The sequence below is a fragment of the Rhinatrema bivittatum genome, unplaced genomic scaffold (genome assembly GCF_901001135.1).
Source record: "Rhinatrema bivittatum unplaced genomic scaffold, aRhiBiv1.1, whole genome shotgun sequence".
NCBI lineage: Eukaryota > Metazoa > Chordata > Amphibia > Gymnophiona > Rhinatrematidae > Rhinatrema > Rhinatrema bivittatum.
The window spans coordinates 32,599-102,810 of NW_021821139.1; the positions used below are offsets into that span (position 1 = coordinate 32,599).

The 70,212-nt window shown below is 46.8% G+C and overlaps 1 protein-coding gene across 1 annotated transcript; it reads right to left on the bottom strand.

Moving 5' to 3' along the window:
* Positions 1-17,867: 17,867 nt before the first annotated feature.
* LOC115082485 (interleukin-11 receptor subunit alpha-like) lies at positions 17,868-55,145 on the bottom strand (the record flags this gene model as incomplete). The annotated part of the gene is made up of 7 exons (XM_029586707.1): positions 17,868-18,036; positions 21,104-21,183; positions 34,429-34,528; positions 40,230-40,322; positions 41,584-41,725; positions 52,202-52,365; positions 54,982-55,145. Coding segments are annotated over 7 exons (760 nt in total), but the record flags the coding sequence as incomplete, so codon positions are not given.
* Between the last annotated feature and the right edge of the window lie 15,067 nt (positions 55,146-70,212).

Sequence of the window (70,212 nt, forward strand, 5' to 3'; positions counted from 1 at the left end):
TGCAGGAGAGTGAGAGGCCTCCTCTAACTGGCCCGTGGATGCTGTTCGGCCTGGGTGGTATCCGCCGTTCTAGTGGAGCATAAGTCTGGCTTTCCTATTTTTAGAATGGCATTGGCATTGATTATGCATCTCGGGCACAGCTCTGGGAATGGTTTCTGGTCCTAGAAACCTCTCCAGTGTTTAGGTTTGGTCTGGAGGTATGAGCAGAGAACCCTGGTGGGTATTATCCCTTACAGGAAGTTTCCTCGAAATTTTAATGCTGGTATGAGAGCTGCCTCCAGAGAAGTAAGATGCTGCCTGCACATCCTCTAAAAGAGGATGTTTTTCCCATGGTATGCCACCTGACAGGCTTGTTCTGCCTGGAATTTCAAACCCTCCCTGGGGAAACAGAGGCTGAGGCTAGTTACATGAGGGATAGATGCTTTCTTTAGGCTTCTTTGGTTGCTCTTGGATATATCTTCTCCTACCCCGACTTAACCAAACTGCCACTCAGAGGAAAGCTACTGTTTGGGAACCAGTTTGTGAAGATGACAAAGGTATAATGGGATTTGAGAGATCCCAGCTTGCTGGAAGACAGCAATCCTGGTCCAGCCCATACTTGGATGATTGGCTGATCCATGCACAGTCCTTCGAGGGGAGGCCAGGTGGCTTCCTGGAGGGTGATACAGTGGTTGCAGGAGCTGGGTTGGGTTGTCAGCCTGGCCAAGAGCAATCTGCAACTATCTCAATACTTAGTGTACCTGGGTGCTTGATTCAATATGCCATTGGATGAGTATATCTACCAGAACAGTGGATTCGGACATTGCAAGATCAAGTCAGAAGGTTGCGGGACAGTTCAAGTTCTGTCAGTATGGCTTTACCATACTGGTTTCATAGCGGGCTAGCAATAGACTTAGTTCTCTGGGCCAAGAGTGCACCATGTGCCATTTACAGAGAACCTTGCTGGTTTGGTGGAATCCCCAGAGTCAAGATTATTCTGTGAGGTTGCCTCTTCCAGTGGAAGTCAACCAGAATCATCAGTAGTAGCTGTACTGAGAGCATTTGACCGGGGGATGGATCTAATGCCTCCTGTTTGGTATGGTAGTCACAGCACAAGGCCGGTGGTCTAATATGGAGGTGAAGAGATCATCAACCATCTAGAGGCTTGAGTAATTTGTCTAGCACTTCTCAAATTCATGCCCCATTTACCTGGAGAAGCAGTGAGACTGATGTTCTCGGTTCCAGCAGTGGAAGGGCACCGAGCAACGAATCCAGTCTACCCAGTAGCGGTGCGAGCTCCATGGGAATCGGATTGGTGTCTGGCTCAGACACCGTTATCAGCGTCGATGGAGGCTGGAAGCCCTACAGTGCTTTACCAATGGCTCTTGGATCATCCAATCCAATTCCTCGCGGAAGCTTGGGGCGTGGAATCCGGCACTGGAGTAGAGGCAGCACTGGCGTAGCAGGAGGGTCCACCGGTTGTGAAAGTGAATCGCGGCTCCCTGCACCGATGAAGGTGACCGGTCGCAGAGGAGGATGGGGCCTTCTCTGGATGGGATTTTGTTGGTGGCTCTGACGATGCCGATACCAAGGGCTTGCCTGGTTCGGCGGACTGTGCCTTCTGATGCCGGTGTCGATGCTTTTCACGTTGTTCTCCTCGGTCCTTCTCCTGAGGCAAGGAGGAAGAAGTTGACACCTTAGGAGTATTCGAAGCCAGTCGGGCAGCACTGGTGTGTTGTTGCTGGCGAGAGGTCAATGGCACTGGCTCAGACGAAGTCGAAGCAGTCGATAGAGTCGGGAGTTTTGAATGAAAAAGAAACTCCATCTTCTCTAAACGGGCTTTATGACCCTTCGGTGTCATTTGGGCACATTTGGTGCAGGTTAGGGTATCATGGTCGGACCCCAAGCATAATACACAAACTCTATGTGGGTCTGTGATGGACATTGTCCAAGGATAATTGGGGCACCAACAAAAGCCTGACGCCATGCTTTGACAAAAATTTAGCCGCGGTGTGGTTGATGGCCGATAGGCTCCGAAGGAAAACTTGATGGGAATTGACCGCAAACGAGAGTAAAGCCTTACCTTTCGACCGTGGAGTACAGATATCAATAGGGGGACCCCTATGGGGTAGAATGTTTTGAAAATTTTTTAAAGAAGTTCCGTGAGGAAAATTCCTGTCAGGAATCTCAAGAGAGCTCCTTAACCCACGTGGCTACTGCTGAGCGGAAAAAAAGAGACTGAAGGGGGACCTTGCTGGATGCAGGGTCAATGCATTGCTGGGCATGCCCAGTAGGTCCCAGTCAAAGTTCTAGAAACTTTGACAAAAGTGTTCCGTGATTGGGCTCCATCCTGTGATGTCACCCATATGTGAGGACTACCATCCTGCTTGTCCTGTTGAGAAAGGTAATGGTACCGTCTCTACTCAACTACACCTGCTAGTTTTCTTTGAACTTCTTTCAACTTTAGGCTGAGGTGCTCTTTACCTAATATTTTCCCTACCCTCAAATGATGAGTTTCCATGTTTAAAGCCAGAGCATTCTGGAATGTAACAGCTTCAAGCTTGGCCTGCTAAGGCAGTTTGCAGTGAAATTAGGAAATAATGTTAATATGTTACAGTGGTTTGTGGAGGCCTCGGTGGGCACGTGTGATTTTTCTTTTGCTTCACCAATTTAGGCTTGCTTGTTTGAATGAATTATAAATCCTTTTAACTAGTCACGCAAAGGTTGGAGTTAAACATTGACGCCAGGAGGTGCTGGAGCCTTGTTGAGGTGCTCTTAGTCCTGCACACTAGATGGCGCTGCTGACTGTACCAATGAGGACTCCTTACAGACTTCTGGTAGTTAGGGGTGACTTTTTCTTGGCCTGAAGTTCTATCTCATAACAGATGAGCTGCAGAAACACTCACCCGTGTCCTACGGAGTCACTGCTGTTTTGTTCCAGACACACACCCCCTTCCTACACAGTAACTGCTTTTCATGGTAGATACTTTTCTATGAGTTTACTAGGCCATAGTGCACAGTAAAGGAACAGGCTAACTGACCTTTTATAATAATTGTATTTACAGAATACATTTCATTCCAATGTCCTTTACAAATCAGTACTTCAGAAACATATGTGCAGCCATCTATGACCATGCATTTGTGGTCTAAACTTCACTAAAGCTTCTTCTTGACTGGGGCATGAGGAGCAGTGGCAGTCATATTGTCCAGTTAGAGTTAGGTAGAAAGAGGCACAAGGTATTAGTGACTCATTGAAGGTCACCCAGAGTCAGTGGCTGAGCTGGGATTAGAACTGAGACACAGGGAGATAAAGGGACTGATCCCGAGGTCACACAGAGAGGCAGTGACAGAGCTGGGATTAGAACTGAGGCACAGGGAGATAAAGGGGCAGATCCCGAGGTCACACAGAGAGTCAGTGACAGAGCTGGGATTAGAACTGAGGCACAGAGAGATAAAGGGACTGATCCCGAGGTCACACAGAGAGGCAGTGACAGAGCTGGGAGTAGAACTGAGGCACAGGGAGATAAAGGGACTGATCCTGAGGTCAAACAGAGAGTCAGTGACAAAGCTGGGATTAGAACTGAGGCACAGGGAGATAAAAGGACTGATCCTGAGGTCACACAGAGTCAGTGACAGAGCTGGGATTAGAACTGAGGCACAGGGAGATAAAGGGACTGATCCTGAGGTCACACAGAGAGGCAGTGACAGAGCTGGGATTAGAACTGAGACACAGGGAGATAAAGGGACTGATCCCGAGGTCACACAGAGAGGCAGTGACAGAGCTGGGATTAGAACTGAGGCACAGGGAGATGGGCAGATCCCGAGGTCACACAGAGAGTCAGTGACAGAGCTGGGATTAGAACTGAGGCACAGAGAGATAAAGGGACTGATCCCGAGGTCACACAGAGAGGCAGTGACAGAGCTGGGATTAGAACTGAGGCACAGGGAGATAAAGGACTGATCCTGAGGTCAAACAGAGAGTCAGTGACAAAGCTGGGATTAGAACTGAGGCACAGGGAGATAAAGGACTGATCCTGAGGTCACACAGAGTCAGTGACAGAGCTGGGATTAGAACTGAGGCACAGGGAGATAAAGGGACTGATCCTGAGGTCACACAGAGAGGCAGTGACAGAGCTGGGATTAGAACTGAGGCACAGGGAGATAAAGGGACTGATCCCGAGGTCACACAGAGAGTCAGTGACAGAGCTGGGATTAGAACTGAGGCACAGGGAGATAAAGGGACTGATCCTGAGGTCACACAGAGAGGCAGTGACAGAGCTGGGATTAGAAACTGAGGCACAGGGAGATAAAGGGGACTGATCCCGAGGTCACACAGAGAGTCAGTGACAGAGCTGGGATTAGAACTGAGGCACAGGGAGATAAAGGGACTGATCCTGAGGTCACACAGAGAGGCAGTGACAGAGCTGGGATTAGAACTGAGACACAGGGAGATAAAGGGACACACTGAAGTTTGCACAGAATGGCACTTGCAGAGATTGGATCACATCTGCTCAGTGTATTTAATAATTTTTAAACACACAGTGTTACTGCACAGTGGAGATAAATTAAGGTTAGGGTGATGTTCACCAATGACGTTCCTAAATCTGTAATGCCAGTGCCAGCATGAATGAGCCTAATGTTTCCTTCCCTAGCAGTAACTTTTATCTCTGGCGGTAAATTCTCAGGTCGCATCCATAAACATCAGAAAGGTGCTCCAGTCGGCTTCATTTGTCCTCTCCCCCCATTGCACTACTTCCACTTCTTCCCACATAGACTGTAAGCTCTCTGGGGAAGGAAGCTCCTTTACTTATTGCCCCTGTGTGCACAGACAATCCCCCCCTATCCAGCACTATCTTTTCCCTCCCCACCTTTTGATTGCAGTCCCAGGTCTCGTGGCTTGGCTGGGACCCGCTCCCTGGGGCTGTAACTGGGAGAAGAGCTCACCCTGCCTCATTACCTTCACCCAGCAGCAGCCTTGCCAGTGTGGGGATAGGCAGACTCAGGTTGAAACCTGTGGTCCTAGTTCAGCCCCGACTCCTCTCTGCATGCATCCTGTTTAGAGAGGATGTGGGTGCTAGGGAGTGATGGAGATTAATTTAAGGGGAACAGGAGAGGAGATGTACCTGAGAGGAGACAGACAAATGAGAGGGGGACAGATGTAGGGGAAAGGATGTAGATAGTCAGGAACTTGGAAGGAGCTGAACAGGGGACACTGTCAAACAGCAGAGTGTCCCAGGCAACAGGTGTCACTGTGGCCCGTCCTTCCCCTCCACCAGTCCAGACATTTATCCCCTCTTCCGTCCTCCCCCCTCAATCGGGCCAATACAGTAAGACGCGCGGGAGAGCCGGCGAGCGCCCGCTCTCCCGACGTGTGCCCAGGCCACTCTCCTGGGCACGCGATTCAGTAAATGTAGATATGCAAATTAGGGCCAGTGGTAAAAGGAGGCGCTAGGGACACTAGCACGTCCCTAGCACCTCCTTTTTGACAGAAGCGGCAGTTGGCAGCGGGTTTGACAGCCGACGCTCAATTTTACTAGCCAAGGACGTGTCAGCCCAAAATCCAAGAAGGCACAGTGCTGGAGTGAGGTACACTGGACAGCCCAAGACATCTGCAATTTTCACCTCTACCCATTTCCAGAAATCCTGCACCATGCGGCGCATCCACCAAACGTGAAGGTGAGACCCTTCCTCCCCACCCCGGCCCTGAGGAGAATCCCACAAACCATGAAGGACATAGGTTCGTCTCACTGGTTTCCACATTAACTCAGTTCTGCTTCTTCAGATCGAGATTTTGTGCAATCTCCGTCCATCAAGCGCAGCCCCAATTCAACCTTCCCCCGGACAAGTAAAGCCACATTGGTCTCCTGCTCTTCACGAGTTAACGTGATCGCTCCATTATTAGTGGGAGATGATCCCCCCTTGCTGGGGCCTGATAACATTTAAGCGCCTGCTCCAGCCGTGAAGGCATTCTCCTCGCCCACATTGCCCCTTCAGATTTCGTCAGTTGGGCCCATATCCATCTTCTAGGTCAAACTCGTCCTGCAAATCTCCAAAAAGAGAATCCACCCTTCTTCCTCCCACAGCTGCCCCAACAGCTCATCAAATCTGCATGAAAGGTGGCTATAGAAAGAGACGGGCTACCCCTTAACACCACCAGCGGTGCATGAGCAGCTGTATCCGTCCCTAGTTCTTACACGTCCCTCTCCAAACTTTCACCGTGCACGCTCTTATTGGACAAGCTCGTGAAAGCCTCCATACTTGTAGCAAGATGGCAGGCATACGTGGCAAGATTGCCAAGTCCACCGTGCCCCCGCTATTCCCGCCTCTAGTGAGACTAGGCATGATAGAGTTGAAGCCCAGTAGTACCCTAACAAATTGGGCAACGGCATCCCCACCATCGGTTTTTGGTGCACCATAAGGTGCTTAACTTTACTCTGGGAGGTCTGTCTTGCCAGATGAACCTTGATATATATACACATTATTACAAAATTGTTTTTGCCGGATCAATGGGTAATGTTGGAACAGATAAATAAGCCTGGGTCAGATATTCATTTTAAGCATCCCTATGCGCCTAAGTAACCAGGAATCCTGTCCAATTTTGCAAATCTCCTATATTAAGGGTTCAAGATCTAAATGCAGGAGGGAAGCTAAAGAGCAAATATCTCACCAGGCAAATTACTGAACCATCAGGAAAAATTCCTGAAACCTACCAGACCCCTAGGCTGGATTTACTCATTGCCCCTAGTAGACCAATGCAGTACATCCTGCAGAATTTCCATTCAGGTCTGAGGACCTTGCGTACATATCTTTGCCTTACTGGGAGTCAGGAAACCTTAGCTGAGATGTCATGCAGTCAGCTCATGGAGGCATGAATTCAGTCTATAGCGAGTTACCCTGGCAGACTCTGAACTTTAGCTGGCAGCGTTACCCAGAAAGTAAGCCCTGTTGGAGCAATGGGTGTTGTTTCTGCTACAAAACTGTCTCAAAGCACCAGGATATGCATTTACTGAGAAGTTTCCTGCAGTCTGGGATAGTAAATATTCCTATCTGTAAATAAAACAGGCCTGTGTTGGAACCACAATCTGTGGGTCTGGGCTAAACTATTTATCAAGGACTGGACTTACCTGTGCGAGATGAGTGGTTGCCTTAAAGCAGTTCTTACTTTATTTTATTCTGAAGGATTTTCCCCCTCCACAGACAGGTCTGGTCAGCCTTAAGAGGTAGATGTTTCATCCCTGGTCCACCATGGACTACTAAGAACCCTATAACCAGGACGGGATTAACCCCCCCACCATCTGCTTATAAAAGTGATTACTGTTCTACGTTATTTGGCTTCTGGCTCCTCCCAGACGGTGACAGGAAACACAACTGACATCAGTCAGTCTGTTTTCACTTTCTGGAGCCCATGCTCGCCTACATAGCTCACCACTTCCAGTACCCCTTGCGCTGAGCAGAAGAAAAGGCACAAAAGGGTTTCGGTGGAATCGGGGCTATCGATTGCAATCATTGCATGTTTGGCTCCTCCAAGAAAAGCTGAAGATTGAAAAGGCCCCACCGCAGAGAAAAGAGTTTGCGTATCTCGGTGCTTTAAGTAAAAGCTTTCTGGTTGGTGTGACCGGTGTGCATTATGGCCCAGCTGATGAAAGGATTTCTATTAAAAGAAAAACATTTGTGGTGATGGTGCTTTACGTTCTACTTTTCCAGGCTCTTCTTTGTTGAAGGGACCCCATGACGTGCTGAGTGGGAGCAGATAGCGCCATTTCACCATGCTCCCACTCGTCTAATGCTACTTTCCCCTGGTTTTAAGTGTTTCTGAGCTGTCCCGGCCACCTTCTGAATGGAAAACTGGAGTGGTGCTTCTGAAAATTCATAGAAAGGAGTGCTTAGCCCTCCAGAATAGCTCGTCATCAATCACAGTGACGGCAGAGAGTGAATTTACCTGCATGTTTTGCTTGTGAAGACTGCAGCATCTCATGCCTTTTAACCTTCCTAAGTCACTGAGGGTTAGGTCTGTCGTGTAATACTCATGTTTTGAGTCCGATGGGGCCATGGTGAATAAGTGTTGGAGTAGGCACTTAAGGTGACTGAAGTTTGGGCAGTCGGCTTTTTGGCTTCTTGCCCTTAGTTCATGCCACCGTAACAGCCTGAGCATGCTCCGTGTGCTTTCCCCACTTTGTTCTATACAGGACCAACATCATGCAAATGACTTCCCATATTGGGAAAAAAAGAGTAATGAGGGTCATGCATATTAAAATGAGGCTGATAATATGTTATCTGGCTCACAGCTGGGTGGGTCCCAAATGCCTCATTATATGCACATTATAACCACTGTTATTCAGCCTAAATTCCGTTTTATATTTTACTTGAACTGCCCAAATAGCTTTTCACCATAACCTGACCTCATAATGCATGAATCAACCCCTACATAATGGAGTCAACTGCATCCCTGCTTTGCGTCTCCATCGCTTCTCTGTATGACCTTGAGTAAGTCACTTAACCTCCTTGCCTTCACTCATCCTCTATCTAAGCCCTATGTTGCATACGGAAGTGTACAGATAAATGTTTTGTTTTTTTGTACACAGCACTAAGAGCAGAGCACAGTTGTAGGTGCAAGTAGTTGAGCAAGCACACAAAACCAGAAAAAACCTTAAGCTTTATTCGCTTTATTCATAAATGTAACTTCGATAGCTGCTGTTACAAAATACTACATAGCTTATTATAAACAAAATATATTTTATATACATAAGAGTACAGGACTGGGGGGGAGGGGATCCTCAGGACAATGACATATTTACAGAGAGGCAGGAAACGGTGCGAGCCTTCAGGCTTCCCTTGGCACACCCCAGGCCTGGCAATACTGAGGTCAACGGGAAGTTAGAGAGCCGCACTACAGCACACATTTCTCTTTCCCTTCAGATAGGTTTGCGAGGATTCTCAGGAGGAATTTCCTCCGCATGAAGGTGGAACACATTAGCAAACTTACTCGAGGGAAAGCAGAATTTGGAACGGGCTGTGGAATTGCCAATGATAGCTTACATTTCAGGGGACGGCGTCTGCCAGGTGAGGCGGGAAGGGAATATGGCCGACGCTCGGGAAATGAACTATTATCATTTATAGGTTTCAGGGACAAGTAAATGACAAGAAATCCCCCTGAACAAACTTCTGGGGACTTCCAATAAAGAACAGGTGAAGATGCAAGCTCAGGGCAAAAAATGACTGTTCTCTTATTCCTACATCGCTGGACGTCTCATCCCAACGTACCCAATTTAAAAATAGGCCATAACCCTCACAATATCCGTCATCATTCATAGCACCCTGCACCCCCATACAAAACCAACAAATAACAGGAATACAAGCATGAATACTGGAGAATGTCAGGAAATACAGAGAAATGGGGTAGTGTCCACTACACTAGAATCTTCTCAATTTAGTAGATTCGTCACCGTAAATGCTTCAAAAGACAAAGTCCATAGCTGATATAAAAAAGCAGACAAATGTATAACAACCCTCGTTATGTCTGACGTTCCTGTTCCTGGACTTTTATAGAAGAAGAAAGAATTGAGAAGACTTCACCTTTTTTTTTTTTTTAAATCGGGTCCAGTGGGATGACACTTCCAGCGATGTAATGATAGGATATTTATAATAATAATAGTATTATATTTAGCTACTTTTGTCAAATAAAATCATTGCAAATTGTTTGTAAACTATTTTCATGAATTATTTCTTTATATGGTATGGTATTTCTTTCCCTTATTTTGGTGATTCACCTTACTGGAACACGCACATAACACCGTACATGCTGACTGAGCTGCCGTGCCCGCACCGCGCACTCCGTTGACTGCTGACCGTGGGTCATTCCCCACCTGAAGAATGCGGTGGCTTTGGCGGGACGGTGGGATTTGCTCGCAGGACTCTGCGTTTCCCATGCACGCAGTGGAACGTTCCATTCCCCTTCAGTTTCTACAGCGGGCAAGTGCGACCTTCTCCGCCGACGGCAATGCAGATTCACAAGAGGCTCCGCTGTGGGCCAGCGGGACTTCTGGAGGTCAATGTTTTCCCATTCCAAGACAAAAGCAGCCGGCCGGTGGGGGGGGGGGTCACACTGACTTCAGTGAAAATACCTAAGCCCGCCCCCACTGCTGAGCCATCATGAATGCGCACACATTACAGAGCTGCCAAGTTACCCAGGTCCGGGAGGGGAATTGTTTTTGGCAGGTCCTGGTTTTGAACTTACATTCCCAGTGTACGGTGATATTCACAGTCCCCGTTTTTTTAACAGCTGAAATTAGCGCTGCACCGGGATGAGGGGGGCCGAGAGAAATCCAGGATGGGCCTGAAATCTCCTCTTCTGTGTGACATAGTATACATGGAAAGTCATGGGGCAATGTGGCAGAATAAGGTTTAGGGTTAGGAGAGATTTGCCTGCTAGTTCACACCCCCCGTACCTGGTGGAGCGGTTTCTCTCTTTTGTGATTTTTTTTTTTTTTTTTTGAAGATTTCCATCTGTTCTTCCTTTGCAGGAGAGAGGCTGCCCGAGTCTTAGAAAGCCTCTGGGCATCTGGTTCCTTTTGCAGGACGGGGCCTGGGAGGATTTTTGTTAGGAAGGAATTTTTGTTTTGTCTCGCGGCTGGAGGTTGCTCTGTGCTTTTCGGAACCGCTGCAGTCGCCCACTGTAGCCCTCAGTTTAAGAGATGCAGTTGCCCATCTGGCACACAGCAGAATTCATGGATATCTATTCAGTGCCATGCTTAGGCGGAGAGAGAAGGAGAAGAGCTACTAATCTAATGCTTACCCAGTGGAAATAGCAAAAGGAGATGCCAAAAGGCACAAGGAGAGGTCAAGATCAAGCAGTGGATTTCAGTTATAGCAAGGAACCTTTCTAATCTGACTCAGCTGCGCTTTCTAGACTTATTTGGCTATCAGACTTAGCCGAGTAAGTGGCATTTTAAGATTGATCGGGATAAATAGTGGGTTTGCTGCTACTCAGCCAGCTCAACTGGAACTTATCTGAATAAGTGCAATACTGTATGTTTTTTTTAATATGCATGCGCATGTTGCTGGGTACATGTACAGTATTTTATAACCTGCATAAATTGTACACGTGCATTTTCATGCACCCATATACATGCATGTACAGTATGGGCCTACGCCCAGGCGTTTGAAAGTTATTCTCCTCACATGAATGGTAATTACCAGAACAGACTGTAGACTGTAGGCAAATACATTGGCATGGGATTTAAAAAAAAATGTTTTTTACACATTCACATAATGTCATCTATTCTGCACAAGTGTGCTCCTTTTTGAAGGGAGCGTAGTTCTATTTTTATTTTAAAAATGAAAAATGTTATAGTGACTCCATAGTAGAAGGGAGGGTTAAATGGGCAGAAATATATTTAGAGAAGAAAGCACGGACAATCATCTATCCTTTGGCAAAGCTACATGACCATATCTCCCACAATGCCTCGAGGTGGAAGTTATAACGCCTGCCGAGCGTAGACAACGGAGGTGCTCCACGTCGTGGTTTTGACCAGCTCCATTGCATGCATGCGCAGAGAGGAAGTTCTTTATGGCTTAGGGGAATCAGGAGATCTCCAGCATGCAACGGAAGGAAAACTAGGGCTGGCTCAGCCTGGAATCATCCGGCGACCCTGATGCAGTCAGCTGACAAATACATAGTACAGTGCTGCACAACCCAGTCCTAGGGGCACCTCCAAGCAGTCGGGTTTTCAGGATATCCAGAATGAATGTGCGTGGGATAGATTTGCAAACACGCAAAGCAGTGCATGGGGTCCCCAGGGCAGGTTTGGGAAGCCCTGAACTAACTAATAATATGGTCACGTTGGTGCTTGCATGAGCACCTTCAGCAAGGTCACACAGAACAGGCGAAGCAGGTTCTCAGGCAGAGGAACCCCCCCGAATGCTCTGAAAGAGGAGCTGAAAAAAACCCCCAAGAGTAGCAGGGCCTGTTTCCAATGAACTGGAGCTGCCAAAACTCTGGCCCTGGCCCACTTCTTAATGAACGCCTACTGTTATTTCCTGGAATTTTTTTTCTTCCCTCGCTTTCGGGCCAGAAAACATACTAAAAAGTCATTGTTTCAAGTTTCCCTGGATCGCATGGCATCTGGATCTGATTTGAAACTTGGGAGCAGATGATGGTGGTGGTGGTCACGCGCCGCATCACTGAGGTGGCCAAGCCTGGTGTGGCAAAGGGGCTAAGACGGTGCAACATGACAAGGAAGGTCCGAGACCACACAAAACACGCATGCCTAGGGAAGGACAGAGAGAAAAGACAAGATGAAACGATCAAAGGAGACGGTGGCAGGAAACATACAAGAAAAAGGAAAGGAAGGTGGGAAATGGAAGACTGAGAGATCAAGAGAAGATAGGGGCAATGGGAAGAAAAATAAAGATTTTTTTTTTTTAAACTTTGGGATGGTTTTGGTAATGTTTCAGTTCTTTCAACACTTCCCTAGTGACAGGGTAAGTTTGAACTCCAGCTCTGAAGAGACTTCAGATGCACGGGCTGGCCAAAAGTGGGGGCGCAAAGTGCAACGGGACTTCTGCTCCCAAGGGCTAAGTTTAAACAGTGGGCAAGGTCCTGCAGTACTTTCAGCACCAGCCTGACCTCCAACCCCCCCCCCCTGCAGAATTTGTGATAAATTATATCCACTATTTCAAGACTGTGCAAAAGTAGTCCACTCTGATACATAAAGTTAAAGGACAAAAAACAAGATGTGGGTGATACCTGCAGCTTTCGACTAAATACTTTCTCATTACCCTCCGGCAGACTTTGCTCCTTTTCGCCAGGTCAGTTTACATTGACTTGAAGGAGCATCATTCTCAAAAGCAGCACAGCAAACTCCTCGGCCCCCTTCCGCACGGGTGCAAGGAGCGACACTTTCTTGGAGATGCTAGACCGCTGAACCCGGTGGTAGATCCTGCTCCCAAGGTCTAAGGGAAATCTCCTCCCCTGGCAGAAGCACTGCTCCCTCAGTAGCGACTGTAACGGGGATCTCCTCGGAACAACCGGGCATGCCAGATATAAAGAAGGTGACAGATTGCTGACCAGGAAGGTGAGTAGACTTGGCAGGGAAAGTCCTCACCTTTCCTTTTTGCTTAGCAGCCATGTTCAGGAAACAAGACAGAGACACGGAGAGAGGTCAGCATCCTCTGCCTGAGCTCGGGCAGCCATCTTGCTCCGCCCCCGACCAAGACTAGTGAAGTTTTAGACTGAAAGATCAAAATGTTGAAACTTAAAATTAGCAGCTGCAGGAGAGCCAAACCAATCACCAGCCCTTATTAACAGATAGATTACGTCAGGATAGTTGGAGAAATGCAAACTTCAGCTGCAGTGTTAGTGGACTTAGTTCGGATGGTAATAAAATGCTGACAATATTGAAGTCTAAGACAGGAAATGATGTAAGGAAGAGAGGGGACGAAAAAAAAAATGTGCAGGTGCCGAGGACTGACCTCGTCAGCTCCCTGGAGAAGCCCCAAAACTGCCCCCATACCACCCTTCCTTCTCAGATCTTAGCTCCATGTTGAACATGTGTACTTGTACTGAAACCACAACATTGTTCCTTAACCCACTCTAAGAGGATCACATCTGAAGAAGAGATCTAGGGAGTTTGGAAAACTCATGTGCAACATTTATGGAAATAGGGTAGACATTTTGGCAGAAGAAGATGGTTTGGCCTACATTTTCTTTGGGCAATTCTTATGTTGATCTCACTAACAGGAATGAGAGCCTGTAAAGGGCCCAATTTCTTTCTTCTCTCTAGAAGCTTTTCTACAGGTAGGGCACCTGTAATCTGTACAGATCCCCGAGATCCTGTTTGCCTGGGAGATGCTAGACTACCCATCTGTCCACACTGGTCATGATTTCTTCTCCTGCAACTGAAGGAGAGTGCAATAACATTATAGCACCAAAAGTAAATGTACTGCAAACAAAAGTGATTATTCTTGAAAGCTCTCACCTTTTAAACATTCATTAGTCCTAGGTGTCATCTCTATCCAACTACTCTGTTGCTTTTCTTTTCACTAATTTGATTTTTGGTGGGCTAATGTGATATGGGAGTTGATGGGGGGCAGATAGTGTGGGGATCCTTGGCCATGGGAGAAGCAAGAGCATAGCTAGAGATCAAGTAGGGCCTCCGGGATTACAGCAGGAAAGGAAAAGGGGCAGATGGGGCAGAATAACAGCAGATAAAGATAAATTCCCTTTCTGGATTCAAAACTGTTCTTATCTGAGAAAAAAAAAAAGCATAAGCGTTGGAGGGCCAGAATACTTGGGTTTTCTTGGAAGAGAGAGATACTGAGGTTTCCAGGGCTGGTTCTCTACAGTGCCAAGAGCTTTTTCACATCTCAGTGCCCAAGCTTGGAAGCCAGGTCCTGCTCCTCCATACTCGAGACTTGCATGGAGTAGTGTCTGGTGTCACTCAGCAAGGAAGATAAAATGTTTTCCACCCTATGCATGCCACTTCAGCCTTTATTTATTGCCCGTCACAGAACAGAGCCTAATAATTGTGATGCCCAAATGAAAAAAAACCCCAAAAAAAACAGATGAATTATTTTCCAGTCACTATGGGCTGCTGTCCAACTCCAGTCCTAGCAGGCAGCTCTGATATTCATGAGGTTATATTTGCATATTTTGGTTATCTGGAAAACGAGACTGGTTTGCGTCTCTTGCAGATAACTCGGTGAGACACGTCTACAGCCCAAATAGGTGGGAACAAAGTCCGAAAAATTCTCTGATTTATTATAGAAGGAGCCCTTGCAGCCATGACACAAACTTTAGGGGGCAGATCTGCTTGAGCGTAAACCCACCTACCCCCAAGTGAATGGGGTACTCTTGGTTTCAACACTGTCAGTGAAGGGCTTGTTGTGCTGACGATACACACAGCTGCGATGATGAGTTGCACAAGTGTATTGTAAGACATCCTCCTGTCATGTATTGTTTAAAATGTAAACCGACTTGATTAGTAATTCTGTTACTGGAAAATCGGTATATAAAATGCTAAATAAATAAATAAGTGCTAAATGTCATCTGGACATCTCAAAGGGTATAAGGGGAGGTGTGGGTAGAGTCAGTGTCATTGTGTTACCAGAGGGGGGGCATAAAGTTCTGATTGTGTTAAATGATAAAGAGTTTTTTTGCCTCTAAATCAAGTGAATAGTATAGGGAAGAAAGGGGTCTGGGATATTGCAGAGGGTTGAGAAAGGGAGCGGTCTAACTTGTAAAAAGGCATTTTCATGTTGGCACAGGGACGTCTACAGCTTTTGAGCTGTCTAGCTGAGGCTGTGACCCCCATTTTGAGGAGGCTGTAATATAATTTCACTTACCTGATTCACAGTGCAGTGGCCCCTAAGGAGGTTTCGTGTCTGACACACGAGTTTTCTACTAATCGACTCCTTCACCGTTTGAAAGAAGCTGGGGGATTGTGAAAGACTGCCAGCACATGGAAAAGGCTGCACACAGAAGCCATGGACTGGGACAGAACAGCAAGTACAAAAGAGTTCGACTATCCAAATTAAGAATATTAGGGGAGCAATTTTCAAAAATTATCTGCATTGAGACAAAGTCCCCCGCGGGTTTCTGTTTTACCCCCAGAATTTGCATCAATTTTGAAAGGGAAGGGATGCACACACTTTCCTATGAAAACTGCCACGGGGTCACAGTATGCAATGGTCACTTGCACCTGCTTTTTCTGTGGGGTAGATTTTGTGCTGGAAAATCTATGCAAAAATATTTGGAAACGCCTTTAGCACGCATGTACCTTTCCTCTCCTGGCTGAAATAGTCCCCCTGGCACGCCTCTTCTCGGTGACGACATGCACACAAATGTTCTGGCTGCATGGAAGGAAGCCAATCGTCAGGCGGCCGATTAACATAGGTAAAACACTTCATACCTGTGTGAAGCTCTCGGGAAAACTGCCTCTAACCAGTTCCAGGATAATAGCTGCTTTGGTACGGCCCTCTACAGGACATATCTAGTTCTGGCAATGCTGTGGTACTGTGCCACGTTCTGGCAATACGCTACCACCTATCTAGTCATGAAACAGTGGCACCGGTCGGTGGGATTTGGTGCACTGAAGTCCGTGGCTCCGGGGGAACAACGTCTTGGTTTTCCAGTGGGATTACTGCAGTTGCACTCTGCCGATGTATCGTTTTCCTTTGAGATTACTGCGGCCACACTGAGCTGAATCGGATTCTTTTCTGGGACTAATACTACAGCCACTCTCTGAATCTGCTGTGCTGAGGGGTCACACTCTGGGTTTGGATGCAGTACATCTGCTTCACCCCTGGGGGGGGGTTACGTTGGGTTTGGTGCACTGAATCTCGTTCTCTTCTGGGATTACCGCAGCCACCCTCTGGGTTTGGGTCTTGCTTTCCCGTGACCATGCTTTGGATCTGTGACACGGAAGTCTGGCTTTTCTGTGCAATTACTGTGTCGCGCTCTACATTTGGTGCACTGAAGCCCGGTTGCCACGTTGGATTACTGCGGTCATGCCACGGATTTGGTGCCATGAAGTCCAGTTTTCCTTTGGGCTTTGGCACACTTTAGCCTCTGCTACAGCCTTATGTAATGGCATGGTGATAGCATGGCAGCGTAACAGATATGGGACACGGCTGCCCTGCAGAAAGAAAAGCTCTAGCAATGCTGGAATGATAGCAGCTTACAAACATTGTTCATTGTGGTCATGCCCATGACTTGGCAGACATGGCGCTCTTTCCAGCAAAGTGTGATTCTTACACAGTCAAGCCCAAAACATAGGTTTGGATAATTTCCTGTAGAAGACGACCTTAAACTGCTATTATTAGCTTGGGATCTATTTAATGTTTGGGTACTTGCCAGGTACTTGTGACTTGGATTGGTTGCTGTTGGAAACAGGATACTGGGCTTGATGGACCTTCAGTCTCACCCAGTATGGCTTATCTTATGCTCTTATATGAGTTCCCCCCCGGCCAATCCCACCTCATTATGAACAGTGCACCTCATTCAAACCAGAGTTATGTCCGGTGAGCCCCTCCCTTCCCTCCATCAACCCAAAGAATAGAACCTTCTAGTCTCAATGCTTGACACAGGCATGTGACCCTATTTTCCCAAAACAGGGTCTAAGCTTGGCCAATTCTTCATTGCATTGCATTAGTCATCTAGGTTTGACTTAGCCCCTGAAGTAGTACACCCTGAGCCTTTTCTGTGTTGCTGACGCAGCAGCATAGTATAGCTTAATGCCCAAAGAGATGTAGGGTCTTTACTGAGGAGATCTTCCTAGGTTTCACAAGGCACTGGATGTCTCACCATAGCGCACAAAGTACTGCCTTGCTACTGTACCTGCATTTCACTATCTCAAAGGTATTCTATTATATAATCTGCCTGTATCGCACATTTTGCTGTAGCTGCCTTACTGATGCTCATGAGGAATTGGCTATATTGCTTTAACTCATGGGATACTGTATATCTGAGCATTTAGCACGCATTACAGACTGCCAAAGAGGGCATCTGATACTGCCAGATAGCAACCAGATCAAACATCCTCTTTATCTTCTCGTGGGCTTCTTACCCAGTCCCCGGGTGACCACAGACGTAAGGCATTAATCAAGCAAACCACTAAAATTGCAGCAAGTGGAATGGCTCGTCAGCTGCCATCGCTGTAGTCTCCTCCTTCCTCCATCCCGTTCCAAGTTAGGAAGACCGTGAGTTTTTCTGAGTGTCAGATAGGACTCCTCTCAGCGCAGCTCCTCACAGCCCTGCCACACGCGGCCTTCATTCTCCCCGTGATTAGCAATTCTCCATCGATGGGGGTGTTACAAGAGGGGCAGGAGCAGGGAGCAGAGTTCCAACGACAGTTCCTAGATTCTGGCCCAGGACAAAGGAAGGGGGGGAAAAAAAAAAAGGAGAAAAATTTCATTTGAGAAGACAGGACTCAGGGTTGGAGCCAAGCTCTATGATTCTCTGGCCAGAAGTCGTGGTGTTGTCCATTTTTCTGTGTAATGTTTTTTTTTAACAGTTGACCCCCATGAGGGCCAACGGTATTCATTATAAAATCTGTGCCTCTGCAGAAAAAAAAACCCAACAACCAGAAAACATGAATTAAGATGCACTGGAGGACTGCAACCAACAAAAGTTCCCCACTATGAGTCCATCCTCTGCCTCCAGCAGCTCACAGCTAGGCTGCTCCCTTAACTATCTCAGACTCAGGTAAAACCCCAGCGCTTCAGTTCATTTCAAATGTGCGTCAAACCAAAAGAAGAAACAGAATGATAGTTCTGAGGTCTAAGACATCGAGGTCTATATTCAGACAACAGTTTGGATAGCAAAATTAGCCGGATAAACTCCGGCTAATGTTGGAATGTTGGACTTAGCCGGCTAAATTCTAGCTATCTAACTTGTTAGCTGACTAGAATTTAGCTGGATAAAGGCTGAATATAGCCAAAAAAAAGCCAATTAGATGGATAACATAAATGGCTTTTTAATATGGACCTCCTATGTCCACAAAAGGAGAAGTGTCTGCTAACTGCACCAACACTAATAAAGTTATAGTTAGTAGGGCATGAAGTGTTTTAACAGATAACCCCAGAGCGTGCTTCAAACATCCCCAGCCTGAAGCTGTGAGGTTTCAGCATCTGAAGGTTCAATGTCTTACGCAAGGGCCCCAGATGAAGTGAGCGGACAACAGAACCAATCTCTTCGGGAGCAGGGCTGTAACCCACACTACACTGTGCTGCCTGCATGCATGACCTGATCGTTCTCTCTGAAGAGGAGTGCTTTAGTATACAAAGACATAAGTATCATTCTTAGGGTTCAGGAGGACAGCTGGTTCCTCTGGGGATGTGCTCCATCCATAGCTAATCACAGGCTTACCAATTTACAGGGTGCTAGATAATCATGGGAATAATGCACAGTGTTTCCATACAATATTACTTAAGCTTTAGCTGAGAGAGAGAGCATGGCATTGCATTGTCAGCCATATTAAGTCTAAACCAGGAATAGTGGTGGCCGCACTAACATTACCATAAAACACCAGTTTCCTGTATGTAGCCAGATCAGTTCAGACTCCTGGGTTTTGCCTCCCCTCCAGCAGATGGAGACAGAAAGTTTTGCTGACACTGCCACATAACATGAGGTGCCACCTGCAGACCATCAGTATTTCTCTGTCTCCAGCAGATGGTGGAGATGAAGAACCTGCAGTCTGTGATGAGTGTAATTTAAAAAAAAAAAAAAAGAAAGGAAAGAAAAAGATATTTAAGATTCTTGGTCCTGGGAAAGCATTTTCAATTTTGTGCCCTTCCATTCGGGCTAGCGACGGCTCCCAGGTGACGGTCATGGTGGCAGTGGCCCCTTGGAGAGATGGCGTCTTGGTTCGCCCATGTATGGACGATTGGCTGATTTAGGCGAAGTCAGAAGCCCTTTGTCAGGACTTGGTGCGTCACCCCCTGAGTTCGCTGGGGTGGATAGTCAGTCTGTCCAAGAGTCATCATTCCCCTACTCAGATCTTGGAATTTCTGGGGCCTGGTTCAACACCAAAGTCGGGAAGGTCTTTCTCACCAAGGAGCGCATTTCCAAGTTGCAAGCACAAGTCCGCGGCTTGTTTGGACAAGCAAGTGCTAAGGTCTGGGATTACTTGCAGGTGCTCGGGTCCATGGCTTCCACCTTGGAGTTGGTTCCCTGGGTTTGCACATATGCGACCTCTTCAGTTGGCGCTGCTGACCCATTGGGACCCATTGTCGGAGCAGTTCCCAGCTTCCACTTACACAGTTAGCCAGGTCCAGCGTCTCGTGGTGGCTTGGTCGGTGCCAGTTGAGGTGGGGAGTGGACCTGGTGGTACCGGACTGGATGATTGTTTACCACCAATGCCAGCCTCTCAGTATGGGGTAGAGTGCGTCAGGATCAGTCTGTCCAGGGGCAGCGGTCGGCGGCGGAAGCAGCGAGGTCCATCAATTGCTTAGAGACGAGAGCGGTGCGATTGGCCCTGCGTGCCTTTTCTTCCTCAGTTGCAGGGGAAACCTGCTACCTTGGCTGAAAGGCATTCTTCTGTATGTGTTTCCCACCATGGCCGCTGGTAGGCAAAGTGTTGCGGCGGATAGAGCTCCATACAGATAACGTGATTCTGGTGGCACCTGAGTGGCCGAGGCGACCTGAAGTGTCTGAAGATTGTCCTAGGTTCTGTTAGTCCTGCACATTTTTTTTTTTGGGGTGGGCATGGTGGTTAAATTTTTTCTCTCTCCTTCTGCTCGTTCGGGGGTGGGGGGGGGGGTGTTATTTCTTGTTGGTATTGCTATGCTTCTTATCTTGGCTTGGGTACTGATCAATACTGATGGACTGCAGGTGGCATCTCAGGTTATGTGGCAGTGTCAGCAAAACTTTCTCTGTCTCCATCTGCTGGAGGGGCAGGCAAAACCCAGGAGTCTGGACTGATCTGGCTACATACAGGAAACTGGTGTTTTATGGTAATGTTAGTGCGGCCACCACTATTCCTGGTTTACACTTAATATGGCTGACAATGCAATGCCATGCTCGCTCTCTCTCAGCTAAAGTTTAAGTAATATTGTATGGAAACACTGTGCATTATTCCCCTGATTATCTAGCACCCTGTAAATTGGTAAGCCTGTGATTAGCTATGGATGTAGCTACATCTGAAGCCTATGGTAAGGCTTCAGATGGAGCACCCTATAATGTGGCATTCCTGTGGTAATACTTGGTATAGTGCAGTGCCCCATACAGTTACGCTCGGGATCTTTCCCATTAAAGCACTGTATTGTTTGTGGTAATAGCACGTGTTTAAACACACGGCACTACACACTACACACAGTTCCTCTAGTTGGTTACTGATTTGGTTCACTCCAGAACCACGGAAATGCACACAGCATGCCATACGGTGGGTCTCCCAGACGTGCAGAACAGGTCCTGCCGGCAGGTAACACATGCAAACCTGAAAGCATTACTAATGTAAGTTTCAGGGCTTGCCCCACGCAAGGACCGTACGGGACAGCAACAGGTAAAGCAATGCCTGTGGCTGTGAGACCCTCTGGTGCTAAACGGCATCCGGTGGCACTAGGGCCACCCCTCTGGCACCACGCTTTGCATAGTTCATGCTTGCAATTCTAACAGCCTGGTACTTACTCGGCAACGCCTTCATGTGCACCCCTGAAATAAAGTTATGATTCTTCATCTGTTCTTTTCCCTTTCTTCTCACGCGTACCCTGCAATCACAAAGTGAAGAGCGTTAGAGCCTGGCGGCTGAGTGCTGGTGCTGTGCACTGCCACGCAGAGGGGACTTCATCTTACATTCCTGGCTTAGGCCTTCTGCTCCCAGAGCTGGCCGTGACCAGAGATGCTGCAGAAGCAGCGCTTGCGGGGGGAAGGGAGTCATAGCCACCATGCAACGGCCACACCTTGTAGCTGGATTTAAGGCCCCCTGCTTGTAGGGTTCTGTGAGGAGATATATAAAAATAAAAAAAAAAATCCCCGGGTGGTTGTCCGTTTTATTTATTTATTTACAATTTAGAGGCCGCTTATAGAAAGCGTAAAACACTCGTATCGAGAATGAAGGCTCTTGGCACCAATGACTGAGCTGGAAGTACAAAAGGAGGAAAAAAAACCCGAAAACAAATGAACATTACCCAGGGACCAGAGGGACCCTCGCCATTCTGCCCTGGTGGTGGTGGTGCCTAGAACTACTCCCAGATTAAAACCGGAACGCATGCCCAGGGGATGCGTTCTGAAGATGGTGGGAGACCAGGAGAAGTCCGATGGGCAGCAAAGTGCATTTAAGTTTTGTTTGAACCCTCACGAAGCAGTGTCTTTAATGAAAACCATCAAGTCTAGAGGGCGTGAATAAAGTGGAGACATTCAAACACTGCACGGAGCGGCAGTAGCCACAGCGGCATTCACGGAGCGGGATGCCAGTGGCCAGTAGTTGGTGTTCCACCTTCACGGAGCGGAAGGATGGAGGGCTGCTATTTCCAAAAATAAACAAAACAAAAAATAAAAAACAGGGGTGGGTAAGAGTATGGGGCAAGGGGGTGGCCTGCTTGTTGCAGCGGTTGCTACCCCCAATTGAGCTGGATGTTCACTTGGATGAAGATTCAAAGCTGCTCTCTAAATTGGGTGGAGGGGAATTAGGGCTGGAGGGTACTGGAAGCCAATAGTAACAGGTGGGAGAGAGAAAAAGGGAAAAAAATGGATAAAGTGCGTAGCTTGCTGGGCAGACTTGATGGGCCATTTGGTCTTCTTCTGCCGTCATTTCTATGTTTCTATGTTTCTATGAAACATTGAACAATGTCGGGGCTGGGTTTTTTGGGTTTTGAGACACATTTGGAAGATTTAAGGGGGTTTCTGCTTTTTGTCTCAAGAATATTCACAAACGATTTTGGATTGATAATATATAACGAAGTTGCTATTATACTTTTATTACTGCAAAGCGTTATAAGGTATATGAGCGATAAGACCGGATGACCTGGGTTGAGGTTTACTCTGACTGGCTTGCTGACACCTTTATAACTAAACATTGAGGTATTGCTGTTCACTTATTGGAATATCTTGTTCCCTTTTTGTCTCTTTTGATGGTCATTTTGGAACAATAATTTACTCTTCTTCGGCTTGCATGTTAACCTGTGGGTGGGCCAGGTATAACCCTTTAATCTGCCAGTCTGGAGTATTTCTCTCTCCCCTAGTCTTTTGAATATGGAGTTGTTGGTTTTTTTTTCTTCCTTTTTGTTATTCAGAACAGATCAGCTTCCAAGCAAGTACACATTTTGATAAAAGCATTAAAGAAAAAAAAAAAAAAGAAATGCACAGAAATCAAGGACCAGATTTTGGAAAGAAAGCACAAAATAGTAAAGTTTTTAACAAGACAACATTGAGACACAGCCATTCCGCCACATTCTTCTCCCATTCTCTGCCTAGGAGTCCCCCAACTCTTGTTATAATGGTGCATTTAATCTTTCCATTGCCTGTGTGAATTCACTCAAGATTGGAAGAGAAAGGTGTCCTATTTAAAAAAAAAAAAAAAAAAAAAAAGGGAGGGCCTTGCTGTGTAAAGGCGTGACATCGTTATCCGTAAAGGCATCAACTATAAGGTAATGATGTGCTCCTTCAATTATTTACAGACCACATGCTTAATTAACACACAGCCAGCATGAGCCCTCCTGAAATGTCTTGTTGCTGGACAGCAGTGATTTTACAGACAAGGTGACACTGCCCTTCATACACCATGTACACTTCAGGAACACTTGCACCTTATAGAAGCAGGCCGGTATTAAATAAAAGGGACTTTATAAAAGGACCACGTTGATACTATTGCTTCCAAGCTTATTCTGCAAGCTTCACCCAGCGAGTCCGATTGTCAGGCTCTCCCCCGCAAGAAGCAAGCATGAGACTTATGTTTACACACCCGTCAGCATATGCAGACGCGCTCATGCACAGCCACCGCACGTGTCCCCAACGCCAGAGCAGCTGGATGAGGTCTGACCAGCAGGTTGGGACCCACTGCCGGGTGTCATGTGTGATATGAAACGGGAGAAAGGCTGTGCAGAGGGTCTCGAGATCTCCCTTTGCCATTGTTAGAAGATGAGTCCTACAACCACAAAATGTATTTTCCAAGGGGGGGGGGGGGGGGGTGTGCAGCGCCTGCATTTTCTCTCATTTCCTGCATGGACGTACACAGAAAGCTTTGGATGCTGAGCTTGCGCAACACACAAAAAACATAACCCGCTTGGAAAATGCCAGTGATCTGCCCATATTTTTCTTGGATGCATTTTGCTGGCAGAAGGCTTATGGAAAGACGTCTGGTTTTTATATGAAACTGACATACACTCTCTAAAATCCAGCAACAAATTGGGATATTTCATTTTGGAGCTGCGTGCTCAGGCCATTGCGGCAGCAATGCGACATCCTTCCCGTGGTGGTGCACATACCACAGACTGAAGAAAGCGTTTGCACTTGAAGCTGGGTCCCACATGGTAGAAAACAACAGGGTGACGAGCTGGCTCCAGTTTTCCAGGATAGGCTCATCCACTCCTGGTTTTACCCCCACAGCATGTGTGCACTTGGAACCCTGCTTTTCTTAAAACAATCTGAAGAGTGCACGCCAGAGGTTAAAACCAGGACTGGAGCAGAGGGAAAGAAATGGAGCCAGCTGATCACGCTAAAATTATATCAAGCTGGTTTTTGAACCTAGTTTATGCAAACTAGATTCTCACAGATCAGTGAGAATAGACAGAAATTCGCCACTGCAGACTGCCCTTGGTGGGTGTGTGGTGGGGATGGGAGCCAGAGCATCACTGCCCTATATCAAGGCTTCCCAAACCTGTCCTGGTGGCCTCGCAGTCAGACAGGTTTCCACGGTGAATATGCAGAAGATAAATCTACATGCTTTGGAGACCCAGCAAAGGAAAATTTATCACAGGCTTGTTCATTGTGGATTCCCTGGAAACTCGAAATCCAAATCCACTAACAATCATTCTGCTGGTTTCAGATTCTGGACAGGTTCTATCAGTGGCTCTGATCCTCAGAGGATATGGATCTCTTTAGGGCTACAGAGCACGTCAGGTCTTTAGCATTTCCCATGTTGCAGTGCTGATGCGGTATTATTTCAGTCCCAGTGCAGTCTGGTAAGGAATATCCTTACTAGGTTCTCCATGTTACATGTTAAGGATTCTGGATCGATCCCCAACTCAACCTCAAAAAACTCATCACCATTAAAACAAAACAGGCTTCCTCAAACTTTCTATCCTCAAACACCTCAAACCCTTACTTAACCAATCCAACTTCAGAACCATTCTCCAATCTTTGATATTCTCAGGTATCAACTACTGCAACTCCCTCTTGATAGGTCTGCCAAAATCAACTTTACACCCTCTTCAAATTCTACAAAACGCCACTGCTCGAATCGTCACCGGCCTGAAAAGAACTGACTATATCTCACCCGTACTAAAAGACCTACATTGGCTCCCCATTGAAAAAAGAATAGAATACAAAACACTAACAATTATACACAACGCAATACACCACAATGACTACGATTGCTTCAACTCCCTAATCCAAATTCACCAACCCCATCGATGCACAAGATCAACCAACAAAACACGACTCGAAATCCCACCAGTCAACTCTGCCAAACTAACCACCACCAGAAAAAGAGAGTTCTCAATAGCCGGACCCCAACTCTGGAACTCCCTTCCACCCAACCTCCGGACTCAAAACAACACCATTCTGTTCAAAAAATCACTCAAAACATGGCTCTTCAAACAAGCTTATAAAGATGGGATTGGATAAACCAACATTTACGACAACTACAGCAGTTCCCCTACCATTTTCCTCCCCTTCCACTCTAATCCCTTCCCTTCTCCTCTAATACCTCCCACCACCCCTGTCACAATCTATCTTAACTCCCCCCAAACACCCTCTCACTCTTTACCCCCTCTGAACCATGTGTTAACTGATGTTTCTAACACCCTCTCCTGACTCACTACTGTTTATTTTTCTCTCTCCTTATTAAGATCTTTTCCACAGTTTATATCCAACCGTTGCACTTAAGTTGATCAACCGATTTCAATACACATCTCCGTCATAAACTCTCACGTTAAAGTTGCTATTTTTGACTGTTAATGTATCTCGTTCATATTATATGTTAAATGTTACATGTTAAATGTTAAAGTTGTTATTTGATTGCTACTGTATCTCGTTGTTAAAAATGTAAACTGGAGTGAAGGCCCTCACCAATACTTCGGTATATAAAAACCTATAAATAAATAAATAAATAAAAATGTTCCACCAAAGGACTTTATTGAAGATGACAATGTTTAGTGAGTGGGTTGTACCATTTGCTTCGGCTTCCTCCACAGGAGGGGCTTCAATGGATCAGTTCTGAGGCTTCATATTAGTGTTCCGAAATAAATTTCTGGGGAGTTTAGCTTGGAGCTTCGAGAGGGAGGTAGTCAGCCTTTTGGAAGGGGAGGTAGGGATAGCAGGTGGTACCACCCTGTCTGTGGTTCACATGGCTGCTCATTGTTGGTTCCTGTGGTTATATCTGGAATGAAGTTTCACAAGTCGAGGGAGAAAATCCACTCACTCCTGTGCTTCCCTGAACTGAGACCTCGTGCAGGAAGAGAGTTGGTGGCGAAATTCTTGTTTCATTGTGTTAAAGACAGTCCGCTAGCCAAATTGATACCCCCAAGGCAGTAACCTGGTGCTGAGCTGCTGGAGAGGAGACAGGAGAGAGCCAACCCATCCAGTGCTCAAACAGAGATGAGAGCAGGAGAGATGAAGCTTTGGAATGAAGGATGGTCCAGAGAAAGGGAACCCACCCCCGTTCCAAAGGGAACCTAAATTGCAGGAGGGAAGTGAGGGGATCCCAGGAAGATGAGCAGATGAGGAGCAGAGACTGATAATCTCATTTTCTTTAGTACAGACAGATGGATTCAGGACCAGTGTGTTATGCACCTCTACCAGTATATAGAGACGGAGCAAAACTGACATCACGGTGTATATATACCCCTGCAGTGACATCAGCCCACCAGTATTCTCTGCAAAAGCCAACTGTGGACAGACTAACAAAACTTGATTATTAACAGATAACCATTCCAGTACTCAGCCAACCGGAAAACACTGAGCTCAGTCAAAGAAAATATTAACATTAGTCTAGGGACTGGATTAACACATGAAACACGCAGCCACACAGGAGGACAATAGCACAGCCCACCAACAGCCAAGGGCGGGAAGGTGGATCCACCTGTCCTTATTAAAGAAAAGGAAATTATCAGGTAAGTAGTAATTTCTCAGTGTTTAGACAGGTAGATCCAGAACAAGTGGGGAATGTACCAAAGCTACTTCTGAACAGGGCGGGAGGCTGCCCGCGGTCCAGTCAAAACTGCACTTGCAAAGACTGCATCCTCCCGGGCCTGCACATCCAGACGATAACACCTGGAAAAGGTTGTGTAAGGAGGACCACGTCACAGCTCGGCAAATGACGACAGGAGGCAGCAATCTAACCTCCGCCCACGACACTGCCTGAGCCCTAGCGGAATGAAACCCTAACCTGACTAGGTAACGGCTGCTCAGAATCCACATACGCGGCCGTGGACCACCTCCTTAATCCAGTGAGCTATTGTAGCCCATGATGCCAACTCGCCCTGCTTACTTCCACCATGGAGAACAAACAGGCGATCTCTGCCTTCCTGAGAGATATGTCTCTTGACATACAAGGGCTGTAACAGGCGATATTCCTCCGCATCTCTTTCCCTATCCAGAGACGGCAGGAAAATGGACCGATTCAAGTGAAAATTCGAAACCACTTTTGGCAAAAAGGAAGGAACAGTACGCAGCTGTATTGCCCCCGGAGTCACTCGAAGGAACAGCTCCCAGAAAGACAAGGCCTGCAGTTCGGATGCTCTAGGTGCCAAACAAATTGCCACAAGATACACTGTTTTCCAAGGTCAGTAGCCGCAAGGAGAGGGCATGCACCGGTCGAAAAGTAGGGCCTGCCATAAAATCCAAAACCAGATTAAGTCACCACAGGCCCCTGCTGCAGCAGATCCCAGTGTGCTGGAAACCAGAGGGGGGAGTCCACCAGGAGCCTCCGCAGATCCGCATTCCATGGTCTCCTGGGCCAATCTGCACCACCAAAAGCACCATTGCCCCGTGACTCTCAATCTTCCGAATCATCCTGCCCAAAATGAGCCACGGTGGGAGGCGTACAGCAGTTTATTTTGGAACACAAAATCTGTGAACACTCTTCATTGGAATATTCCTTTCTTTCTTTTTTTTTAATATTCTCCTTTCAGGCACTTCAGAGCAGGTACTGTAAGTATTTGCCTACATCCAGAGGGCTTGCAATCTAAATTTGCACCTGAGGCAATGAAGGGGGAAGGTCCATAGGGAGCAGCAGTGGGATTTTATCCCTGGTTTTCCTAGTTCATAATCTGCCGCTCTAATCACTAGGCTGCTCCTGCTCTCCAAATAAAATTAAAAAAAAAAAGATTCTAGGCTTTGCAGGTAAATCCTTCCTTCTACTGATTTATATATTTTTATATATTATATTTATATATTATATACTGATTTATATATTTTTCTCTCTCTAATTGTTTCTTAGTTTAAACTCTGTACTGTCTTCCATTGCCCAGGTTTTATGCTCCCTGTTTAATGTAACTTTACTTTCTACCTTGATGTTAATTGGTTTCCCCTCAGTTACATTGTAAACCGGTACGATAAGACCTAGTCTTGAGCATCGGTATAGGAAAAGAAATTAAATAAAATAAATAAAATAATAATACTGCCGAACCCCACTGTGACTGAAAGGGTGGGGCCAGGACTCAGCTGACTATGACGGGGTCACTACTGCCCAGGTCACAGTTGTATTTCAGTATCTGGACAGCCATTTTGTTTTTCAGCGAGGTTGAATTATACAAGTACACGGGTGCAAATCAGTGTGACCTGAATAATTCCCACCGCAGTGTACACCGAATTCACGATGAACAATTCCCACTGCAATGTTCACAACACTAACACCCAATGATGTTTAACTCTCACTACAGTATTTACTCCAGTTCATGCAGGCACTGGCATGCTTTCTACTTCACCTTGCCTGGGGGTAAGCTAGTTTTTTCCTAGCACTCAGGATCACCCTGGCACAATATTGTCATCCAGCAGATCCCACTCTCAATTCAAGAAAACATATTGGGTCTGTCTCTCAGATAATCACCCTCAGTCTGAAAAAGCCCTCCCAAGGAGACCGATCCTCCTTGTTTTCTGTCCCAATCCCTGGCATCAAGTCAGTACTAATTAGGAGCAGCTTTTAAGCTTTCACATCTGGGCTGCTTTAGCTAGGAGACAGCAGGACAAACCCTTGTGGGCGGGGTGAGGGTGGGGGTAGGGTTCAACACTACTGACAGCAGGCTGGGGGGACTGGGAGGGGGGAAGGTTCAGCATTACTGACAGCAGGCTGGGATTGGGAGGGGGAGAGGTTCGGCATTACTGACAGCAGGCTGGGACTGGGAGGGGGAGAGGTTCGGCATTACTGACAGCAGGCTGGGACTGGGAGGGGGAAGGTTCAGCATTCCTGACAGCAGGCTGGGACTGGGAGGGGGAAGGTTCAGCATTACTGACAGCAGGCTGGGACTGGGAGGGGGAAGGTTCAGCATTACTGACAGCAGGCTGGGGACTGCGAGGGGGGAAGTTCAGCATTACTGACAGCAGGCTGGGACTGGGAGGGGGAAGGTTCAGCATTACTGACAGCAGGCTGGGACTGGGAGGGGGAAGGTTCGGCATTACTGACAGCAGGCTGGGACTGGGAGGGGGAAGGTTCAGCATTACTGACAGCAGGCTGGGACTGGGAGGGGGAAGGTTCAGCATTACTGACAGCAGGCTGGGACTGGGAGGGGAAGGTTCAGCATTACTGACAGCAGGCTGGGACGGGGGGGGGGAAGGTTCAGCATTACTGACAGCAGGCTGGGACTGGTAGGGGGAGAGGTTCAGCATTACTGACAGCAGGCTGGACTGGGAGGGGGAAGGTTCAGCATTCCTGACAGCAGGCTGGGACTGGGAGGGGGAAGGTTCGGCATTACTGACAGCAGGCTGGGACTGGGAGGGGGAGAGGTTCGGCATTCCTGACAGCAGGCTGGGACTGGGAGGGGGAAGGTTCAGCAATACTGACAGCAGGCTGGGACTGGGAGGGGGAAGGTTCAGCATTACTGACAGCAGGCTGGGACTGGGAGGGGGAGAGGTTCAGCATTACTGACAGCAGGCTGGGACTGGGAGGGGGAAGGTTCAGCATTACTGACAGCAGGCTGGGACTGGGAGGGGGGGAGGTTCAGCATTACTGACAGCAGGCTGGGACTGGGAGGGGGAAGGTTCAGCATTACTGACAGCAGGCTGGGACTGGGAGGGGGAAGGTTCAGCATTACTGACAGCAGGCTGGGACTGGGAGGGGGAAGGTTCAGCATTACTGACAGCAGGCTGGGACTGGGAGGGGGAAGGTTCGGCATTACTGACAGCAGGCTGGGACTGGGAGGGGGGAAGTTCAGCATTACTGACAGCAGGCTGGGATTGGGAGGGGGAGAGGTTCAACACTACTGACAGCAGGCTGGGACTGGGAGGGGGGGAAGGTTCGGCATTACTGACAGCAGGCTGGGATTGGGAGGGGGAGAGGTTCAACACTACTGACAGCAGGCTGGGACTGGGAGGGGGGAAGTTCAGCATTACTGACAGCAGGTTGGGACTGGGAGGGGGAGAGGTTCAACACTACTGACAGCAGGCTGGGACTGGGAGGGGGGGGAAGGTTCGGCATTACTGACAGCAGGCTGGGATTGGGAGGGGGAGAGGTTCAACACTACTGACAGCAGGCTGGGACTGGGAGGGGGGAAGTTCAGCATTACTGACAGCAGGTTGGGACTGGGAGGAGGAAGGTTCAGCAATACTGACAGCAGGCTGGGACGGGAGGGGGAAGGTTCAGCATTACTGACCGCAGGCTGGGACTGGGAGGGGGAGAGGTTCGGCATTACTGACAGCAGGCTGGGACTGGGAGGGGGAAGGTTCAACAATACTGACAGCAGGCTGGGACTGGAAGGGGGAGAGGTTCGGCATTACTGACAGCAGGCTGGGACTGGGAGGGGGAAGGTTCAGCAATACTAACAGCAGGCTGGGACTGGGAGGGGGAAGGTTCAGCATTACTGACAGCAGGCTGGGACTGGGAGGGGGAAGGTTCAGCATTACTGACAGCAGGCTGAGACTGGGAGGGGGAGAGGTTCGGCATTACTGACAGCAGGCTGGGACTGGGAGGGGGAAGGTTCAGCAATACTGACAGCAGGCTGGGACTGGGAGGGGGAAGGTTCAGCATTACTGACAGCAGGCTGGGGGGACTGGGAGGGGGAAGGTTCAGCATTACTGACAGCAGGCTGGGACTGGGAGGGGGAGAGGTTCGGCATTACTGACAGCAGGCTGGGACTGGGAGGGGGGAAGGTTCAGCATTACTGACAGCAGGCTGCGACTGGGAGGGGGAGAGGTTCAGCATTACTGACAGCAGGCTGGGACTGGGAGGGGGAGAGGTTCAACACTACTGACAGCAGGCTGGGACTGGGAAGGGGAGAGATTTGGCATTACTGACAGCAGGCTGGGACTGGGAGGGGGAAGTTCAGCAATACTGACAGCAGGCTGGGACTGGGAGGGGGAAGGTTCAGCATTACTGACAGCAGGCTGGGACTGGGAGGGGGAAGGTTCAGCATTACTGACAGCAGGCTGGGACTGGGAGGGGGAGAGGTTCGGCATTACTGACAGCAGGCTGGGACTGGGAGGGGGAAGGTTCAGCAATACTGACAGCAGGCTGGGACTGGGAGGGGGAAGGTTCAGCATTACTGACAGCAGGCTGGGACTGGGAGGGGGAAGGTTCGGCATTACTGACAGCAGGCTGGGACTGGGAGGGGGAAGGTTCGGCATTACTGACAGCAGGCTGGGACTGGGAGGGGGAGAGGTTCGGCATTACCTACAGCAGGCTGGGACTGGGAGGGGGAGAGGTTCGGCATTACTGACAGCAGGCTGGGACTGGGAGGGGGAGAGGTTCGGCATTACTGACAGCAGGCTGGGACTGGGAGGGGGAGAGGTTCGGCATTACTGACAGCAGGCTGGGACTGGGAGGGGGGAAAGTTCAGCATTACTGACAGCAGGCTGGGACTGGGAGGGGGAGAGGCTCGGCATTACTGACAGCAGGCTGGGACTGGGAGGGGGAGAGGTTCAGCATTACTGACAGCAGGCTGGGACTGGGAGGGGGGAAGGTTCAGCATTACTGACAGCAGGCTGGGACTGGGAGGGGGGAAGGTTCGGCATTACTGACAGCAGGCTGGGACTGGGAGGGGGGAAAGTTCAGCATTACTGACAGCAGGCTGGGATCTTGGGTTGGAGGGAGGGGAGTCATTATTATTGAGAGTGGGCCAGGCCCTATGGGGTACAGCGATACTGACAGAAGAGCATATTTAGCACAGTGCCAGTGTCCAAGTGTATTTTCAGCAATGCAGAGCCTGTTAGCACTGAAGAGCATTGATAAGAGTTGTGCGGGGAAGAGGAGGAGAGAGAGTATCAGTCCTGGAATAGCAGCGGGTGCTGCAGGGCAGAAGTGCAGTGGCAGAATTGAGTGTGTGTGTGCAGGGGGGGGGGGGGTATCTCAGTACTGGAATAGCAAGGGGTGCTACAGAGCAGGAGTGAGGTGCATTGGCAGAGCTGTGTGTATGGGGTCTCAGTACTGGAATAGCAAGGGGATTTGCAGAGCAGGAGTGAGGTGCATTGGCAGAGCTGTGTGTATGGGGTCTCAGTATTGGAATAGCAAGGGGATTTGCAGAGCAGGAGCGAGGTGCATTGGCAGAGCTATGTTCATGGGGTCTCAGTACTGGAATAGCAAGGGGATTTGCAGAGCAGGAGTGAGGTGCATTGGCAGAGCTATGTTCATGGGGTCTCAGTACTGGAATAGCAAGGGGATTTGCAGAGCAGGAGTGAGGTGCATTGGCAGAGCTATGTACATGGGGTCTCAGTACTGGAATAGCAAGGGGATTTGCAGAGCAGGAGTGAGGTGCATTGGCAGAGCTGTGTGTATGGGGTCTCAGTACTGGAATAGCAAGGGGATTTGCAGAGCAGGAGTGAGGTGCATTGGCAGAGCTGTGTGTATGGGGTCTCAGTACTGGAATAGCAAGGGGATTTGCAGAGCAGGAGTGAGGTGCATTGGCAGAGCTGTGTGTATGGGGTCTCAGTACTGGAATAGCAAGGGGATTTGCAGAGCAGGAGTGAGGTGCATTGGCAGAGCTGTGTGTATGGGGTCTCAGTACTGGAATAGCAAGGGGATTTGCAGAGCAGGAGTGAGGTGCATTGGCAGAGCTGTGTGTATGGGGTCTCAGTACTGGAATAGCAAGGGGATTTGCAGGGCAGGAGTGAGGTGCATTGGCAGAGCTGTGTGTATGGGGTCTCAGTACTGGAATAGCAAGGGGATTTGCAGAGCAGGAGTGAGGTGCATTGGCAGAGCTGTGTGTATGGGGTCTCAGTACTGGAATAGCAAGGGGATTTGCAGGGCAGGAGTGAGGTGCATTGGCAGAGCTGTGTGTATGGGGTCTCAGTACTGGAATAGCAGAAGGTGCTGCAGGGCAGGAGTGAGGTGCATTGGCAGAGCTGTGTGTATGGGGTCTCAGTACTGGAATAGCAAGGGGATTTGCAGAGCAGGAGTGAGGTGCATTGGCAGAGCTGTGTGTATGGGGTCTCAGTACTGAAATAGCAGGGGGATTTGCAGAGCAGGAGTGAGGTGCATTGGCAGAGCTATGTTCATGGGGTCTCAGTACTGAAATAGCAAGGGGATTTGCAGAGCAGGAGTGAGGTGCATTGGCAGAGCTATGTACATGGGGTCTCAGTACTGAAATAGCAAGGGGATTTGCAGAGCAGGAGTGAGGTGCATTGGCAGAGCTGTGTGTATGGGGTCTCAGTACTGAAATAGCAAGGGGATTTGCAGAGCAGGAGTGAGGTGCATTGGCAGAGCTATGTTCATGGGGTCTCAGTACTGAAATAGCAAGGGGATTTGCAGAGCAGGAGTGAGGTGCATTGGCAGAGCTATGTACATGGGGTCTCAGTACTGAAATAGCAAGGGGATTTGCAGAGCAGGAGTGAGGTGCATTGGCAGAGCTATGTTCATGGGGTCTCAGTACTGAAATAGCAAGGGGATTTGCAGAGCAGGAGTGAGGTGCATTGGCAGAGCTGTGTGTATGGGGTCTCAGTACTGGAATAGCAAGGGGATTTGCAGAGGAGGAGTGAGGTGCATTGGCAGAGCTATGTTCATGGGGTCTCAGTACTGGAATAGCAAGGGGATTTGCAGAGCAGGAGTGAGGTGCATTGGCAGAGCTGTGTGTATGGGGTCTCAGTACTGAAATAGCAAGGGGATTTGCAGAGCAGGAGTGAGGTGCATTGGCAGAGCTATGTTCATGGGGTCTCAGTACTGAAATAGCAAGGGGATTTGCAGAGCAGGAGTGAGGTGCATTGGCAGAGCTATGTTCATGGGGTCTCAGTACTGGAATAGCAGAAGGTGCTGCAGGGCAGGAGTGAGGTACAAAGGCAGAGCTCTTTGTGTGTGTAGGAGTTTGTACAAGGCACGTTCTCTGTATTGTAAGTTTGTTTTATTGCCGCCCACTCTGAGCACTTGTTTGCTGGGTAAAAAATGTAAATGAATAAAAGTCTTTCCCATGCAATATTCCCACTCTCATACTTTAACCGACACAAGTTAAAGCATGAGACCGAGCAGAGAATGAGAACAACCCCTTTCTTCTCCCTCTCTCCTCCTTGCTGACTTCTCTATCCATTTGTCTAGTTGTCTGAGAAGAGGTTTTGGATGGAAGCCCCCCACTCATCAGCAATCTGTCCACGGACATGGAGGCTGTGAGGCAAACACTCCCTATAAACAGAAAGCCATGAAGGAGAGAGATACCCACCAAATTAAAATGGTGATGATCAAGGCCACTGTTAGGACGATGAATGCAAAGGTTCCCATCGAGGCCAGGATGGCCACCTTCTCAAGTGGATCACTACGGTCTGCAAGGGGACAGGTAGACAAGGAAAAAAATAGCTCAGGATCATTCTGGCATGTCAAACAATGTATGACAACATGGCTGAAATGTCTCTGGCAACTGCAAAAACTTGAAAAAGTTACACTATGAAATCCATTCTTTTTGTGAAATGCACATCAGTACCTAGGGGAGGCGCTGCACTGCTGGAGTGCTCTCCTTCTGGTGCCTGCACTGCAGAGCAGTACTAGGGGAAATAAAGTACTGCTAAAATTATTCTTGGTACTATACATTAAGATAAAGTCCTGCGGGCAAGTTTGCTTACTGTAAACAGTGTTTTCCGTACATAGCAGGATAAATTAGCTATGCTCAGTGGATGACGTCATCAGGTGGCACGAGGCCGAGGTGTCTCTCCAAGCTAGAAGAGCTTTCAGCTCTACTGGGCATGTGCAGGAGTTCCCATGCGACTGCATGATCTAGAATCTCCTCAGTCTATATCAAAGCACAATTGAGTTTCGTTGGATTGCTGTCCAGGGAAGAGGGTGGGTTTTGCATGGATAATTCATCCTTATATCTACGGAAAACATTGTTTACGGTAAGCAAACTTACATTTTTTCATCGATAAGCAGGCTGAATTAGCCATGCTCAGTAGAGTCTCAAGCTGAGGGTTGCAGCAAAGTGGTTCTCTGGATGAGTTATCAGCAACCTGAACCCCTCGTGGATGCTACTTGGTGCACTATAGCTCGGCCTACTGAGCTGTCCGAGGCCGCCAATTCATGAAGGCAGTAATGCGAAGTGAAAATGTGAATTGATGACCAAGTGGTGGCTCTGCAGATACAGTATCTTTGATGGGTACATTCTTGAGATGTGCTATCGATGAGGCCATGGCTCGCATTTGATTAGCTTTTACTGTGTGTGCAAAGCTAAGGGAACTGGAAGTATAACAATACTGTACGCAGGAGGTAATCCAGCTCGACAGATTCGTTTCGTAACTGGTACTCCTAGTCTATTAGGATTGTATGACTCTGTGTTCTATGTTTATAGCATGCTAAAGCTCTCTTGCAATCTAGTGTGTGCAACAGTTTTTCACAGTCTTGTGGCGTGAGGCTTTGGGGAAAAAAAAGTAGGAAGGGTAATGGACTGGTTTAAGTGGAATACAGTTACCACCTTCAGGAAGAATTTTGGGTGAGTTTGAAGAACTACCTTGTCATGGAAAAGCTGTAGATAAGGCGGAAAGTAAACCAAAGCTTGTAGTTCACTTACTCTTCTTGAGGCGGTCACTGCACCAAGAAGAGAACTTTCCATGTCAGAAACTTTAGCGAAGCAGAAACCATCGGTTTGAAAGGGGTTTTCATTAATGCTGTGAAAACCATATTTATGTCCCAGAGCACTAGTGGTGTTTTCACAAGTGGATGAACATGGACGGGGCTCTTCATAAAATGGGATATTAATGGATGTGTGGACATTGGGGATCCATTCTCCTGCCGATGATATGCTGCAATGGCACTTAAGTAGACTCGTACTGATGTGGTTGCCAGGGCTATTTTGTAGAGATGGCAGAGGTAGGATAACAACTGGCAAAGTTTGCATGTGAAGGGGTCAATAGCTTGTGTTGCATTCCAGTAGGAATAGTGTTTCCATTTGAATGCGTAATTGCATCTAGTTGACAGTTTCCTCGCTGATAATACAATGTCCTGAATAAGCTCTGGTAAGTTCCAATGAGCTAAGACTGCGCCTTCAGGTTCAGGGATGGTTGTAGTGGATGAAAGAGGGAACCTTTCAGGGTGAGAGGAGGACTCACTGAAAACTGTAAGAGATAGGCATACCATGATTGTCTCGGCTACGCGGGAGCTATCAAGATCATCTTGGTGTGGTCCTGTATGCATTTCTAAACGGTTTTGGATATTAACGGTATCACTGGAAAGGTGTAGAGAGAAGAAAAGCATCTGGAGCCTCCTGGTGAGGGTCGTTTCAGATGGAATAGAAGAGGTTCACTCTCCTCTTCTGTTCTGTGACGAACAGGTCAATCCATGAGCGGCCTCAGTAGTGGAATAGGTCGTCAGCTACCTGTTGCAACAGAGACCATTTGTGCTGGCGATAAATCCTGCTGAGTCTGTTCACTTCCATATTTGTAATCCCTGGCAGGTAGGTAGCCTGTGGAGTGGTGGCAGTTTGATCCACCCATTCCCAAAGTTGAAGAGCATCCCTGCTGAGGGTCCATGATCTGGTACCTCCCTGTTTATTGATATAAAACATGCAACCTGATTGTTCATATAGATCATGATGTTCCTCCCTTGAAGCATTTGTTGGAATGCCATAAGAGCATTTTACTTTGCTCTGAGCTCCAGCAGATTTATTTAAAATGTCTTTTTTTTGAAGGACCGGAATCCCTGTGTCTTATATTATTGTAGGTGTGTGCCACAACCCTTAATGGAGAGTTTGGTCAAAACAATCACTTGATGTGGGGCTGGACATAGTGGGGTCCGGCCTATAGTACTTTTGGATATAGCCACCAATGAATGTCCTCGGTAATCGATTCTGTTAGTCAGAGTGTGGAGGAGAAGGGCTGAAGAAACTGACGCCATTGGCTCCAAAGTCTCCATGCAAGTGCCACATATATAGACGAGTGAGGGGAACAACATGGATTGCTGCCATGTGGCCCAAGAGTACTAGCATGCGGCAAGACATCGCTGATGGCTGTTGCAGAAGCTGAGATGCCAAGGTGTGAAGAGTACTGCTCTGTTGCGGGAAAGAAAGGCTTTTGATTGAACTAAGTGTATTTGAGCTCCTATGAACTGAAGGCATTGCGCAGAATGAAGTACAGACTTTTCGTAGTTTGTAAGGAATCTCAGTGATGCTAGGCAATGAATGGTGGTTGTGGTGTTGGAGAGGAGTGTGGCCTTGCTGGATTCCACAATCAACCAGTCATCCAGGTTCAGGAAAAGTTGAATCCCTGACCATCACAGGTGCACCACAGCCACCACCAGGCACTTCATGAAAACCCTGGGGGCAGATGACAGTCCAAATGGGAGAATCTTGTATTGATAGTGCTTCTCCCCCACTTTGAAGCAGAGGTAATGTTTTGGGATATGCGCATATGCATTCTTGAGGTCGAGGGAGAACATCCAATCGTTTGGTTGGATGAATGACAATACTGTGCTGAATGAAGTCATTTTTATTTATTTTATTTAACTCTTTTCTATACAGACATTCATGATACAAATCATATCATATCGGTTCACAAGGAACAGAGGGGTTGTAACAATAATATTGAAGAGGAAGAAAAGTTACAATAAAACAAGGTTATGTGAACTTGGAAACAGAAATGTGCCGGAGACAGAGGAATAACGTTGTAAACTTAATAAGGCTATACTGGAAGTGCATTGGGTCGGAAATAAGGCACTCTAAATATATATATAGAACTTATATACAATCATGAAACTGGCTAACAATGTGGGGCTGTGACAGTACTGGGGGGAGGATTAGCAGGAGGTGAAGGGGGACTTTCTAGGATCAAGGAGTTAAGAGGGGGGAAGGGAAAGGGGTAGGGAGAGGAGGGGAAAGGACTATGGGAAGGCTTGTTGGAACAGCCAGGTCAAGTTTTTCCTAAAGGTCACCAGGCAGGGTTCCTGTCTGAGGTCTATAGGCATGGTATTCCAGATGGCTGGCCCCCGCTGTTGAGAAGGCTCGTTCTCTGGTGGATGTACGAGTGGTGGATTTGGTGGTGGGGCGTGCAGGGTTCCTTTATAAGCCTCTCTTATAGGTCTTGTAGAAGTGTGCAGTCTTAGCGGGATATGAAGGTCGAATGAGTGCTGATTGTGTATGGTCTTGTGAATAATGGTGAGGGACTTACCATTATTCACAAGACCATACACAATTTTGAACTTCTCTCGGTGAAGATGTCTGTTCAGAGATCTGAAGTCCAAGATGTTGGAGATCCTTTGACTTCTTGGGGGATGAGAAAAATATTGGGAATAATACCCTGTGTTGTGTTGTGGCAGGGCTATCTCTTGGATTGCATTTTGCTGCAGTAGCTTGTGAACCTCTTGAGACAAGACGGATCGGGGGGGGGGGGGGGGGAGACCAGATGGAAGATCCATGGTCAGTGGGAGAAGTTCAGATGGTAACCCCTTTCGAACTATTTTCAATACCGACTGGTCCATGGAAATTTTGGTTCAGGCACTGAGGAACTGTTAGATTCTGCCCCAACCTGTATCTGTGGCTGTGGTGGTAGGTGTATCAAAAAACTTTGCAATGCTTTTGAAACCAGTTGCTGCTGTGTCTTCTGTGGTCGCCTGTCTCTCTGAGTTGATTTTCGTGTGCTGTGCATCATGCCAGTCCAGTCATGTGTCGGATATGGTGTTTCTTGCATTGGATAAGGAGATGTGCCGGTTTGTAGGTGCACTGTTCACTAGAGGACGTGTACCGTGCGTCAACACCTCGTGCACCAATCATTTCTTTTTCTTTGGTGTGGCACCACTCTGATGTTTCAGGTTCACCGTGGGAGGATGGTGCTCCTGGCACATCTGTCGCATTGGCAGAGGCCGAATGGCGCTGGTGGCCGTGGAGATGACTGGTTGTCCCTAGGGAGGAAAGGGATGACCTCTTTTGACCTGCATCTGCAGGGGACTCACTGTTAGAGCTTCCCGATGCTGAAGAGGCACCTCATTCTTCAGTGGATAGCGACTTTCCCTCGGTTGTGGACCCACTATCTTTTCTTCCCTCTGCTGTTGGGCCTGGTTGTGTTTGGGCCCCAGACATAGGTAGCACAAATTATGTCCGTCTGCAATGGACATAATGTGTCCGCAGCAGCAGTACTTAAATCCCAAAGTCTTCCTGGAGGACACAGTAGAACTGAGAAGTGCTGTGGTGGGATCTCTGAAATGAGAAATGCAAGTGAGGAGATAAATCCTATGGAGAAACAAGTTTTGCTGTCCATGCAAAGTGCGGAAAAATGAGACTGAGGGGACTGTAGAACGTGCAATTGCTTGGGAACGTCTGTGCATGCCCAGGACACCTGAAAGCTCTACTAGCTTGGAGAGACAACTCCATCTCGTGTCGCCTGATGATGTCACCCACTGGGCATGGCTAATTCACATGCTTATCGATGGAAAAGTTCACGTGATACACGTTTGAAGTTAGGTGCAAGTATCTATGGATGAGTTCCTCCGTGAGCAGATGACAAATGAGGCTTGAATTAACGCACAGACTTCATTTAACTTTCCAGGAAATTCCTTGCTCAATGAGCTTGAACCAAACTCCAGCAGGAGAGGAGTTTTAGGTGTCAGCTGGTGGGCAGCGAGTTCTGCCACGGTTGTGTGACTTTGAGATGGGAATATATGACCCTTAACTTATACAGAAATGTTCTCATGACTTATTATACTCAATGCCTTGTTACTTTAAGTAATCCACCTTGGGCCTACCTTTAGGAAAAGGCCGAATAGCAAATGCTTATGAATAAATACAAATAAAGACACCTAAGAAACTTTTCTCTTGTTGTCTCCTATTAAAATCAGAATTAATACATTACGGCTATGACATTTCTTCTGCCCCAAAAATCTCAACAATGAATTATTACATCTTCCCATTGCACTGATGGGATCTGCAGGTAAGGCACGGACAGTATATTTCAAACATGGAGCCCCTCTGGCTGCATGCCCTGTACATCAGCCATAAAATTTAAAAGAAACTGATTCTTGTGGAGAACAGCAAGACCTAAGGAAACCCACCAAAGGGCTCCGTGTGTGGCACCTGCGAAGGTCCTTCATTGGAGCTCTCCAGCTCTGCTGCAGTGGTTTCGTCACTTGCCTCTGCAGTGGGACCTAAAGGGAAAGCGAATGGGAAAGATTTAAGTGGCAAGGAGAACCCAGGACAGTTGAGCAGCAGTGGAAAGACACATCAGCTTACATCAGCAGAGATATGGAAATATAATGCAAAAGGGCCTCACAGCTGATCTCCACTATCAATGGAATACCCTGAACTACAACAAGCAGAGAAGAAACAACTTGCAATTACATTTATATGAGATGTTTATTTTTTTTTTGTGATTGTTACATGTTTTTATGTTGTTGTTTGTGCTATGCTATGTTACTGGGTCTGCATTATAAAATTGTGTCATAAAATATTAGTATGTGTTTTGTTGTTTTTTAATTTTTTTAGTTATTGCACTTATATTGCATTTATGTTGGGGTTTTTTTCACATTTATACACTGCTTTGGTTAAATCAGATTTTTTTGGAAAGTGATCAAATTTATCTAACTGATCTTTGCCCCCCCTATTGCTCATGTAATATCTCTACAGCCATCAAAACAGAACACATGGGGTCAATTTTCAGACTGTCGCTATTAAATAAACTCCGTGGGCCCTTTTGTGATGCATACACTTTGTGCCAAGTTTCAAAATATAAAATGCGTCTACACTTTCCCTGTGAAGCTGGCCGCAAAGGACAAGTACCAATGGGCTTCTGCACTTGATCTTCGTACGGGTAGGCTTTCTAGGGAAATTAACCTGTGTGGTCTTGAAGATAACCATCTAAAAATTTAGCCCTACCAGCAGAATTTATCCATCCCCGCCTCTTTTATTCAGCTAATTTAGCCGGGGAGGGGCATTTTCAAACCTCGGCTTTTGTCCCGGGTAAACTCCAAAAGTTACCCGGAGAAAGCCTTTGAATTATCAGCCTTCGAACTGACCCATACGATAACCACAGTATCATGAGCAAAAGACCTCTCTGGGGTTTTAATAAGCAGAAGCTGCCTTCTTTCCCCAGAGCCTTCACTATAGTAACTTTATTTCACATCTGGCCGCCCCCTTCCTTACTGTGCACTGCCCAGCAGAGGACAACGTGGGAGAAGACGTGTAGATGTGATTCCACATAGTCAAACTCGGATGTGTTCCCAGAGAACCAGAATTTCATTTATTTATTTATTTAATTTACTTTCGTCGCGATGCTTGAAGAGTGGCTCCTTCTTCTAACACGTCCCGCTTAAAACATAACCAAAACCCATTTGTCTGTTATTCGTGGTTAAGAAATTTACCTATCCGCCTACCTCTCCCTCCTCCATTATTGCACTGCAGGATCCTTACTTTTCCACGGTGTGGCTCTCCCTTCCACACTCCAGTCACTCCAATTCCCAGCATCAAAGTAGTCCTTGGCGCTCACTTGCACCACGTGCTCCGTTCCTGAGAGGGCGTCCGTGATGAGCACTGACAAGTTCTCAGTTTCTACCTAATGAAATTAAAGATCGGAAAAAGAAATCCACACTGTGAATAGCGGCTTAGTCGTTACTTTGGAAGAGCAAAAGGCAAAGACCTGGCCCTATTATGACATGGGTTATCGCACGCCAAAGGGCCCCCAAAGTGCTGGAAACGGAGAAGAAGCCTGTCAGTCAGCACCGACATGCTGGGGGACTGGATGGGCTCAGAGAGAAACAGCCGCTGGTTCACATCCCATCTGAGGTGGCCTGTGCGAAATGAGACGGTGGTCTCAGCCCACAGTCTTAGGGGGCCACAGAAGAATCATCACCATCACAGCTCCTGTCAGATTCCTATGAATCCGAATTCTGCCGCACACCTCTGTCACAGACTTGTTGGCAAGGACACGATGAGCAAAAGGCCAGTGAAATGCATCAAAGTCGGGAAGCTGACAAGAAAAAACAAGTAGGACCATGATCTAATTTTGGACTCCCTGTAGACGTCGCCTCCCTTAACAGGTGAGAGCTGGCAACTCTGCAAACTATCACATCTTGAACCAGTTAGGGGCCCTTTCCACAGGGAGAAGTATAAGAAGCTGTGGCAGTGGGTCTCCCATTCTGACTGAATGAAGGAAACGGAGGACCTTCTACGTAGAGGGGCAGCTAGGTCATGCGACATGCTGCTGACTGAGATGTGCAACTTAAAATTAGTTCTAGCAGCTGCACTGATCTGGAGAAAAGTGGAATCTCTGCAGACTGTGAAGCCTTTCACTGGATCAAGATAAGAATGATCCAAAGCTGGTACTGTACACGAGTCTTCAAGGCCACATAGGTCTGTTCTTCAGATGAAATCTCATTTCATCTATAGAAAGGGTCTCACGTGTTCTTTGAAGCTCATGTACAACACTTTTAGGAAATATCTGCATGTGGATCCATCTGCAAAGGATTAAATGAAGTTAAATGGGGTTCTTGCACAAACGATGGTGCTACTGGGTCTACAGCTGTGCTAAATGCTCTGATCTCTTCCTGGTTTTTCTAGAAATAATTTTTTTAGTTTACTTGCTGGACACAGTTGTCTGAAGCTCCACACATTCCTTTCGCTTCTTCGAAATCAACATAAACTCACTGCACGGTATGGGTGGGTCTGAGAAAGGTTCACTCAAAGGCTGAGACATTATTGATCTCATAATACACTTCCACAATTACTGTATCAGGTATTTATTATTTATTTATTAAAGGCTTTTCTATACCGAATTTCTTGATACAAATCAAATCAGCTCGGTTTACATCAAACAATTAGGAACTATAACCAACCGAGCAGTAAAGACAATTTTGAAGGAGAGTAAAGTTACATTATAACAAGGATTATAACAAGGTACAAAGTAATTACCTAATCACCCATTTTAACAAGACAGCAATCTGAAGCGTCCTGTGGCTATGCCACTGAAGTCGGTAGTGCCACACTGGGCTACTAAGCAACCCAAACCACATCTATGATAGTTCAAACAGCTGGCAGTGTGCATGAACCTTTACCTTGGATCAGTAAAATGCACCATGGGTTGGTTGTTACAGAGGGATGGTAACATGATGCGCTATTTTATTGTTTTAATGGATGTATATTGTTTGATTGTTTGCATGATTTTATGTGATCGCTTTGGAAGTTTTTACCATAAAATTCGAAAGCGATTAATACATTTTTATAAATAAACGATGTACTTGACAGCAGTGCTTCTGAACCGTGACATGCTGGTGTAGCCCTTCCTGTGCATCTCGGTGCTGGCAGCACCAGCACGATCCTCCTTCCTGGGCCCAAGCTCTAACTCTACTGGACTGTGTCCCAAACCTGCTTGCTGGTTCCAGACAACTCCCTCCCATCTCTGTGGCAATCGGGCAGCAGCACCACGGAAGACAGGGGAGAAGGGGCAGAAGCAAGGAGCCCACGCAGCAGCAGTGAAGGTGCTGCACCGGTTCCCCTCCTGTCCATCCTCCAGCCCCCGCCTGGAGTACCGAAACTTTCTCTGCCGGGCTCCTTTGTGGTGTTTCCTTGCTGCTGACACTGCCCCAGAGGCCCTAGATGTCTGTGCTGCAGGGACCTAAGACTCAGCTGACAGCAGAGAAGAGGGAGTCAATCTAAGTACCAGTCAGGTGAGAATGATTTGTGGGGATGGAATGGGGTGAATGCTGAAAGTGTGTGTGTGGGGGGGGGAAGGGTGAAAGCATGGAGGAGGCAGGCAGTACGAATGGTGGGCAAATGTTAGGGGAGAGGATGCACAGAATGCTGCCGGGCACCACTGCTCCTGCCAGCCATGGGTAGCGCATGCATCCGGAGGACAAAAGGAAAATTGGTTCTCACCTGCTAATTTCCGTTCTGAAATATCACAGATCAGTCCAGCCAAGTGGGCTTTGCATCCCTAACAGCAGATGGAGGCAGAGAATAAAAACTTTTCAGCACTGCTATATAAGAGAGTACCACATGCAGTCCCTCAGTACTGACCTGTACCCAAACCAAGCCAACCAATCTGAAAACCCAAATAATTCTGGGCAAGCAGAGGACTCAAAGTTGGAGCCTCCTGAAACTAGAGCCCCCATCTCATAAAAAGTCAATAATAATTTATAACGTATTTACAATATTTGAGTTCTGCATAAGAACACAGGAACATAAGAAATTGCCATGCTGGGTCAGACCAAGGGTCCATCAAGCCCAGCATCCTGTTTCCAACAGTGGCCAATCCAGGCCACAATAACCTAGCAATTACCCAAACACTAAGAAGATCCCATGCTACTGATGCAATTAATAGCAGTGGCTATTCCCTAAGTAAATTTGATTATTGGAGGACTTCTCCAATAACTTATCCAAACATTTTTTGAAACCAACTACACTAACTTCTTCCTCTGACAACAAATTCCAGAGCTTAATTGTGAGTTGACTGAAAATAATTTTCTCCGATTAGTCTTAAATGTGCTACTTGCTAACTTAATGGAATGCCCCTAGTCCTTCTATTACCCGAAAGTAAAAACTGGTTCACATCTACTCGTTCAAGACCTCTCATGATCTTAAAGACCTCTATCATATCTCCCCTCAGCCGTCTCTTCTCCAAGCTGAACAGCCCTAACCTCTTCAGCCTTTCCTCATAGGGAAGCTGTTCCATTCCCCTTTATCATTTTGGTCGCCCTTCTCTGTACTTTCTCCATCACAACTATATCTTTTTTGAGATGTAGCGACCAGAATGTACACAGTATTCAAGGTGCGGTCTCACCATGGAGCGACACAGAGGCATTATGGCATTTTCCATATTAAACCATTCCCTTCCTAATAATTCCTAACATTCTGTTTGCTTTTTTGACTGCTGCAGCACACTAAGCCGACGATTTTAAAGTATTATCCACTATGATGCCTAAATCTTTTTCCTGGGTCGTAGTTCCTAATATGGAACCTAACATCATGTAACTACAGCAAGGGTTATTTTTCCCTATGTGCAACACCTTGCACTTGTCCACATTAAATTTCATCTGCCATTTGGCTGCCCAATCTTCCAGTCTTGCAAGGTCCTCCTGTAATGTATCACAATCCGCTTGTGATTTAACTACTCTGAATAATTTTGTATCGTCCGCAAATCTGACAACCTCACTCGTCGTATTCCTTTCCAGATCATTTATATATATATTGAAAAGCACCGGTCCAAGTACAGATCCCTGAGGCACTCCACTGTTTACCCTTTTCCACTGGGAAAATTGACCATTTAATCCTACTCTCATTTTCCTGTCTTTTAACCAGTTTGTAATTCACAAAAGGACATCGCCTCCTATCCCATGACTTTTTAGTTTTCTTAGAAGCCTTTAATGAGGGACTTTGTCAAAATCCAAATACACTACATCTACCGGTTCACCTTTATCCACATGTTTATTAACCCCTTCAAAAAATGAAGCAGATTTGTTAGGCAAGACTTCCCTTGGGTAAATCCATGTTGACTGTGTTGCATTAAACCATGTCTTTCTATATGCTCTATAATTTGATCTTTAGAATAGTTTCCACTATTTTTCGAAAAAGCATAGGGGGAAGGGCTTGTGGACTGATCTGTGGTATTCCAGGAATGAAAATCAGCATGTAAGAACCAATTTTCCTTTCCTGTTCATACCCAGATTAGTCCAGATAAGTGGGGATGTACCCAAGCCTCTCTATTTTGGGCGTAGAAAGGGATCTCTGCACGATAAAGCTTGAAGCGCCGAAATCCTCCTAGTCGAACAAATGGCTACCAAGAAAATGGTCTTCAGGGTGAGATACTTCATAGAAGCCGTTCTTATTGGTTCAAAGGGATGACCACAAAACTCAAAAACCAATTCAGGTTTCACGCTGGACACATCCTTTGGATTGGTGGACGCAAATGCTTCGCCCCCTTTAAAAAATGCACAACATCCGGATGAGATGCCAAAGGTCTTCCCTGCAGCTTACCTCGCAGACAACCTAAAGCTGCAACTTGTACTCAGAGGAATTATAGGCCAATCTCTTAGCTAAACCGCTTTGCAAAAAGGCTAAGACTTGAGAAATACCTATGTGCAATGGCTCCAGCCCGTTCTGCAAACACCAAGACTCAAAAACTCTCCAAACCTGGATATAAGCCAAAGAAGTGGAAGGTCTCCTCACCTGAAACAAAGTCACAATCACCGGCTCAGAGTATCCTTTCAAGCGAAAACGTCTCCTCTCAAAAGCCAAGCCACTAGACAAAAGCAATCCTCCTGTTTTGAAAAAATGGGTCCCTGATGTAAGAGCCCATGTGGATGAACCAAACAAATGGGACTGCGAATTGAACCAGATCTGCAAACCATGGTCAGTGTGGCCACTCTGGTGCCACAAGGATCACACGGATGATGTTCGATGTGATGCAATACCCGACCTATGAAAGGCTACAGGGGAAAAATGTAGAGCAGGAGCTCTGTATGCCATGTTAAACCAGAGCATCGATGCACTTGGAGCAGACTTCCCATTGGCGGCTGTAAAACTGATCTGTTTTGACGTTTTCCAAACCGCCATGAGCTCCAACTCCGACCTGTCCCATCTGGCCTGAATAAGGGCAAAGTTCTCCGCCGACAACTCCCACTTCCCTGGATCTAACTGCTGTCTGCTGAGATAGTCAGCCTGCACATTGTCCATTCTGGCCATTTGAAATGCCACTACTACTACTAGATGTTTCTTCACCCAAGAAAACAACACCTGAATCCCCTGAGTCATCAGACGACTCTTCGTCTTGATGATTAATACACGCTACCGTTGTTGTGTTGTCCAAGAGCTCCCTTACTGTTCATACCTGAATGAGCAGAAGAAAAGCAAAAAAGGCTTTACAAACCACCCTCGTTTCCAACCGGCTGATCGACCAGGACACCACCTTTGGTGACCACTGACCCTGGGGCTATTTGTCCTTGACAAACTGCCCCCCAACATCTGAGGCTGGCATTCGTGGTCACCACCACGCAGTCCAGAACCTCCAGGTCCACCCCCTTCTCCAAATTGGGACGAGAAACCCACCATGAGAGACTGCATAAGAAGGGCAAAGGAATCTGAAATTTTTCTGAAAGCGGATTCCAGTGGGACAAAAGTGCCCTCTGGAGAGGTCACATGTGAGTAAACGGCCAAGCAACTAACTCCAGCGTCGACACCATAGAACCCAGAACCTGCAAATAGTCCCAGACTCTGGGAACTGAAAGGTGCAGAAGCCGAAACACCTGAGCCTGCAACTTGATCACCCTCTCTGTGGTCAGGAACACTTTACCATCATGGGTATTGAATTGAGCTCTCAGATATTTTGATGGCTCCAAGTGATTCTTTGCCAGGTTCACCACCTAGCCTAATGACCACAGCAGCTGCATAACACAGCGAATTGAATGATGACACTCCACTTCTGACTTCGCACTAATCCAATCGTCCAGGTATGGGTGCACCAGTATTCCTTCCTTCCTGAGTGCCACCGCTACTACCACCATGACTTTCGTGAAAGTCTGTGGCACAGTCACCAACCCAAAGGGAAGAGCCAGAAATTGGAAATGATTCCCTAGTACCATGAATCTCTATCTTGGGAAGCTTCCAACCCTCCAAGTTCTGCTCTGGTAAGGGATGCAACTTAGTCATAGTCCTGGCTACCTTAAGACCAGCGTCAGAAGATTCCTATTCCTGATCAATCAGCTTCTTCACCTTCTTTGGTAAAGGAAAAGCCTTAGGCGGTTCCCGAAGTCCATCCAAGATGGGATTCACTCCCTCATTATCATCAGAATCTTCCCTTGTGACCTTACTCCCCAACTCTTCCAACACCTGGTGAATTAGTGGTCAGAGCTCCTCCTTTCAGAACAATCTCACCACCCTAGGATCCTCCCCTTCCGCGACTGAGATGTCCTCAGTATCATACAAGGGATCCACCTAAGGGTCCACAGGATCCTTATCTGGAGCACCCTCCCGGACCTCCCGCATTCTCTGCATCGCCTGATGTGCCATTGTCGTCACTAGAGGGACAGTCCAGGCTGAGAAGGATCTCCCCCGATTCCAACTGCCTAGCCGCTTTCGGTCTCTTAGTCAAGCGCTGGGGCTTTTGAGGGGCAGAGCACTTAGCCCCCGCTTCCTTCTTAGCTAAATAGGCTTTGTGAAGGAGGAGGACAAAATCAGTGGAAAAGTTCTCAGTATCACTGGACTCTTGATCCAGGAGCCATTCATCATCCTCCCCCTCCCCTTCCCTGAATTCCACAGGGTGCTGATCCACTGGAAACAGGAGAGGGGGAGTCCCATGGCTCTCTTGCAGGAACCTGCTTTCTGTCACTTGTAGGCAAGATGGCTGCCACCCCCTCCGACCCTCCTGATAATCAGGTGGATGACTGCCACCTGCAAACCCCACGGAGGACCTTAACCTCCGGAGGCACAATCAGGGCAAAACGAAGCTGCACGAGACACGATCACCTCATACCACAGCCCCGATGGGATTTATTTATTTATTATTTTTATATACCATCATTCGATCTGAGATATTACATTCAGGTACTGTAGGTATTTCCCTATCCCCAGAGTTTGGGCCTGAGGCAATGGAGGGTAAAGTGACTTGCCCAAGGTCACAAGGAGCAACAGCGGGAATTGAACTCTGGTCTCCTGGTTTGTAGCCCACTGCTCTAACCACTAGGCTATTCCTCCTCCCCACCTGTGCTCAGCAGCCAAAAATAACCCCTGCCACTGCAGAATTCCTGCCAGTGCAAAAAAAGCTTTTCAACATTCCCCTGGCTCCCGGCACGGCTACCAACTTGCTTGCATCCTCACTCACCCGACTTTGGCCTCCCAGCTCAAACAGCTCTGCCGTTGCACTCCCCAGCTAGTTTCTAAACTTTTTTTTTTTTTTTTAAAGAAACAGCACACAAGGGAGTTAGCAAGCCAAAAAAAAAAGAATGCTTCCCTTGTTCCTTGTTCCTGCATGCAGATGGTTGAGGGTGAGGAAGACTCAGAGGGAGCGAGGGAACCAGGACCCCTGGCTTTCTCTCCCTCTGTACAAAGAGGGCCAAGCTAGATCAGGGATCACCAACTCTCCGCTCGCCCTGCCCTATTTGAGGGATGGCCCAGGAAGGAATCTAACACTGCAAGCAGCCATTTCCAGAACTCTTCCTTCTTCTACTCCAATTTCTTCTCACTTTCTTTTCTTTTATTAAGCTCAGAACTCCAGAGGATGCAGGATTGCACCTCTATTGTCTGCCGGAGACAGAGAAATACTGAGGGACTGCAGGTGGCGCTCTCAGTTACGTAGCAGGGCCTGAAAGGTTTTTATTCTCTGGCTCCATCTACTGGTAGGGGTGCAAAACCCCACTTGTCTCGACTGATCGGGGTAAGAACAGGAACTGGGCCATATTGGGTGGGGGAAAGAGGGGGGTTGGGGAAGTGGAGCACGTGGGATACAGCATTCCAGAGATCTTTGGGAAGGGGAGGATGGAGGAATAGAAGACTAAATCTAGGATAGAGAGCAAGGAGGAAGAGGGAGAAAGGGGGGAGTTGATATGAGGGAGCGAGGACAAGAGACTGAAGGGGAAATAACCTGAGACAGAGAGGGGGACAAGAGAGAAAGGCCACTGGATAAGGGACAAGATGATGGAGAGAAAGAAAACTCGGGATGGGGGTGGAGTAAGAACTGGTACTAGAATGAAGAAATTGGAGAAAAGACTCAGGAATAGGGAGAGAGGAAAGACTGGGAACTGAGGGACAGGGAGACAGAACATTGGACAGAGAGAAGAGAGACAGGACAGCTATTAGGAGAGAGGACTTGGCTAGGGGTGGAGCGTGATTCAGAGGAGCCTGGATTTGTGTGTTGAGGGAGAGGAATCCTGGGAGATAATGGAGAAGAAAGGGGTATGAAGAATGGAAAAAAGAGAGAATCGAGGAAAGGGAGGAGGAAGATTGAAGAGAGAGTATTAAAATATCTGCTCTGAAGGAGCACACCAGGGGGAGAGAGAGAGGGAAAAGTAAAAAGAAACAAAAACCAGAGAGAAGAAGAAGAAAAAAGAAATGCTGAGCCAAAAGAGCAAAGCAGAGAAACCAAAGGTTAGAACTTTTTAGCGCCAGATAAAGAATATTAATAACTCATCGTTGTAAAATATCATGGGATGCAATCTAAAGTCCCTGACCTAGATGGTTCTCCCACATAGAGTTTACATGTTGGGAATAGTTGGATAGTCTGACTTTTTCTGATATATAATTACTTCCCTTGTATGCAGGACACACCCATCAGCACTGAGGATTTTGAATTGGGCCCATAAATATTTTGGGGTAACAAAATAAACTGCTCGCTCACTACTAGCAATACAGGGGACAAGTGCCCCCAGAAAGTGGGTCCCTCCTTCCCACTGGCAAGAGCAGCTGAGCACTTCTAACCTGCGTGCACCTTCTCCGCGTGGGACTCTGTGATCTCGCAGGACCCGCGCGTTTAGATATCGGACTGAAGCCGGCAGAATGAGGCACACACAAATCAAAAGCACTACGCTCCCCCTGGCAGGGAAAGGAGGCCGAGAGTCATGTAGAATTGATTTGTGTTGTGAAATAAAAAAAAGGTTGAGAAGCACTGTACCCTGGAGATACAGGCTCAGATCCCCAGGGCACTTTACGTGCATGCGTTATAAATGACCTTTCTTTCTGGGACACTCGACCTTCTTACGTTACCACAATCTGATGTTTGAGCGATGATCTGGGGATACAGTTTCCAGGAAAGGCATTAAAGAAAGCAAATTTTTCCTGCAAATCCAAGCTAAAGATGCACACAAAACAGACATCACTGAACTTTAGAGTCAATACACTGGCCAGTGGGCAGGAAACAAGTTTCCAGAAGACCATCTCTGCATCAAGTTTCATCCAACTGGCAAATCATTGCACAGTATGTTGGGCAATGCTTTGCTAATAAGTTATATGAGACAACACAATGAAACATCAACTTTTGGATTATAAAAAAAAATGCACCACAAAGTCTCTCTATCATTCCCTTGCAATTATGTCATTTGAGTAAAAAAATAAAAATAAAAATTACAAGGTATTGTATATTCATAATTCCACTTTGATTGTCATGTCATTGCCAAAAAAACTGGGAGGTCTCAATATTCAGCGTGCCAGCGAGCAGGAAAGTTTCCCAGGTAACTTTTCCTGGACATTCAGCGGAGCATACCTGGAAAGGTGTTCTGCTGAGTATTAACCAGGTAACTTATTTTCTGACCAGAATTACCGGTTAACTTTAAATCAAGAGAGTGCTGAATATCTAAGCTCACTGGCTAAAGGTAACCCCCCACCCCGGGACACCCTCCACATCACCTCTTTTTACAGGCCTAAATTTTGTGCAGGTAATGAGTTACACCTAGGGCCAAATTTAGCTTAGGAATGGGGGGGGGGGATTTATCTGGGCAACTCCAAAGTTACCCGGACAGACCCTTTCACTATTGACCTCTGCACGTTTGAATGAACAGGAAACTCAGCGATGCCCGCTGGTTATCAGCATGCTGGCTGTAAAGTCATCAAAGCCTCTAACTATTGCTTTCTTGTCACATCAAACCAGCCAGCGAGGGGAGGACATCCTACTACCATTCACTAAATAGTAGCGGGTGCTTTTTAAGTAAGACTGGGTGAGGTCTCTGTGAAAGCAATGGCTGGTGCCCTGCATTCCCCCTAACCACTTTTCAATGGACAGCACTGCAAATGGCCTGCCAGAATCAGAAACTGCAATATCAGGAAGACCGATAGTAAAAAAAAAACAAAAAACAACCCTTGAAAAACCCTACAAAAATGTACAGCTATCACAAGACTTTATTCTTCAAAGTTTCGCTCGGCTGCAAAGGACAGCTGAGCTGACGGAGAAAAGTGATGCTTCGCGGGCCATCCTAATCACAGTAGGTAGCGCGATGAGAAGCACAGGCAGTAGCAGAATTTGTGAAGCATTTTCCCCCAGAGCTGATACAAAACGTCCCTGCTGTAAGCAGCACTTTGGGTTTGCTCTCATGGTCTCCTTCTTAAGACTCACCACGGTCCAGGAGCCATGGAGCACGGTGCGGTACTGCAGGCGGAACTTCAGCTGTAAGGGAGACTCTCTGGGCCACGTGACAGGATAATCCCAGCTGACCTGTAACCTCCTGGGATAGAAAGGAACTGGCTCGACCAGGAGGGACTCTGGAGGATCCGGCTTAACTACAAAAAAAAAAAAAAAATGCAAGACAAGAAATCAGGGCTTGACAGACAAGTTCTCTCAAGGTCACGCACACCCAGGCTCATGGCTTCTATTGCCTACGTTGCTCACCGAGCTTTGAAGTCTGGGTTTAAATTACAAATCTAGAGCCCAACGGATGTTACAAGAGAAGAGGTTTTTGGATTGTGCGGAGCACGGGAATTTGGAATCTGGTTTTGAACAACAGTGACTTAAACTGTGGAATGCCATCGGCTACTGTGCATTTTGGGACAAAATTAGATTAGCAGTGATCTGACCTTATTCATGCTCTTCTCGCTTCCTTAGTTCACTCCTCACTTTTTAACCTCTATTTAGAGTACCTACCGTGTTGCAGATCTTAGTATCATCTGCACAAAGATAAACCTTTTCAGGCAGATAGAAAGAAAAAAAAAAAAAAAGGGAGCACCTACATTTTGGGCACTTGAGTTAGGTGTCAATTTCCATCTGAAGTTGGGGGCCTAAATTCTCAGCTGAAAATTCACCTATATTTAACCCACCGTACTACTTCTCCAAGTCTACCCTGCCGGTGCCTTTCTGGCACTGCTAAAGTTCAAGACACTGCCTTGCCTGTATATGAAACCATGCTACTGACGGCCAGCGGAGTCCAGGTGGGAACTGGTTAAACAATAGAAAACAGAGGTCTAAATAACAGGAGTCCGGTGGTACCTTACAGACTACAAATTTAGTGAAGCATGAGCTTTCAGGGACAGAGAACACAGTTCACTCTGTCCTAGAAAGCTGAAGCTACAATAAACTGATCTATAAGGTGCCACCCTACTCCTGTCATTTTTGATACACCAGACTTACACGGCTATCCTTGTGAAGAGGACTAGTAAATGGTAACTTTTCTCAGTGGAGAAAGGTGAATAATGGATCTATTCTGGGACCACTGCTTGTTAACATATTCATAAACAAATCTGGAAAAGGGAACAATGAGGGAGGTGATCAAATTTGCCGACGACACAAAATTATTCAAAGCTGTTAATCACAAGAGGATTGTGAGAAATTGCAAGAGGACCTTGCAAAACTGGGAGGCTGGGCATGCAAATGGAAAGTGAAATTTAGTTTCAAACAATTTTTATTGTTTTAATCACCATACAAACCTCCCCAAGAACATTGGGTTTTGAAACATGCTTTGCATTAACAATCGCACTGTGAACAGCTGAGTATTTTCTCCCATCCCCCAGCAGAGATATCCCCCTTCATGTCCGTCGTCCCCCAACCCCAGAGGCTCCTATCACGTGATCCATTTTATGTCCATTGCACTATCCCAAATACGTAAAAAGCGCAATCCTGTCAATCCAAACTATTGCCAGTCATTAGAAACATAGAAATGACGGCAGAAGAAGACCAAACGGCCCATCCAGTCTGCCCAGCAAGCTTTCACTTTTTTTTTCTCTCACATACAGATCGATACAGTAAAGTGCAACCGCGGTTACCCCTCTCCTAACTCGCCTTCTACTCACTTTCCGGCCGCGTTAGCCCTTCCCGCGATACACTATCCCCTTTAACTCATCCCAACCGCCTCTTAAAATCCCCGGGTGACCCCTTCCGCCCGCGGCATGTATATTAAATGTAAACGAGCGAATTAGCTATTCCCTCCCATACAGTAACGCGCGCCCTGACTATCGCTATTTTACCCTGCCGTTTTGCCGCGCGTTTACCCTGCTAACTTACCGCCTACCCTTACCCCTGCGTTAGAGGCAGGGGTAAGGGTAGGCGGCAAACTTTCCCCCAGCCCCCGCTCACCTGCCCTGGCCGCGTCCGGTCTCCGGTGCAGCCCCAGTCCTGTCCCCTCCTCCCGAAGCAAAAAAAAAAAACAAAAAACCCGAAAAAAAAGTAGCAAGAGAGTGAGGGGAGAGACGGGCAATCCTACGCTCGGGCCTGCCAGTCCCTTGTCCTCTCCTCCTCGAAGCAGGGCGCGAAAAGCAGCCTTGCTCCGGGAGGAGGGGGAGGGCAGTTTAAAGCGACGAAGCGACTTACTTTTGCAGCCCCCCCCCCCCGGACATCGGCGACGACCTCTATCTGCTGGCACACAAAAAGGAAACCAACTGCCAATGTAAGTACGAGTTAAGTGAAGGCTCGTGGCAGCGTAACCCAAGGGCTCAGTTGTACTGGAAGCCCAGTGGAAGAGCAGGAAATCGCCGAGCCAAAAACAGTTCATTAAAAAAAACAAAAAAAAAGGCAAGCCAATGTTTCGTGTCCTTGGAAGCAGAGGACTGGGGTTTTCAGGAGATATCATATTAGAGGGTAAAACTTGTAGAAGCTTTAGAAACATCTACATTAAACATTATTTAAGTAGATCTGAACCTCTTTCTCAGAAGGTGATGCTCAATTGCTTTAAAGGATTTCCGTGGCTCTGGAAGGCAGATTCATTAAGGCTTTTCTCCCATTTTGTGTCGATGGGAAAAAGCCCTTAGTGAATCAGGTACTTACGTTTGTTAATAAGCGTGATATCAAACTATTAAAAACCACTTTCTTTTTTTTTAGTTTGCCCTGTAAGGCCAGATTTGATGGCACAACACAGGATGGGACAGGAGGAAGGCAGGGCCCCCAGCTGGCATCTGGTTTGCACTCACCCATTGCTTGCATCAACACGTCCAGCAGGCGGAAGTTTGAGCCCAGGGGATTCTCCTCCGTGACGTTCAGCCGGTACGAGCTCCAGAACCCCTCCTTGACGACAGAGCACACGTTGGGCTGGGCAGGGTCCTGCAGGCAGGGCCGGGTGTTAAAGTGCTTGTCCCTGAAAGGAAGCAGACCCCCCCGGTACCCTCTTATCAAAAAAAGTCATGTCCGCTCACTGAATAAAACAAGAGGGTCATAAAGAATTAGGGTTGGCATTTCATCCCTCAGATCAAGCGAACATGTTGACCCCCCCCATCCTGGTTTTTGCCCGATGGCACGTACGGGAGCTGTTATTCTGATTTTGGCCACTGATTTCCCTAAGGAAAAAAACACAAGAGCTTTCAACTCCCATGCATGCCATGGGAGAACACCAGGCCCAGCCTGTTCTGTTAACATGGGGTGAGGTGGCAGTCCTATTAAAAACAGGCGAGGCCGTCCAGGTTTTTTGGGTTTTTTTTTTACTTTCATTCTAAAATGTGTTTTTTAAAGGAGAAATACCCAGAGTGCTTTGCAACAGGGAACCAGAAAGCTAAGAGTGACTTAGCTGTTCCATATGGGCTGGGACCTGTTTGACAGTGGAACAGGTGGGGTTACCTCAAACAGAATAATCAAGGAGGAGATTCTGAAGGATTTCCCCCCCCCCCCCCCCCACTGTTTCCGGTTGACTCCAGGTCATCAGGAGAGGCTGAGCCCGTCCGAGTTACTCTTCCCCCCCCCCCCCCACCCCCAGTACATTCACATAACCCATAATCCCAATTTCTGTAGAAAGAGTGGGTCTAGAAGGCCAAAGCTACAAAGGGGGAGGGGGTTGGGGGCAGGACCAGGACAGGCCTACCCGTCCCCTCGGTGACCTGGAGCCCCTCTGCTAATCGTAGCCTCATCTCTAGGGCGACAGCCATTTTATGGTCACACTCTTTCCCTCAGATCACCTGGCTCCACAGACTTCGGTCCTGTGACAGCGATGCTGCTTGGAAAACCTCAAAAAAAAAAATGTCCTTCATTACTGAATCAGAACGGAGATGACGAATGACCTGGTGTTGAGTCCTGTTGGGAGGGGGGGGGGGGGGGATGGTTCCCCTAAATTCTTCCTTCTCTAAATATTTCTAATCAGTAAAACAGACAAGTTCCTGGAAGGAGATTAAAAAAGCCTGGCACAAGCAACTCATGGCTTGGGAGTCACTCAGTAGCTGGCACCAGGCTGGAAGGCTTGCTTGTGGGCACGCCTGACACACGCCTGCAGATTCCCAAGACATATGGTATGCGAGTGTATTGAGAGTATATGGCTCCACGCAGTGGGCCGCTGCCGTAGAAGTGAGTCAGCCGATTGTTTCATCCTTACTACTGTCGTGCGTGCATTTTTTTTTCGTGCTCTTAATGTAAGGGAAGGGGGGGGGGGGGGGGTCACCAAAGTGGACCCTTACTAGTGACCTCAGTGTCTCCAAGGTGTCGGGAAGGCGAGGTAAGAGGCAGTAGGAGTGTGGAGGTATATTTGACACTCCCCAGTGGGAGGTGTCTTTCTTAATTTTGAGGGGTTTAACAAAGCTTTTGGGTCTTGAGGGCTTTCTTTCTAAGGCAGAGAGGGTCTTGGGTGGCAGGGGTCTCTCCTGCCAGTCCCGTTTCCTGTCCTAGGAAGGCGGCTGGAGCCCAAGGTTATGGCGCTTAGGCCTTTAGATTTTTATCTTGGGATCCAAAACAGGACAAAACTCCATATGGCAGAGAAGAAGGGATACGAGGGGGGGGGGGGGGGGGGGAGGGGGAAGGCATTGTATGAAATGAATAACGTAAGGCAGAAAAAAAACCAAAACGTGAGGGGTGCCAGAATCCGCCCCTTACTAGCAGCATCGTCCTTTACCTTTATGGCAGCATGTAAAGCGGAGGTCTCACTAGTCCTTCCCCCGTGTAGGGAGGTGTTTTAGTGATGCGTACCACTCCCCACCGGGAGGCGTCCGTTGTGCTAACAAAACGCCCTGTGCCCATGTGAGGCAGGAGGAGAATCAGCCTTAGCACAGGGCCGGGAGGACGCCTGGTGGACCCGATGCCTCTCGGGGACAGGATAAAAAGGAGGAAACACCTGGAGAGAAAACGACATTCAGGATTCCAGGATGGAGAGGAAGTCCTGGGAGTCCAGAATGATCCGAGAGAAGTGGTCTCGAGGAGCCCCACAAAGAAAAGGATTCTTCAGGAACTGCTGGCTGAGAGTCCTGGGGATGCTTCAGAGAGAGAGAGAGAGAGAGAGAGAGCGTCCCTGGGAAAATCCACAGAGTTGACGACTGACCAAGCAATTCAGCCAGAGGCTCTAGAAAGAAACAGAAGGAAAGAAAGAAGCAAAAGGTCCAGGGAGGGTACACGTGCCTTCGGGGGGAAAGATTTCTGGATTGTGTGACAAGAGACTGTTGTTGCTACCGCTGTGGTGTTTTGTGGACGCCGTTTTGCCCTACTGGAGCGTTGCTCTGCGCTGCTGGTGCTTCCACATTCTCGGGTCGCGTTGCTCTGCCACGGGTTTTCAGACAAGACTCATTCTGAACAACAGAACTGGGGTCAGAGTGGCGATTTTTGGAGTGACCGGACTGGTGTGCAGAAGAGCCCCCAGAACGAACAAAATCCTAAGGGCCCTGAAAAGCAAGTCACTGGGCCTTGCGTAGTCCGTGACCCTCCCGTGTGTCTGGGACAGGGGCTACACAAAGAACGACATTAACCAGGAAAGTCCAAACAGAATAATATCTTGGACTTGGGAAAACGTAAGATGGGAGCCAACTGTTTTCTTCTAAGCATCCAGTGAACTGTAGTCCTGCTTTTGTCAGAAGTCAATGTAGCTCTCTGCAAGGGGTTACTGAGGACTTTATATGCCAGCACTGAGCAAAAACAAACTGATGAAAAGAGGATCTCTACTGCATGCAACCTGTATGCAGCAAACCTCTTCAGAGGCTAAAATCCTTCTCATACAGACTCTGAAGCTATTTCATTGAAGAGACCTCAAAATCACCTGATATAAATGTATTTTTCATTTATATCGATATCTTATGTATGGAACCTGCAACCTTCCCACCTCAAGATCTGTGAAACTAACACTCTGGCATGCTCACCGACTCCTTGACAGTCATTCCATGATCCCAACTCTCACCAACCCATTGACACTCACTCCATGTCTTCAAGTCTCCCCGACTCCTTGATGCTTCCACTTTCTTCCTGGAATATGTCCCTGACTCCCTCACACTCATCTCTGTCTGACACTCACGCCATGTCTCTCATTATGTTACCATTGACTAGTTAGAGTTGACCTTTTGTTAGCTTGGAGAGAATGAAATTAAAGAATTCTGTGTCAGCCAGAATTGGCATATAATTCTCTTATAACATGAAGCATCTGCAATGCATGGTAATGCCCCAAAGAAATTATGTTAGCATGCTCTAGAGTACTATAGTAGATCTGAACCTTTCATAATTACTGTGCCCCCTTTCAAGAGCTTGACATATTAGGTACACCCAGAATTGCTAAGGGTACCCAGATTAATATGTCTCCACCAGTGGGCATATATACTAAGAGCATAAGAAATGCCATGCTGGGTCAGACTAAAATCCATTGAGCCCAGTATCCTGTCTCTGACAGAAGCCAGTCCAGGTCACACGTACCCGGCCGATCCCTTAAAGCAGATCTAATTCCTGTTACTCAATCCCTGGCTAATAATGTGTTATTTATCCATTCTGTCCCATTCATGATTTTATGAACTTCTGTCAAGTCCCCTCTCTCAGCCATTTCTTTCCAAGCTGAAGAGCCCAACCCTGCGTAGCCTCTCATGGTAGGAGAATCATTTCATCCCCTCTGCTCCTTTTTCTAATTACGCTCAAGGTGTGGTCGTACCACGGTTTGAAACAGAAGCGTATGATATTTTCCGTTTTATCTTCCATGCCTTTTCGGATCATTCCTAACATTCTGTTTGCTTCCTTGACCACCACAGCACACTGAGCCTAGGAATTCAATGTATTGTCCACAAGACCTCCAAGGTCCTTTTCTCGGGCAGTGGCTCCCAGAACATGACTCAGCATCGGGTACCCGTAGTTGGGATTATTTTTCCCCTACGTGCATCACTTGGAGGAGGTGGTTTGAGAAAGTGGTGTGTAGTAGAGATGCCCCCCCCCCCCCGATGGCTGTGACCGGGGTTTCGGAAGAGTAATGAAAAAAAAGCATAGGATCAGGACGTTTCTGGGGCTGAAGGAGGGAAGCCGCTGGGTTCTCAGGAGAGAGAGTGCCTGAGCGGCCAGAGAGGGGCTTCCAGGAAGGAAGCTGAAGTGGATTCTTGGAGAGGGAGAGTACAGAAGCGTGCAGCCACCTCCTTACCCTGCTAGGAATTATCCTTTCCCGTGGTCTGTTAAGTTTGCTGGAGAAAAGGATGTAAGGGAGTGCACACAGTGTGTCTTGAAGCTGGGGAAGTTCTGCTACCAGTGTAAGACTGCCAGGGGAGCCTCTCCAGTGATGTTTATAATCAGAAGAAAGAAAAAAAAAACAACAACCAGAGAGGCTAAAGAGTAAAGGAATAATTCATCTTATCCATCGTGTATAACACGTGTATGTGCTATACAAATCATGATATTTCTCAGAAACAAGTCGAGGAGAAATCAGGTGCAAAAGGGCAGTTCCCTGGCGTACATTAACGGGACGCTCAGAATCAACGGAGGTCCCAAGACCATTAACAACCTTTTCCCCCTGAAGTCCAGTTATACTTGAGAAAGAGCCTGTGATTTAGGAAATGGCACCAGAGCAACCAGTTGGTGGCTCTTATGCAAATCCCTGATTAGATCGGTATGTTCAGACCTTCAAGTGCCTCATACCTGATTACTACAGTAAGATGCTTTCATCTGGATCAGAACTTGCCTGTGTCACCTGGCGCCATTTTTTTGACACAAGTATACTCTTGTTCCTTTGCACTTAGAGCTCAGTCAAAAACAGGGCTGGAATCAAGCACCGTGAGCCTTCATTTCTCCCTATTTTATTATCCCCCCCGCCCCCAACACAAGCCTGGCCATTGCAGCGATGGGCACAGCCCAAGGGGCCATGCACTAGAGCTCCTTTGAATCCTGCAATCATGGGTCCTGAAACTGGCCATTCACGAGGCAATAATCAAACCACTTGCATTTTGGCAAAGCCCAAAGTTATTCTTATCCAGGAGTTCTGACTTTTGTGCCGGTACTTGACTATTCAAAACTACCCACCAGGTGGCCATGATAATTCTATTTCACATGGTTTTTTGGGCCACATTAAAGGATTAGTGTTCTTTATTGCACACGCAGTAAAGGTTAATGCACTGCAGCTAGAGGCCCCGGAGCTAATCATAGGAAATGCCTGGAGATCTTCCAGCAGCTAAGCCTGGTGGTGACTGTTCAGGCTACACGGAGTTGGAAAGGACCTTCCCTGCCATTCACTACTCAATTTCCAAGTCGTTTTAACCTATGTTCATTTTCCTAGCCAAGAAACTTTGCTATGAATCTTTAAAAGCCTTACGGTCGGTCAGCTGTGCTTCCTGGTATTTTAGAAAGTTAATTGCTTTCAGTATTTAGCCAATTCAATAGCTCTGTGTTGCTCTGCTCACATTCACGGTGTTCTCTGGCAGTCCATCAGCTTATTTAAAACAGGCAGGGTAGGCTCCAGCCTGCCCGAAAACTGCAGATGTGCGCGAACCTTTGCTGGTGGCTGAAGAGGACCGGCAGGTACTGACTGCTGGGTAATACTGGGAATTAAGTTCGTAAAGAGGTGAAATTGTGGAGTATATCAATCTTTAGTGTGTGCACGCCTTGATTAAAAGCTAGGATAAGTGACTTTTTTTTTTCGTGTGCGTGTGTTTAGGTTTTGAATTAAAACAAACAGCTGGCGAGGAATAGTAAGGGGTTTCTTTTACTTTGTTTGTGAGCTAGTGAAGTTAGTAGTTTTTATAAATTAGAAACTGTAAATATTAGAGTTTACAAAGATCACTTACTTGTTCTGAAAAAAGAGAGGATTCTGGTTCCTGGGCAATTTATCACAAATTTTGGCTTACCCACCCCAGGCTCTTTTTCTGTTACATTCCCTTACCCCAACAGTTAAAAGGAAAATCTTGTCTGAATATCATAAAATTAACCGTGATTTTAGTGAATGACTAAATTTAGTCTTGTTGCTGGTCATTCACAAACTAACATACATAACCCAGTTATCAATTTAAAAACCTTAAGACTTTAAAATACATCAAATAATTTAACATCCCTTAAACTGAGAGACATACCTACTCCATAATCAGCTTTTAAACTTTAGCAACTTAATAAAACTAAAATGCAGACAGAAGTCTATTAGCGGGAGGAGGAAGTGATGTCACCGACGAAAATGGTAGCTTGACTTGTGAGCTCCTGACGCCATCTCACCAATTTATTCTAATTGGAGCCGTTCCTGACTTAATCTTTCAAAGGCTGAACCTGATTCAGTGGTCTGAATATACTACCTTGACCTCTGAGCGAAAAACAATCGATTTCTGCCGCTTTTCTTATTGTAAAGAGGGAGAAAGCTCGACCGAGGGGCATGAAGATGGTGCGTGTGACATTCAAGATGGCGCCGGTGCGCAAACCCAGAGGAGGACCCGCTGAATATTGATCCCTCAACTCACCCATATTCCGAACTGCCCTCAAGATCCAAATTTTGGGAGTGGTTTGCCATCTTATGCAAACAAAAAATCTATTGCCAAGAAATGACAGAGCATATGGATGAGATACGGGAGGAGCTGGCAACATTGGGCCACTGGGTTGATGAGTTGGATACAAGGCTCAACTGCCAAGTCGAATTATCTAAAAATATGAAGTCAACTTGTGATGAACTACAAGAAACAGATTTTGAAGATGAAATTAGCTGATCTTGAAAATAGGGCACATAGAAGTAATCTGCGATTCCGGGGGCTCAAAGAGTCTCCAGGGAACGAAAACTGCAAGGACATTTTCACATGCTTCTGCCAGTTTTAATTATCTACATCTAATTCTGAGGCTGGCTCACAATTCCCGATATTCAACTCCACAAAGCTCACTGTGCTCTGTGTGCACCGATGGTTAATCGAAGCAGAGATGTTGTGATTTGTTTCCACAGTTTTTCTGTAAAGGAGATGGTTGCTCAGCCCGCTAAAACACAAAATAGCTGGCATTGGGAAGACCAGTATTTGCGGATCTGTCTCAGATACTCTCCAAAACCGTCAGGAGCTAAGGGAAATCACAATGTTCCTAAGAAAGAAAACATTAAATACCACTGGCTCCATCCATTTGGACTCTCATTTTCCCTAGAGGGAATTTCACACAAAATACGATCCCCATCTGAAGCTCTGCCAATCTTATCACCGCGAGGTTTCACCAGTTCAACGCTTCCTAATAAATCAGCTAAGCCAATTACTTTGAGATCAGCATTACCAAAATGGCAGTGAACAGGGAAGCGCAATAGCAGACTTCTTCGGCATTCTGGTGGTGGCTCCCTGCACAGCCAAGGGTCGACCTGACTTTTAGCTTACTGAAGGAGCGATGTCTCTTAATACCGGTAATCCTGCAGAGATTACCTAAAATATGTTCACAGCCTTAATTGTTTTTGCATATGGCTTCTAACTTCTCTCTGTTTTTATGATATTTCACTATTTGTAATATATGATTCTCGTTTATTGTATCGAGACGGCGCAGGACCTCTCTTTGTCCCTGATAGTAACTTCTCCCAGGAAGGGCGAGGTTATGACCTGCAAGGAGATTTATGCAGGCCTGTTTTGATTTTGGGGGGGGGGGGGGGGGGGGGCGGCACACTTGCCCTGTTTTGTTTTTCAATGTGTATTTGCTTCAAAGTCCATTATCATTGGTATTTGCTGTCATTGAATATTTTTCTCTGTATACCTCTACCTTCAAAATGTCTCTTGACCTGTTATTATTAATCTCCATGTTGTTTCAGCTCCTCACAGTATATTCTTCTATTATCTTTTTCATCCCCTTGGGAGCTTGAGAGCCGTGACAACTATAAGGCTTATTTAATTATTACCATTATACTAGCCAAATGCCTTTTTTTTTTCGCATAACTTCAATGATGGTCTCATCTCCCCTCAAAGAAGAGCTTCTTATTTAGAGAGCTCGATTTAAACAAATCTGAGATAACACTTATCCAAGAGACTCATCTCTCATGAAGGTATGAACATCTCCTGCATTCTCCTAGATTCTCTCAGCAATACTTTGCCCCTAGCAGTAAATCTGCAAAATATTCTAAGGTTTGTAAGTTGTTTTCTAAAGATTTTTATGTGAGAGTACCTTTTGTATCTCAGATCCACAGGGCAGATATCTTCTTTTGCAAATTGTGGTGAATGGATCCACATATACCCTGGTTAATATTTATGCCCCCAACAAGGAGCAAGCCACATTCTTTTGAAAGTTGCATCAAATTATTCTCTAGCATAGTGCAGGGTTCCTGACTGTAAGAACTGGGGGAGCCACTCTTACTTAGCAAAAACACATTCAGGTGCTCTAACAACCCTTATGGAAGATTTTCAATTAGCTGCTGCTTGGTGACTTTGCTTCCCTCACTCTCGATCCTATACCTTTTATTCAACGACACATGATTCCTACTCTAGAATAGATTACCTACTAGTTGATAAGTCTTTATCCCATAATGTTACGAAAGTGGAAGTGGGAATTATTTCTTGGTCTGATCATGCCCTATATTTCTCGATATTAACCTCAAGGGGAAAACGCTTTTGGCATCTTAATGACTCCTTACACCAAGATATGATCTATATCAATGTTATCACCTCTGCTATTTAAGAATTTTTTCACAATAATGATAACTCTGTTACTTCCCCTGACAAGATCTGGGATTGCTTTAAAGCATTTATATGCTGTTTGTTTATATCTCATTCTTCGTTCCTGAAAAAGCAAGAAGAAGCGACATGCACTCAACTTAGACATAAAATACTGGTCTTATCGAAAAAGCACTCTCTTAATAAGTCTCCGACAACATACTTCCAACTTATCAAAGTTAGGGAGGAACTCCATCAATTAGAATCAACACGCATAGCCCACTCTATGGAACTAGCTCGGCAGGAATATTGTGAAGGAGGAGAAAAAGCAGGGAAATTGCTTGCCAACAAATTGAAAAAAATCACTTCTCAAAATCATATATTAAAAATTATGAATAAGGCCGGTCAGATCCTTTCCACTAATATTGCCATTAGACAACAGTTTCTTAAATTTTACCAGGATCACTATTCCTCAGACCCCTTAATCTCACCGGAAGCCATTGAGACCTATTTGAATTCTATCTATCTCTTTACCCCACTTAACCTTAGAAATGAGAGAAATATTAGATGCTGAAATCACTACTCTTGAGCTTTTAGCAGCTATTAAAAACTTGAAAATGGGAAAAGCACCAGGCCCTGATGGGCTCACTGCAAAATTTTATAAGCAATTTGCCCTCTTTTCAGTATCACACTTACAAAATCTATTTAATTTTCTTCGCATGGGAGGCTCGTTCTCCCTGACTCTAACCTGGTGGACATCACTATTATCGCCAAACCAGGGCGAGACCCTACAATCTGTGGCTCTTATAGGCCTATCTCCCTGATTAACCTTGACCTGAAACTATTAGCCAAAGTTTGGCGGACCGTCTTAATCGTTTTATTTCCCAAATTATACACCCTGTCCAGGCACGTTTTGTTCCAGGTAGCATGGCCAGTGATAACGTTCGTAAAATTCTGAATATAATGGGGTAGATTTTTAAAAAATGTGTGTGCATGTCAATGTTCCCGCACTACCCAGCACATGCATATGGACACGTGATTTTTATAACATGCATGAGATAGCGCACATGTTATAAAATCCAGGACGACGTGCGCAAGGGGATAGAATTTAGCAAATTCGCGTGGCCACAAGTTCGAGGCTCCCCCAGTTCCCTTCCAATCCGCTCCAATTTAGGAGTGGACTGGAAGGGAACTTTCCTACCCCCTGCCCTAACCTCCCTTCCCCTTCCACTCTCCTCTCCCCTTCCACTCTCCTCCCCCCAAATCACTTTTTTTTTTTTTTTTTCTTTTATTGCACAAGTTACTTCAGGGCCCAACCTGACCCAAAGTAACTTGCGTGTGCCGGCTGTTGTTCAAGGCTCCGGGTCAGAGGAATGGCGCTGTCCCAGCGCACCCCCTGGATGGCCCATCCCCGCCGCCCCCATTTGTCAGGGCCCTGCACTAATGTGCTTATCGCCACTTACGCACATCGCTGGGCTCTTTTTAAAATGTGTTCAGCGCCCGGCCACGCACACAAGTGGTGATTTCTATGCTCGTCGCATATTTAAAATCCAGCCGATTTTGAGGGGCGCTATTCAAAAATCATCTTGGAAACCCAAAAAAGATATATTCCACACATTAAAAAAGGTGGAATAAAGGCAAATGACTGCCAGCATGGTTTAAAGGTGAGAAGAGAGAGGCTATTATTGCAAAAACATCTTTCAAAAAATGGAAAAGGAACGCAAATGAAGAAAATACGAACAAATATAAGCATTGGCAAGTGAGATGTAAAGCACTGATAAGGAAGGCTAAGACAGAATTTGAAAAGAAGCTTGCTGAAGAAGCAAAAATTAATTTAAAAAAGTTTTTCAGATACATTCAAAGCAAAAAGCCTGTGAGGGTGTCAGTTGGACCATTAGATGATCAAGTGGTAAAAGATGGACTAATGGATGACAAGGCCATAGCTGAGTGATTAAATTATTTCTTTGTTTCAGTTTTTACTGAGGAGACTGTAAGGCAGATATCCTTGCCAGAAGTGATATTTAAAGAAGATAATTCAGAGGAAATAAAACAAATCTCAGTGAACCTGAAAGATGTCCTAGGGCAAATTGAAAACTAAAGAGTAGCAAATCACCTGGACTGGATGGTATACATCCCAGAATACTGAAAAAAATGAAAGATGAAATTGCAAACCTATTATTATAATTAACCTGTAATCTATCATTAAAATCAGCTATGGTACCTCAAGATTGGAGGGTGTCCAATATAATGCCAGTTTTTAGACAGGGTTCAAGAGGTAATGCAGGAAACTACAAACTGACAAGCCTGACGCCAGTGCCATGAAAAATGGTTGAAACTATTATAAAGAACAAAATTGCTGAACATACAAGATAGTCAAAGTTTAATGGAACAAGCCCAACATGGGTTAAGCCAAGGTAAGTCTTTCCTCACTAATCTGATACATTTTTTTGAAGGCATAATAAACATGTGGATAAAGGTGAGCCAGTTGATATAGTGTATCTTGACTTTCAGAAAGCATTTGACAAAGTAACTCACAAGAGAGTAATCAGGAAATTAAAAAGTCATGGGATAGGGGGCAGTGTCCTATTGTGGACTGAGAACTGATTAAAAGATTAAAAAAACAGAGCAGGGCTAAATGGTCAATTTTCCCATTGCAGAAAAGAGACAAGTGTAGTGCCTCAGGGATCTGTACTAGGATCGTTGCTGTTTTACATATTTAAATACCTAGAGATGGGAATAACAAATGGGATGGTCAAACTTGCAGACAATACAAAATTATTCAAAGCTGTTAAATCACCAAGAGGACTATGAGAAATTGCGAGAGGACCTTGCAAGGCTAGGCATTCAAATGGCAGAGGCATTTAATGTGGGCAAGTGCAAAGTGATGCACGTAAGGAAGAGGAACCAAACTATAGCTACATGAGGCAAGGTTCCACATTAGCAGTCACCAACCTGAAAAAGATCTAAGCGTCATGATGGATAATACGTTGAAATCCTCTGCCTAACGTACGCGATGGCCAAGAAAGGAAAGAATGCTAGGAATTATTAGGAAAGGACTCCATGGTGCACCTCATCTTGAGTATCGTGTGCAGTTCTGGTCACCACATCTCAAAAAAGATATAGCGGAATTAGAAAAAAGTATAAAGAAGGGTGACCAAAATGATAAAAGAGGATGGAACAATTCCCCTATGAGGAAAGGCTAAAGAGGTTAGGGCTCTTCAGCTTGGAGAAGAGACGGCTGAGGGGGGGATATGATAGAGGTCTATAAAATAATGAGTGGATTGGAACAGGCAAATGTGAATTGGTTCTTTGTACTTTCTTATGTTCTTATGACACACAATGAAATTACTAGCTGATACATTTAAGATAAATAGGAGAAAATACTTTTTTTACTCAACGCATAATTAAACTCTGGAATTAATTACCAAAGGATATGGTAAACGCTGTTGGTGTAGCTGGGTTTAAAAAAGATCTGGACAAGTTCCTGGAAGAAAAATCCATAAACCATTATTAAGGTGGACTTGGGGAAATTCCTGGGATAAGCAGCATGGAATCTTTGGAACTTATAACTCTGCCAGAGAACTCCCCGCAGATGAACACCAGGTACTCGTGACATGGATTGGCCACTGGTAGAAACAGGGATGCTGAACTTTGATGGACCTTTGGTCTGACCCAGCATAGCAAACCATGCATTGTATTCTTATGTTCTTCCTGCTCTTCTGGTGCATATCCAGTAGAGGTCAGACTAATGCCGAGGCTGCCTGCACAAGGAATGGCATGAGACGACTCAAACCCTGGTAATGTGCCCAGATTCCCTAGAGGTCGATTCAGCAGTGAGTGAAGGTGAGGGCAGAATCCACCACCCCCTCTGCAGGGAAAAGAGGGTTACAGAGATGACACCATGCCTCCCCTCCCCACCTCCAGCAAAAAATTGTACTCTGCCTACCGGATGTAATATCTCATCTGCTGCCGTAGCACTGTCTGTTCGGGCATTATTCTGCAGGACACACATTTCAAGTGCATGGCTTGCCTCATTCCTCAAGTAGCAGCGGAGTAGCATAGCTGGGACCTGATTAATCCAGTGCATACCGACTGGTTCAGATTAGTGTGCTGAAACCTGGAGGCTTGTTTTTGTGAAGCCTGCCATGAAGAGAACTGAATGCCTTCCAGCTAACAGTTTTTGGCACAGTTCTACGACTTCTGCCGGCATCAAAAAAAGCCATTCTAGGAGGCTATAGGGTTACTACAGTGCCTGTGTTTGTTCCCTCGAGCCTGGTACACACCCACATGAACTGACACATAGAAGTGCTATTTAGCAGGGCCAGCTCCAAGCAGCAGGCTTTGAGCGGCTTGCTATGAACACACAATATCTTTCTTTGGACAGTTGCAGAACATGGAATGAGGCGGGGCTGGGTTATTCTCGCCTGCCAACATGTAAAAAAAATTACATGACAGACACATCTCTCGTAAGGGAGACTTGCTTGAGTCCTCAGTCGGGGATCTCGTAGGAGGAAATACAGTCATCATTTTGGCCACAAAAGGGGTCTTCCTCAGGGACAGCGAGTTGGCAACTCTGCTCTTTTGGCATTCCCTAAAGTGCCGTGATACATGGAGACACCGTCAAGCCTAAGCAGGATATTAAAAAAATGCAAGAAATTATACGCTGCCGACAGGCCAGATCCCCCCCCAGCCCTACCTTTTTAAAACAGGGGGTCTGGGCTCGGCCTTCCTAGCTGGAAAGCTGAGACTTCCTCCTCCGCAGGCTTGGGGAGGGGAATCGTGGTCATCACTCATCAGTGAACACCTACTGGTCAAGCTCACAGCGCCTGCGTACCTGGCTGGGAAGGGAGCGGTGCTCTGCGGCCCTGGCCGATTGAAACTGCAATAGACTAGACAGAGAGCAGGCTTAAAAACAGGGAGTGGGGCAAAGCCCCTGGATTGGCTGAAAATACAGGCTTGCGTATGCCTCAGGCTCCAATGCTTGTGCAGGAGGTTTCGTTGTAGCGCTGCAATTATCTTTTCGCTTGCCGTAAGTACTTAAACACGATGGTATTTGAAATGTGATACTGTTTTCTGGCGCACTCTCATTCCATATCTCATCCCATATCCAAGATATAAGCGCATCGATGAATACGCTGCAAATTTCCGCAAATCTGAGCAGGAAAAACACAAAATGCCACAGACTTTAAAGCTTTCCACATAGGAGGTAGGAAAATTTGTAAAAAAAAAAAAAAAAAGGATAGAAAAATAAAGGCAGTTAAAAAGAAAAAAGGAGAAGGGGCGAGTTTGTGAAAGCGAGGAAAGGCCAAAATCTTGCTGATTTTTCATTTGTCAAACGTACCCGCTATTTCCATGGCAGAAAAATGAGCCGCGCGACAACAACTTTCTGGAACTATTCCAAAAGGGCAAAAATGCCTAATCTTTTTGTAAATTTTTTCAACGACATCGCTGCTAAAACACCAATAATGCCGCAGTCGTAACCCACCCAGGCAGGAGGGTATAGGAAATGTCCGTCTGCAGCACAGTCGTGCCATTTTTCCTAAAACAAATAATGTGACTATGGTCCCATTATTCCCAGGCTCGTGGGAAGCATATTTCTAGGTTGTAGACACTGCATCCAGCTGCCCGCATCACCAGGAGATCTGCAGACGGGAGGTGGGGAAACATGCTCAACTCCAACCCGCCCCTTTTAAATACCGGTGAATTTAATTTTGGGAGAATCAGTCACAACTTGAAGCATTCTGGCTCCTTCTCTCCCACCTCAACCAGGGGCAAGGAGATACGGCGGGGACTCACGAAGATGCAGATGCGGTACGGCTTGGCCTCCTCTACGTACAAAGACGGACACCGTGCGAACCCAGAGAGCATCAAAGTTACAGTAGTCAGACGCCTTCAGGCAAAGTTAGTCGCAGAAGGAAAAGGGGCAAGCAAACTCAGGATTCTTGAGCGTGTATTTAAGAACATCCACAATGAATATTCGTGCGTTTTGTCTATAAATCAGGTTACCTGATATATTTCGATCACCCCGAAGACCAGGTCTGATGGCAGCCTTCAAAGGCCAGCGTTAGGTTACCCTGCGATAGAGCTCGGCGATGGCCGAGTCGGCAGCCACTTTCTCATCCCTTACGGTTTGGATGAGGCTTCTCCCAGCTTTGAGTTTTGTGCAGATTTCCAAACCGGACTTCTCGTCTGGGTTCAAGCCATCCGGGTCGTAAATCAGATCCCGTAACAGCTGTTTTGAGGCTTTTGTCTCTGGGAGGAGACGCGGTTAACAATTCAGACCGGTGCCAAGTCAGCGAACTGCGCCCAGCCGGTTCTGGTTCCCTGATAATTGCAGGCGGCAGCAGTGGAACGGTTCCGTGGCAGCTCGGGCCAGAGATCTCTGCTGCTGCTCACTGTAATGCTTTGTAATTTAGAAAGTAA